The sequence below is a fragment of the Urocitellus parryii genome, chromosome 11, assembly GCF_045843805.1.
Source record: "Urocitellus parryii isolate mUroPar1 chromosome 11, mUroPar1.hap1, whole genome shotgun sequence".
NCBI classification, from domain to species: Eukaryota; Metazoa; Chordata; class Mammalia; order Rodentia; family Sciuridae; genus Urocitellus; species Urocitellus parryii.
Window position 1 is genome coordinate 24,787,589 of NC_135541.1, and position 60,775 is coordinate 24,848,363.

A 60,775-nucleotide genomic window follows, 5' to 3' on the forward strand; every position below is an offset into this window, starting at 1 on the left:
TCTCACAGCCCCCTAGAGCAGGAGTCATGCTGCCTTGTGGCATGGGAGGGGGCACACAGAAAAGCACCAGGGTCAATTAGAAGGCAGAGGGAGCAAGAGGCATGTGTGGGCCAGAGTGTTTTTACTGTAGTTTTCACTGGAAGGAACAGGAAAGGCAGGGTAAGCAGCCATGGGATCAGGTAGTTGGGGACAATTTCAGCAGACCTGGGGGATAGGAGTTGTCCATTTTGTGGTCCTGGTGATTAAGTCAGATGGATAGGGGCCCAGCTCCAGAGCCTGATAGAGTTGGCTGTTGGGGTTCTAGACTCCAGTTTGCTTGGTTTGCAAATGAAAGGCCAGCTCTAGGGGGAGCTGTTTGCTATCTTTAGGAATTTGCTAATCCTGGAAGGGACAGGCCCTCTACTGTCTGTAAGGGCCCAAGATGTCAAAGTATCAAATAAAATAAAATTAAGACATGATTAATGCACAGGGAGAAAACATGAAAGGATGGAGGTGGGAGAAGAGACTCACTTCCTCTGTTGGTTCCCTGTGAACTTCCTGCGGGCTCTCTGATGGTTTACATTTTATGAGCATCACTCTCAAAGGGCTCTATTCCACTCCCTAGCAACAGCAGTGTCTTCCTGTAGCAGAGACTAAGACTAGTTTACAATTTCCCACCACATGCAGAGCCAACCCCACTGTGATCTTCTCAGAGACACCAGCATCAGCCCTCCAGTATCCCATCCCCAAGAGTCTGAGTCTCAGACCCGTGGGACCCTCTTCCAGATTCAGAGATAACAACTTCATCCAAGCAGTGACCCAATCTCCGAGGTCTGAGTTTTAGCTCAGCAGAGTTTCCTTCTAAACTTACAAATTTTAATAATTCAAACTCTCTTATTCCCTCAGCCTAGGGGTGGCAGCTCCTTCCTAAAATTCCCACCCATATGTCATGCTGGTGTTTTTTACTGCCCTTTTAGCTACCATGTTAACAACTTCATACATAGCTAGCAATTACTTATATTCAATTCTCTTTCTTTAAATTATTAGTGAGGTTCTTTCTCCTGATAGGGCCATGGCTGACTGAGAAATCAGCGCCACGAGTAGTTCCAGGAAACAGATCTTCAAATATAGGACTTTCTTTCTTTTTTCCTTTTCTTTATTGTTTTGCTTTTCTTGAATTTGAATTCAGTGCTGAGTTCCTTGCCCATGTAAAACGGGGTACTAGCAATCCATGGCATATAGCGACATTACAATTAATAAAATCATTACTTACGGTTAATTGAGATGAAGTGTCTATTGCAAGTTCCTTGGGGGACAAAGTAGCTATTCCACTGGTCACATGGACCAGGATGTGAGATGGATTGTTTTGAATGCACTAGACTGCTTATAGAAAGAAAATGATAAGTTCAGCGGAATAGTTGACCAAATTGGAGGAGTAATTAATATAACTTAGAAATGGATGCTATGAATATCCCCCAAAGATGGATACAATGATTACTGAAACAGCATCCTCTTAGTTAGGGAGAGGATTAGGCATTGTTTATCCTCTCATTAAGGAGAATGGTATCTTGTTAGGCAGAAAGATTGTTTTCATTGTCTTATGCAAGTTTAAATACGTGAACAAAGGTGAGAAGCCAAAGTGATGGATTGTTCCTGTTATTACGCTGTTGTCTGTTAGCTCCAATCCACTGTCCTATACTCTGCTGGGTTGGGAACTCTGTGAACCACATATCTTCTTTGCCAAAGTAAGCTCCCTACAAGGCTTTGTCAATGGATGGTAGCAGAGGAAGATTTAACACTGGAGGAGGATTCCCTTGTGAGCATCACCCAGCAACCTGGAAAGCTCCTTCCCATGGAGGTTGCTGAATCCAGTGTGCAGTCTTCCCAGCACCTGCAGGCCAGCCTCAGGGTGCTTCCTCCAGGAACTCCAGCAGCAGCTGTGTAGCACGGCTTCTCAGAGGTCTGCGTTTTGACTCTGCAGGGCCCCTGAGCTAAGCTTGAGTTTTAATAATTTAAGTACCTTCCCTTTGTTCTCCTAGCCCAAGGAGTGGCAGTTGCTTCCTGTGATTTCTGTCTGTAAGATACTTTAATGTCCTTTTCTTGCCTGCATTTTATCACCTACCCAGGCTCAGAGCCTTGTAGTGGGTAAGTCCTTCTGCATATGCTCAAGGCTGAGCAGAAATTTCCTTTATCCTCTCATTTATATGGATGTAGAACCTAGGTCACAGAGCAGTTAAGTAATCTTCCCATGGTTTTACAACTGGTAAGTGATAGAGCTAGACTTTAGTGGGTCTGGTAGATTCATTTTTTTTCTTTCCTCTTCCTATTTTTTTGTTGTTGTTGTTTACTTTGTGCATATATGTTACTGAGAGGTTGAATACAGGGGAACTCTATCATTTAGCTATGTCCCCAGCCCTTTTTTTTTTGAGACAAGGTCTCCCTAAGTTACTGAGACTGACCTCAAACTTGAGATCCTCCTGCCTCGGTCTCTGGAGTCTTTGGAATTACAAACATATGCCACAATAATTTATTTTTCATATGAATTGATTTCTTGATGCCATCCCAGTCTTCAGGTACCCATATGAACCAAGCCTTCCTGGTCAAGCACATTGACTTCAGAATTGGTGCATTTATCCACTTTGGTACACTGCTTCTATGGGTGGTGGGTGGTAAAGATAGATATTGTTAAGAGCATGGACTTTGGTGGCAAATAGATTAGGTTAAAATCACAGATCTGGGGCTGGGTTTTTATAGCTCAGTGGTAGAGTGCTTGCCTGGCATGTATGAGGCACTGTGTTCAATTCTCAGCACCACACTTAAATAAATAAAATAAAGGTCCATCAATAACAACAAATTTTAAAAAATCAGATCTACCATTTGCTACTTAAAATTTACACGAACTAAGCAAGTTTTTTCACTTTTCTAAGTGTTATGGTTTGGATGTGAGGGGTCCCCCAAAAGCTCACAAGTGAAAATACAAGAAGGTTTAGAGAAGAAATGATTGGGTTGTAAGAGTCTTAACCCAATCAGTGAATTAATCCCCTAATAGGGATTAACTGAGTGGTAACTGAAGTGGTGGGGTATGGCTGGAGGAGATGGGAATTAGGGCATGGCTTTGGGATATATATATATATATATATATATATATATATATATATATATATATATTTGTATCTGGCAAGTGGAGAACTCTCTCTCTGCTTCTTGATCACCATGATGTGCGCTGCTTCCCTTTGCCACACACTCCATCATGATGTTCAGCCTCATATTGAGCCCTGAGAAATGGAGCTGGCCTCCTGTGCTCTAAGAGCTCTGAAACTGTGAGCCCTCAAATAAACTTTTCCTCCTCTACAGTTGTTCTGGTCAGATCCTTTAATCACAGCAGAAAAAAAAAAAATTACTAAAACACTAAAAATCCATTTCCTCATCTTTAAATGTGAAAAATAATACACATCTACAAAAGGACTCAGTTGAAGTCATTCTAGATATTTAAAAAAACAAAACAAAACACAAGACTATACCAGCTGGGCATGATGGCATCTGCCTGTAATCCCAGTGGCTTGGGAGGCTGGGGCAGGAGATCACAAGTTTAAAACCAGCCTCAGCTAAAACTTAGTAAGACCCTGTCTCAAAATAAAAAATAAATTAAGGGCAGGTGGGGGGCAGTGCAGCTGGGAATGTGTATGAACGATTAAGTGCCCCTGGGTTCAATTCCCATTACAAAAAAAAAAAAAAAAAAAACTATACCAGCTAGTACAGCGGTACACACATAATTCTAGCCATTCTGGGGCTGAAGCAAGAGGATCATGAGTTTGAGGACAGCCAGGGTGACTATCTCAAAATAAAAATGTTTGAAGGGCTGGAGTTGTGGCTCAGTGGCAGGATGCTTCCCTAGCATGCTGGAGGCTCAATACTCTGTATGGCAAAAATAAAAATAAAAAAAAAATAAAAATGCCCATTTATGATCCATGATTGCCCCCTAGAGGTAAAATTTAAATACTGATTCCATAACTAGGCTAAGCAGAACCCCTGAAAGCCTTTTTCATTGCATGCTATCCAGTCTAAAAGCCCCGCATTTCTGCAAGTCAAATGGCCTGTTAATAGCTGGGATAAATATCTCCAATCTTTTTAAAATGTAACATCAAGCTTCCTCTAGGTAATCAGGAAGGGGCAGCATACTGGGTACTGCAGGCACAGGGGCACCAGAGAATCAATTCAATTTCCATGTGAAAAAGTAATGTATACACACTCACACATACCACAAACAAATAAAACTTAAAGCCCACACAGTTTCACAAATACGTTTCCTACACCTTATAAAGAAACAAGTTATAACCATTTTATGCAAACTACCTCAAATAACCAAGTAAACAGATAAAAAAAAAAAAAACAAGGGCTCAACTTACTTAATTAGGCTAAAACATGTCCAAATAGCTTTATTTTAAACTTTGGGGATTGGGGAGTTTAGAAAGATACATAGCATGCATGTTATACTACATTACACCTCAGCACAGTCTGGATCATTTCCCCATAATCAAATATTTATGGCAAAACATACTAAGGGGGATAAAATAAAAACTGAACAGCATCACATTAGTTCAGACTAGGTTTTGCTGCCAAATGAATTTGCTGAAACTCTACTTCCACCTGCCCACCCACCCACCCCCAAAACACCTGCTGCTAGTTCAGAATTTCTTGAGTTTTGGAATTGCAGATAAGCATTATAGACCAATATAACTGAGCTGAACCAATCTAAGACAGCAGTTGAAGAAATTATAGCCCAAACTCAATTCTGAATATATGGCCAAGAATTCTAAAATAAAATGCTGGTAAATAGAATCTGACAGAGTATAAAAAATTAATACAACCTGCCCATTGGGATGGAAATGGAGCACCATAGTGTGGTTATGCTAAATTTGACAAGACTCCTGAGACACAAATCGATTGCAATCTAGAATTCTAGGCAAGATATGGAAGATTCTGCAGCTGCATCTTCATCTCACTGGAAGGCCTAGCAGTTACTCAAGTCTAAATACATAAATCTGGCTGTCACTCACTCACCAGGCACGCACAGCTGCCATGGGAGAGCCAAGGAATGCAGTGGTCACCTTGACTCAGAAGCCTCTGTTTCCACCAATATTTTCTGTGTAAACACACAGCCTGCACGCCCACTGACAACACCTCCAAATCTACTCTACAAAGGCTGTATACACAGTAGCCCTCATTTATCTTAACTCTCAGTTTCCAAGGAAACAGTATTGTGGAAGATCGAGGTCAGTGTCAGGAAAGCTTGCCATTAGCCCTACCCTGATATTAATTTTCCTTTATTTGCAAAAGGATCATTTAACATTAGGAAATTTGCACTGTGGTTGCCAGTTAAGGAAGAAAATCATATAGTCTCTTCAAAGATGTAGAAAACTCATCCAACAAAACTAAATATGGATTCATAATAAAAACTCTTAGCAAATTAGGAATGGAAGGGAACTTTTTCAATCTGTTAAAGGGTATCTACACCAGACCTAAACTTTACGCTTCAGATGAAATTTCAGAAAAAAGATAAGATTATTCTGTATCAGCACTACAACCTACTTCTCCTGAAGTTCCTAGCCAGTGTAATAAGAGGAATAAATAAAAAGTATAAGGATTTGAAGGAGAGAATACCATCCCTAATTGCAGGTATTACTGTCAATTTAGAAAATTCAAGAAAATTTGGAGTAAAACTATATGAACTTATAAGAGAATTTGAAAAAGATGCTAGATCCAAGATCAACATATAAAAAAGTCAATATATTGGTATATACAGAAATAAGAAACTAGAAGGTATGATAGGCAAAAAAGATAACATTTGCAGTGTCAATAAAGCTTCTAGGAATAAGTTTTGTAAAATTGTGCTAGACCATTGTAGAGGATGATATGAAATATTTCTAAAGATATAAAGAGTATGAAAGGGGGGGCTGGGATTGTGGCTCAGTGACTGAGCGCTTGCCTCGTACATGTGAGGCCCTGGGTTCAATCCTCAGCAACACATTAAAAAAAAAAAGAAAAGAAAAATAAAGAGTATAAAAGAATAAGTAGATCACAGGTAAAGTTTAAATTTAAGTGACTGCCATACTCTTCAAAGTGTTTATACCATTTTACATTCCCATCAGCAAACTATGAGGCCTGTGGTTCCTCTGCAACTTACCAACATTTGATGTGTTTGTTTTTTTATATACCGTTATTTATTTATTTATTTTTATGTGGTGCTGAGGACTGAACCCAGAGCCTCACATGTGCTAGGCAAGCGCTCTACCACTGAGCCACAACCCCAGCCCCTTGATATGTTTTTTTTTAATTGACATTCTAGTGAATGTATGGTGATATCTTACTTTGATTTTAATTTGCATATCCTTTTATATCTTCTTTGGTGATATGTATTCAAACTTTTTTGCTCATTGCTAGATTGAATCTTTTTTTTATTGAGTTGAAGGAGTATTTTATATATTCTGGATATACATCCTTTATCAGTTATTGAGAATAAGCTATTAAAATGCCCAACTATAATTCTTTAGTTATTTCTCCTTTCACATCTGTCAGTTTTTGTTTTGTATATTTTGGGATGTTGTTATTAGGTGCATTTGTGTTTATAGTTGTTACATCTTTCTGATGTCTTAACATTTTATCATTCTGAAATGTTTCTCTTGTCTCTAGTAATATTTCTTATTTTAAAATCTATTTTGTCTGATAATGTAGCTAGTTCAATTCTCTTAGTGTTACTGTTTCCATAGTTTATTATTTTTCTGTCCTTTCCAATCTACTTGTGTCTTTGAATCTGATGTGTCTCTGATTGACAGCATATTAATTAAATTTTGCTATTTTTTAACCCCTTTTTTACTACCAGGATGAATTTCAAGTGTTGCCGATATGTATGTATGTATATATTTTATTTACTTTATATGTGGTGCTGAAGATCAAACTCAGGGCCTCATACATGTTCTGCAAGCACCCTACCACTGAGCCATAACCCCAACCCCTAAATCTTGCTTTTTAAAAATCCAGTCTGACAATCCCTGCTTTTTTAATGAAATTATTCTTATAGCTGGATTTAGTCTGTTATTTTGCTGTTTGTTTTCTATATTTCTCATGTCTTCTTTTTGTTTCTCTGTCCCTCTTTGGCTGACTTATTCTGTGTTAAAAATATTTGTAGTAACCATTTTAATTTACCTGTTGGCTTTTCTAAACTATATTCAGTTATTTGTGCCCTTTACTAAAAAAAATTCACTCAAACTATATTTATATATAGTGTGGTCTTTCTAGGGATGATAATCTCCATCTTATCACAATCTTCTTAATTTCAATAGTATCTTTAAGATGTTTAAATATAGCAAGATTGCTTCAATATAGCTCCCTTTCTTATTACTACATCTATTATATCTATATATGTTATAAAGCCAACAATACAGTATTATAGTTACTGATTTTTGAAATCTTATATCATTTATTTATTTATGGTACCAGGGATTGAATCTAGAGGCACTCAACCCCTGATCCACAACTCCAGCCCTTTTTATTTTGTATTTTTACTTTGAGACAGGATCTCATTAAGTTGCTTAGGGCCCCACTAAATTGCTGAGGCTGTCTTTGAACTTGTGATCCTCCTTCCTCAACCTTCCCAGCTACTGGGATTATAGGCATGCACCACCACACCTGGCACAATCTTATATCCTTTAAAGAAATTAACAGATGCAAAGAGAAAATACATATTTGTATAGCTTTTTAAAAATTTTGCCCCCCACATATAACTTTTATTTTTCTTTATTTTCCCCTGTGATTTGGGTTACCAGATGTTATTTCCTTTCAGTCTGAAGGACTTCCATTTACATTTCATACAGAGCAGGTCTGTTAGTAATGAAGTCTCTCAGGCTTCATTTATCTAGAAATGTTTTTGTTTCACTTTTATTTATGATGAAAACTTTTTCTGGATGCTATTGGCAGCATCAACTGTTTTCCTTTATCATCTTTTATTTTCTTTTAATTAATTAATTTAATAAATTAATTTAATAAATTAATTTAAATTTCTCTTAATTTTTATTTATATATGACAGCAGAACATTTTGATTCATTGTACACAATTGCAGCATAACTTTACATTTCTATGGTTGTACACAATGTAGCGTCACACCATATGTGCAATCATACATGTGCCTAGGGTAATAATGTCCATCTCATTCCACCGTCTTTCCTGCCCCCATGCATCCTCCCTCCCCTCCCTCCCCTTTGCCCAATCAAAGTTCCTCCATTTTCCCCCATGCTTCCCCCCTCCCCATTATGGATCAGCATTCACTTATCAAAGAGAACATTCAGCTTTTGGTTTTGGGGGATTGGCTTACTTCGCTTAGCATGATATTCTCCAACTCCATCCATTTACCTGCAAGTGCCTTAATTTTATTCTCTTTTAATGCTGCACAATATTCCATTGTATATATGTACCACAGTCTATTTATCCATTTATCTTTTGAAGGGCATCTAGGTTGCTTCCACAGTTTAGCAATTGTGAATTGAGCTGCTATGAACATTGATGTGGCTGTGTTACTATTATGCTGATTTTAAGTCCTTTGGGTATAGACTGAGGAGTGAGATAGCTGGGTTAAATGTAGTTCCATTCCAAGTTTTCTAAGGAATCTTTATACTGCATCTTTAATGTTACCTTGTGGCCTTCATTGCTTCTTTTTCTTATTTATTTATTTAATTGATTTTTGGGGGGCACTGGGGATTGAATGCAGAGGTGCTTTACCACTGAGCTACATCCCCAGTGCTTTTTATTTTTTATTTTGAGACAGGGCCTCTCTGAGTTGCTGAGGCTGGACTTTAACTGGTCATCTTCTCGCTTCAGTTTCCCAAGTCTCTGAGATTACAGGCATGTGTCACAGCACCTGTTGGCATCCATTGTTTTTGATGAGAAAAATGGCTCATCAGAACTGTACTTTGTGATTTGCGATAAGTTATTCTTCTTTTGCCACTTTTAACATTTTTTATGTGTCTTTGGCTTTCGGCAGTTTAATGATAATATGATGATAATGTGGGTTTCTTTTTTCTTTCTTTTTTTTTGTTGGTACCAGAAATTGAATTCAGGGGCACTCGACCACTGAGCCACATCCCCAGCCCTATTTTGTACTTTATTTAGGGACAGGGTCTCACTGAGTTGCTTAGCTGTTGCTGAGGCTGACTTTGAGCTCACGATCCTCCTGCCTTAGTCTACTGAGCCACTGGGATTACAGGCATGTGCCACTGCACCTAGCAGATAATGTGGGTTTCTTTACATTGATCTTATTTGGACTTCTTCAAGTTTGTTGGATTGGTAGATAAATGGTTTGAGGGTTTGTTTGTTTGTTTTTGCAAATTTGGGAAGTTTTGGGCCATTGTTTTTTCAAATATTTTTTCTTTACCTTTCTTATCTTTCTGAGGCTCCTGGTACATGTATGTTGGCATGCTTGATGTTATGCCACAGATCTCCGAGTCTTAACACCTTTCATATTTTTTCTATCTGTTCTTCAAATTAGATATTTCTATTCAATATCCTCAAGTTCACCGACTTTTTTCTTTTGCTATCTCAGATCTGTTGTTGAGTGTATCTAGTGAGTTTTTCATTTGTTATTGCACTTTTTTACTCTAGAATTTGAATTTTATTATTTTTATAGTTTCTTGTACTTTCTTGAAATTTCCTATTTGTTGAGTCATTGACATTTTCTTTTAATTCTCTAAACAGTTGTTTTAGAATAGCTGATTTGATGTCTTTGCTAAATACATCTGGACTTACGAAATGACAGTTCTATTGACAGCTTCCTTTTTAATTTTTTTTTGTTTTCCTGAGTATGAGCCACATTTGCTTCTTTACATGTGTCATATATTTTTTGTTGCAGATTGGACATTTAAAAGAATACATTGTAGCAACTCTGGATTCTGGTTCTACTCATCAGGATTACTTCTATTGCTTCTCCGTGGTTTATTTTTTATTTATTTATTTTTTAGTTGTCAGTTGAACTTTATTTTGTTTATTTATATGCGTGCTGAGGATCGAACCCAGTGCCTCACACATGCTAGGTGAGCGCCCTACCATTGAGCTACAACTTCAGCTCCTGCTTCTGGGTTTTTGTTCTTTTTTTGTTTGTTTGGGTTTGTTTTCAATTTTTTTTTAAGTAATTGACTGGATTAAATCTGTAGACTCTATCACTCTAGCAGTTATTCTAATATCATGCTTCTCACTTTTCTCAATTTGTTGTTGTTCCTATTGAGTATTGGGGATTGAACCCAGGGGCCGTCTATCATTGAGTTAAATCTCCAGCCTAATTTAATTCAATTTGAGACAGCCTCAATAAATTGACCAGGTTGGCCTTGAACTTACTATCATTCCACTCTGCCTCCCAAGTCTCTGGGATTACAGACAGTGCCACAGTGCCAAGTTCAGTTGTTATTTTTTAAAATTCTTATTTTTTTTATTATTTATCTTGGTTCCTAGGGGACATCCTTGTGTCTGAATATTTTGATGGTAAACCAATGATTAGTCAGAGGTTTTGTCCACATACTTAGTGCCAGTAAAGTTTCCACTCTTTGCTTGTGAATCTATGTGTTGAGGAGTGCATTCAAAGTTCATGCACTTTTCAAGTCTTCCCCAGATTCTCCTTTTCCAATAGTCCTTCCTGGTACTTCTTGCCTGTGTGCAGTCCTTATCTGCCAGGAATGTGTTCAGAGCTTGAGCCCTCTTGGGTTTGCCTGCCTGCGTGTGATGCAGACTTCCAGTCAGCCAGGGACCTATGGAGAGCTCATTCAATCCCTCCATAGCTTTCTTATTTTCAGGATCTCTCTGTTACATTTCTGGCTTGACTGCCAAGTTGGACTGCAACCTCATGTTAACAGAGCTATGGGCTTTCCCAGTTCAATTCACTGAGTTTGATGTTTTTACTAACAACAACTTTGGCATATATATTTTTTATTGTTGTTTGTTTGTTTTTCTCTCCTCTCTAAGTCAAGTCAGCCTTTTTCAGCAGCAGCAGCAACACTGCCCTGCTGTGCCACTGATGCTGGGGAAGGAGAGGAGAGATGAGAGCAGTTCCAGGCAAGAATGCCATGGATCCCCATTCTATTAACCTGAGTTCAGAAGTTTTTCATGAACAAACACGTCTCAATTTGTCATGTGCATTTAATCAATTTCCAGACCCTGAAACTGTTTCTTGACAATTCTTCCCAGTTTTATAGTTTATTTTGTGAAAGAAGTAGTGAATTCTTTATTCCATCACCACCAGAAGTCCTGCCCAATAGACAATTTTTTTTGTGTGTGTGTTTATGTGGTGCTGAGAATTGAACCCAAGAGAAAACTACAATGGTTTAACTTTCACCTTAAAACATTGGACTTTTTTTTCTTTTTCAGGAGGAATACTATGTGGCTAATGATATTTGGAGTTGCCTAAGCATAATGAAATAAAAAATGACTGACTTTTTGATTCTTTTATCATTGTTTCAAAATTCTTTACAGACACCCCCTTAGTGTTAGCATCCAGAGTGGAATGTCCTGCTCTGCATACATTCTGCATCCAGCAGAATGTCCTGCTTTTCATATGTTACAACTTTCCTTGGAAAAGTGGTTCTCAAGAGGTAGTCTCCAAACCAGCAGCTTCCATATCACCTGGGAACTTGATAGATGTGAACATTCTTTTTTTTAAAAATTACCTTTATTTATTTATTTTTATGTGGTGCTGAGGATTGAACCCAGGGCCTTGCTCGTGCTAGACAAATGCTCTACCGCTGAGCCACAACTCCAGCCCTAGATATGAACATTCTTGGCTCTGCCTAAGAAGTACTAAATCAGCCACTTTGACAATATAGCCAGCAATCTTTGAACAAGCCTCTGGATGATTCTGATGCAGGCTCAGGTTTTAGGACTGCTGTCTTAAGATATGGAACCTGACATACCTAAGGGAGTAGAGCCTAGGACATGGCTGAATCCAGTGTTTTGAGAGGACAGCAGGAAAAGTGGCCACCAGCTCTAGCTTCTGGCAGACTTGGACTTCTCTCCCTCCTGCTGTTAGGGGAGAAAATTGTCTTTATCTGGCAGATAGAATGTTTTAATTTCTAGTCCCTCAAACAATCTCGGTGGTACAAACACTGACTTAGTTAAGAATCAAAGAAAGATTCCTGGAGACTCTGGTTGCCAAGAGTAATGGACTTTAATTTGGTTTGTTCTTTCATTTGTGGATCCTTCTGATGTGGCTCTTGGCACCTGGGCCACCACACTCACACTTGCTGCTCCTCCTTGGGCTGTTGCTCCATGTAAATACACCTCCAATCTTTCAGCCCACAGCCTGTGATTCAGCTTCTGCAGGGGAGGCCCAGACACCCAATGTGCTAAGAATAGAATTTTCCATTTCAACTTTATTTGAAAGAAGCTTTTCTCTGCTTCATTCATCAGATATTAAAACTCTACTAAATGCCAAGGAATTATGCAGTGGACTGAGATGACAATGATAAACAAACTGACATGGTCTCTGCTCTCAAAATGTTCTTTCTCTGGTAGGAGAGAAAGGGATGTAGAAAATAAACACACATGCAAATTGTGCCAAGTGTGATTGTGATATCTAACTGTTCCCTTTATAAATACAGGAGAGAAAATGATGTTTCACCTACCTAAAGCTCTCTGAAGATGGAAATTTGCGAAATTCAATGCCATGTGAAAAGATGAATCCTTTCCATAGTCTTCTGGGACCTGCTCCTAGGCTTAAGCTCGTGGTTGACGTCATGTATTAATGTCTCCAGAGTACTTAATGAGAGGGGTGGTATGGTATATAATAATTTCTACTGTTCTGATTATTATATCCTCTGGCCCAGTCACTTCTGGGAATCCTTCTAAATGTGTCTTTAGGAAAAACAAAAAAAGTGTTCTGGTAAATAAAGTTATTGTAGTTTTGCTTATTCCATAAACAAAATGAATTATTATTTTGCTCGTGAAAGTAAATTGCTTGACCTTGCTGGGTGTAATGGGTTAAAAGAGGTGATAATCTCTACCTCAAAAAGCTTCTAAGGTGCTGGGCATGGTGGTGTGTGCCTGTAGTTTCAGCTACTCTGGAGGCTAAGGCAGAAGGATTGCTTGAGCCCAGGAGTCTGGGGCCAGCCTGAAAAAAAAAAAAAAAAGATATATATATATATATAGATGTACACACACACACACACACATAAACATATATACATTAAAAAAACAATTTTTTTAGCTGTTGATGAACCTTTATTTTATTTATTTATATGTGGTGCTGAGAATCAAACCCAGTGCCTCACTCATGCTAGACAAGGGCTCTACCACTGAGCTACAACCCCAGCCCAGTATACATATACTTTTTAACATCACTGCTGCTCTCCCACCATGGACTGAATTTAGTCAATAACTGTTGCCTTTTGTCCCCTCCCGCTGGCATTCTGAATGGTACCATTCACATGTCAAATGGTTGGACTACCCTAAACTCGACCACTGTTCAGCATCTCCCCTCTGGTTCCCTGCCACCCCAGCCTGGGGTCTACATGCAGGGGCAAGAGCCCCTGACCACTTCCATGTAGACTTCAGGGCTGACCCTTGTGGTGTGAGTTTCCCATATGCTTGCAGAAGAGGAACCAGGATCTGTGGACATCAGTATCCCCTCTTCACTGGGATTTTATTTGGTTTTTTCTTAACTGTACTACTCACAGAGGAATATGTGTTCCCATTCATCCAAATAAAGCATTCAAACCTGCATGAAAAGATCAAAGGAATGCTGCTGGAGATTGTTAACTCCAAGCTGTTGCAATACTGGAGTCCCCTGGAGTGGAGAGATTCCAAAGTGAGCTGCTTCTCAGATACTGTGGCTTCAGGTCTTAGTTCAGAAGGTGGGGAAGGAGACCCCGGATATTCAGGTGCAGCAGAGAGAAAGGTTATCTTTGTGCCTTACCTGTCATGTGGAGTTAGTAAGGAGAAACAAGAGGACATATTATGAATTATAATGGATAAAAACCAATTTCCCATTGTATTTTTTTTCTAATGCCAATCATTTCTACAATTCTCTGACACTGACTGGGTGTCCAACAATTCAGTTCAACTCAATTTTGAGCTAAAGCAGAACCCACAAATTTAGGGCTCAGTCTCATAAGACTGCTCTCACTTCAGATACCAGCCACAATGGGGTCCACATGTGTAGTTGTCTGCTCAGAGTTCCCATGCTCTCCAAGCATGGCCAGCATGCCATCCTCCAAGTACATTGATGTATTCACCAACCTGGAAACTCCCCAAGCCCCATTGGGTTTTTATATGGGGTTTCATTACCTAGGCATAATTAATTAAGTCATTGGCCACTGGTGATAGAACTAAATTTTCAACCCATCTCTCCTCCCCAGGAGTCAGAGGATGGAGCTGAAACTTCCAACTCTCTAATCATGATATTGATTCCTCTGGTGACAAGCCCCCATTTGAAGGTATCTAGAGACCCTACCATGAGTCATCTTAGCATAAATTCAGGTGTGGTCAAAATGGGCTCACTATGAAAAAAAAAAAAAAACCCTCTCATATCACTCAGGAAATTCCAAGGGTTTTAGGAACTCTGTGCTGGAAACTGGGGACAAAGACAAATATATATATATTTTATTATAATACACTCACATGAAGAATACCCGAATAAATTCTCCTTCTTGGTCTGGAATTGTATTAGGCACACACAGAGTTATCTTGATCAGATTTCCAAGCCTCATTCCTGTGAACATCATCTTCCTGATATGAGTTTGGTTTAGAAGACTGTGCACAGTTACTACTTAACTCTGGAAATACAGCAAATACAACAGATACAGACCTTGGTGTCAAAGTCCTCCATCTAGTGGGAGAGAGACACATGCTTGACTATAGTCACAGGGTGAATTCCAATTGATTTCTGAACTTGGGGGCCATGAACCCTGTCTATATGAACAAAGGAAGGTGAGCACATGGTAAGAAGGTGAAGATGTAGTGTGGAGGTTGGGGTGGGCACAGTCCCCTTGTCAAGAGCCTAGTTATAAGCAGCAACAATTTAATCAGGGAGATCTAGAGAGGTCAGCTTTATTTTTAAGCAAGATCACCCTGTAAATAAGCTGGAGGAGCTAATGGAGGAAGAGAGCCACAACCAACTCTTTCCTAGACCACTTCTGGTCTTCAGGATTTCACTCTATCCATTCCAGATGTCGTGGTCAGAGCACTATTCTAAAACATAAATGTGAGCGTGTAATTTCCTGTTATAATTTCAGTAGCTTCTCAGAGCCCCAGATCTTCCACAAGGCTTGCAGAATCTTGCACAGTGTGGCCCACTGCCCACCTTTCCTTGCCTGATTTAACATACACCACCCCCCAACCCCCCAACCCCCATGCTCTGGCCTTTCAGTTCCTTGAGAATACAAAAGTTGTTTCCTCTCCTGGATATTTTTCACCTGATTCCTTCACTCAGACTCCTTTTCCTTCAGGTTTCAGCTTAAATATCATTTCATGAAGGACTTAAGCCCCTGCCCCATCTAAACCATCTAAAATAAATGTCCCCACTTTTTTTTTTTTTTACCATTTATGTAAATCTGTGGTTTATGTATTAGATTTAGTTCAAGAGTCAACAAACTTTTTTCCTAAAGAGCCAGATAGTAAACATTGTCTGCTTTTCTAGCTATAGCTCTCCTGCCCTTGTAGCTTGAAAGCAGTCACAGATAATAATATTGAAAGGAATGAGTGGGGCTGTGTTCCAATAAAACTTTATGTGTGGACACTTAAATTTTAATAGAATTTAAACTATATAATATGTGAATAAAATACATGAAATTTTCACGTGTCACAAAATATTCTTGTTTTGATTTTCCCCTCAACTATTTCAAAATGTAAAAAACATTATTAGCTCCTGGGTTTTCCAAAACGGGGTGGCGGGATGGTCCACGGACCATACTTATTTGTAGTCCTTTGCGGATAATATCCCACCTGATTTTTTTCCCACAACAGCGACGCACTTGGAGCACCAGTAACCGGTCAGCTCATCCACTACGGTGCGCCCAACGTAACGCCGGAGGGAACTAGGAGGCCGACGCCGCCGGACCAGCACTCGTGTGGGCGGGGTCTGCAAGAGCCTTGCAGCGAGGTAGGGCGGGCCGAGACGGGGCGGGGCCAGAGGGGGCGGGCCGAGCGTCTATTTCCGGCGGAAAAGAGCTGGAGCAAGATGGCCGCTACCAAACGCGTGCTGTACGTGGGTGAGCAGGCGCGGGCGCTAGGCGGAGCTTGGGCTAACCAGCCTCGAGTGGGTCCCAGAGTGGGGAGGGACACGTCTCCAGATGGGGAAAGCGGGAGTAGCTGTCGGGCGGGATCTGTGGCGGTATTGCTTTGCCTTGGGCCGTGAGCCCAAGATGTATCACTCCGGCTTCCTTCCTGGTGTGCTAAACTCCTCCAAGAGTCCGGGATAGCAGAAGAGAAATACGGTCTTTCAAATCCTCGCGCGTGTCAATTTTGCATTCACTGCAGAGATGGCTCAACCTCAATCACAAAGGAGTTCCCAGACTAACCAGAAAAAAAAAAAAGTGGGAATAACCTCAGTACCATAGATTAGCGCTGTGGTGGGGATGGGCAGTAATGACAGGGCCTCGGCTGCGTGAAGAAATGATCCATTCATCTGGGGGGAGAGGAGGGCATACTTTCCGCATGCGATGACTCCGGAGCTGATGAGCAGGAGTTAGCTGAGTAGCCAAAGTAGAGGCAAAGTTACTTATTACAAGGGAGGTGCAAAAATTGAAGCTCAAAGATGTTAAATAACCCGACCCTTGGAGGCAAGTGGGTTATTTGTCGGGACCCAGGGAATTGGAAAGCAGAGTTATTCAGCTAACTTCTGCTCATCAACTCCGGAGTTACTGCATCCGGAAAGTTTGCCCTCACCTCTCCAGAAACAAGCTGGAGAGGTGGACAGGTTATGAAGAACCTTGTATAAACTGCTAAGAAGTTTGCACTTTAATCTGAGGATGGTGGGAGACCTTTGAAGGACTTTAAGCAGAGAAGTGATGGGCTCAAATTTTCACTTTCCCAAGATCTTTCAAGTTGGCATGGTGGAGTTGATAGAAGATATAGAGGCAGGGAAATCAGTTATGAGGCTTTTGCAGGAATCCTGGCGTTAGATGAGGGTCTAAAAGAAGGATGAAGAGAAGAATGTACTTTATTAGTGTGGGTGGGCAGTAGATGAGAGAGGGGTGTTTGTCTAACCAAACAACTGGATGGAAAGACTCCTGCCCTTGCCTAACATGCTAATTTGCCCCACAGTCTTCTGCAAGATATTGAGGACAGCAGCTCAAAAAGCCCTTGGTTTATTTGCAGGTGGACTGGCAGAGGAGGTGGACGACAAAGTTCTTCATGCTGCTTTTATTCCTTTTGGAGACATCACAGATATTCAGATTCCTCTGGATTATGAAACAGGTGAGTCCTTTTGGTTTCTTTTATGTTCAGAATCCTATTGGAAAAAGAACTTTAAAAAAATGTGAAGTCACATCACAACTCTAAATATGTGTTTTCAGGCCAGAAGTGTGACTCCCCGGTGGAGTACTTGTAGGTTGTCAATATGTTGCAGTCTCCATCTGTTGGTTTTGAGATAATACAAATTTTTCAGTAGACCAATAGGAATGAACTACATTGATATCTGAGTGTTGTTTCAAATTACCTGCCAGGTTCCTCATCACACCTGCTCCCTTCTTGGCAGCTGTGCTATTAAATGAAACAGCAGGAAAACCTGGCCGTCAAACGGGACTCTAGCTTCTCTATACCTGGATGGGTTTTCCTTTAATTGGTATACAGTTACTGTTCAGTTTTCTAATGTATCTTGGTTGTAATTATTTTTTTTCCTCTTGTGTTGTTGAGAATCAAGCCCGGGCCCTTATTCAAGCTAGGAAAGCACCCTACCACAGAGCTACATCCCCACCCCGCCTCCTTTTTTTTCCCCCACCGTGTGCGGATCAAATGTAGGGTCTTATGCATGTTAGGCAAAGGCTCTCCTGCTGTGTTTATCTCTCAGCCTTGTTGTAATTTTTAGGCCTAGCTCTATCATTAATCTTGCATCTGATTGTTAGCAAGGATTTACACTCTCTGAGCCTTCCTTTGCAAATACTATAAGGTTATATTGATTTTCTGAAGGCCCTCTGGTCTCTGAGTTCTATAATTAATACTGTTTTATTATAGATCAGCATTTGCCTGAGGATAAAGACTCAACATCCTTATCAGATTTTAGGATTCATGCTTTTGGAAGGAATAGTTTATTCCCAAATTGTATATTTGGGTGCACAGTTAATAGTTTAACTGACCATTTTTCTAGTTGCCTTGCACACAAAGGTTGAAGTTTTTAAGTTTAGCTTTGGTAGAAGAATTGAATGCTCATTTTAGCTTTTCCTCTAAAAATTTATTATTGCTTAAAATGTTGTTTAAGAGGAATTAAAGAATAAGATTTCTTCTTTCTAAATAATGATTGGGTAGAATTTCCAGTGTCTGGAGATGGCATATAACTGACTTCATTTTCATTATGACCATTCTGTTTCTTCCCTTTGTGCATGGTACTTGTTTTTTCCCCCTTTTTGCAGAAAAGCATCGAGGATTTGCTTTTGTTGAATTTGAATTGGCAGAGGTAAGAACATTCTGTGTTACCTTTGTTTTGTCTTTGGTTTGTGTTATTGTAACTAATAACAAAGGAAGCTGTTCTCCGTAGGATTAGGTTTCTGGGCTTTACACTGATACTTCCAGGGGACTAGAAGTACTGTTTGAAAGAAAGCTTCTCTCACTTAACCCATTTTGTCACATTGTCCCAGATGTGGAACACCTGTAAAAGCTTAAATATAGTATATAATATAATTATATAATAATGTAATTGTATTATAATATTAATGGGCTTAATAATTTATAAACCCTAGGTTAAAATTTCCAGAATATTTTAATGTACTGTTGAACTAGTCACATAATTAAAAATGTGGGACTTGGTGGGTTAATCAGAGTGTAGACTGTGAATACATCTCAGAGCTTCTGCCAGGCCGAGTCCCTCTTGCTCTGCAGATCTCTTCTACAGCTCTGTTCATTGAGCATTCTTGCCTGGCAGTGCTGGTGATTATTTCTTATGCTTTCAACTGTTTTTCATATTGTGGCTTCTCTAGCTCAAAAGGTGAATTCAGCTCAAAAGTCAGCCAAGAAGTGCTTTTTATTAGATACAGTTTAGATAAGAAGGGTAGACATGACTTTTTCCTGTGTGTTTTTTTTTTTTTTTTTTTTTTTTTTGATACTGAGAATGTGTTTAGACTCACAGCAAGCATTTAGGTGCAAGCCTAAACTTATACTTTGTCTCTTCTTGGCAGGATGCTGCAGCAGCTATTGACAACATGGTAAGACTGAAAATTCTCATTCTAACTTAACGATGCTTTTTGGTGGTATAAAGAGTCCTTGTTCACATATTGGTTTTTTAAACCTCAAGGTTGTGTGGGGAGGTAAAAATGGTCATCATGTGAAAATATTCACTGTGAATTGATCACTTGCAAAAATTAGTCCTTATTCAGATATCTTTCACCATTTACAATAATATAAGTTGATCTGTCTCTCACCAACTCCCTCATGCCTGGGATAATAATTGCAAATACAATGCAAATTGATTGCATAGTGAAACTGCATATTTTGTAAAAGAAGATTTCTTGAAGTGTCAGATCAGTTAACGACTGAGAAGAGAAATTCAGTCAGAATAATGACAGGGTATGCTATTGATTTAAATGATTTGAGTATCCTAGAAAAGTTCTTGGAAATGATGATGCTTTTCGGTATTTGTGCCCTCCTTGAAATCTTTATACGTAATTTTCATGTCAACTAGTAAGTGCAAAGGTATTATATACTGTTGATAGAATTTTGTTGGAAAAAAATACTTCATACTAGTCAGCTCCTGTTACATGTTTGTACTACAAGTCAGTGCATACTTAAGCCTGCATATTAACTGTTAGAAAGATATTTTTATTATTTCTACTTTCATCACAAAGACCAGTCAAAAGATTTTTTTTTTACTTTTTACCATAAAATTTTCACTACTACCTTAAGTAAATTTACATTAAGTGATCTGTTCCAGAGCCAGATATTTTGGGATAATGAAGTTCTTTATTTCCTGTTCTCTCTTACCCATTCACTAAACATATTTCTTAACTGTCAGAGAGAGATGATCCTCACCATTTCAAAGCTGATGTTGGCTTTTGAAGTTGAATTCAGGTTCCAGGAAACTGCATTTATTCTTGTAATTTCAGAGTCCCTTGAACCCAGAATTACTTTTGGCAATACAGGCCTTTGTTTGCTGGTATTCAAAGAAAGGAGGTGTGTGACAGCTCAGGATGAAACTCCCTGCCACTTCCTCCCATGATGACTGCTTTGTTAGATGACACAGCTTACTACTAGAAAGGGACCAGAACCATGAGCATGTGTCAGAAATAAAATAGGAAGCTGTTTGGCTCTCCTTTAATGTGACAGAATTTAAATAGCTGGATTTTCAATCTTTTCAGAATGAATCTGAGCTCTTTGGGCGGACAATTCGTGTCAATTTGGCAAAACCAATGAGAATTAAGGAGGGCTCTTCCAGACCAGGTGAGTGGGAACAACTCACAGGTTCCTTGTTATGATCTTCAGTTTGGCCTTAGTTCCATTTTTATCCTATTTACTTGGAAATAGGTGCTAAATACTGCTTCTTGACAGATAGGAGTAAAGGATGGTTCATGTTGGCGAGAGACAGGTACCACCTTTTTGGGGAAACAGTTTGAGCTTCACAGCAAAGCCAAAGTAATTGCTTCTGGCCTCTTAACCTTCTCAGTTTTCTCTGTACTCCATTCCTAGGATGCTCCATCAAGGACTAGAACCAGCAAAGGCATATCTTTGCCTGTATCATAGCTTTTTTTTTTTTTAATATATACTTTCAGATGTTGATGGACCTTTATTCTATTCATTTATTTATATGTGGTGCTCAGAACTGACCCCAGTGCCTCACGTGTGCTAGGTAAGCACTCTACCACTGAGCCACAACCCCAGCCCCAGCATAGATTTTTTTTTTTTTTTTTTACTTAGTCCCACTAAGTGCTGGACCTCAGGGTATTCCTAGTGGTAAATTTCCTTGCCCTTAGGAGTTCTCAAGGAGACTCCTCTGATTAAGAGGGCCACTTAGAATATTCTACCTTCTGACCAAAGTAGCTACTTAACAATTGACTGATAGTTTGAATTTCTTAATATTGGTTTGCTTCTTTCCTTTCAGTTTGGTCAGATGATGACTGGTTGAAGAAATTTTCTGGGAAGACTCTTGAAGAGAATAAAGAGGAAGAAGGGTCAGAGCCTCCCAAAGCAGAAGCCCAGGAGGTGAGAACAAAGACTATGGTTCTGGAGATAGGGCTGGTGCTTTCTACAGGAGACTCTTGTATTTTTAAGTTTTTATGGCAATTTTCAGATATATATGTACAAAAGCAGAGAGTAGACATATTGAACTTAGTACTTTGTCAAAGGCAGCGTTTATTTTTCAGTTGAATCTTATCATCTGTTTCTAGTGCTGAGCTTCAGCTGTTTCTTCATGCAAGTCTGCTTCTGTGTAGGAAGCCTTAAAGTTGCCTAAAATGAATTTCCCCTTCTCAACCCTGTCTTCCTGTGTTCAGTCTTGGTTAATTTGCCTCATCCATCTACACATTGCCCAAACCAGAAATTTGGATGCAAAGCAGAATGCTGAAAGTGGTGTCCTCACAGTCAGTGAAATCCCACTAGGTTATCTAGACCCTCTTTTAATATAGAGCCAATACATCATCATAATTGGCCAATTCTGTGAAATTTTCCTTGAAGCACTCATCTTAGTCTAGCCTCTTGTCTCATTTGGATAATTACAGTAACTGGCTGCAGACTTGCCCTGCTCCAGTCTTTCATAAGGAGAGCTGGAATGATTTTTCTGAAACACTGATCCAATCATTAACTCTGTTGCTCAGAACTTTTCACTTTTCCCCATCACCTGTTTCATGGGACAAAGTGCAAAAGGGGCCTTCCAGGTTCTTGATCCCGCCTGTCTCTCCAATCTCATTTCCCACCTCTCCCAGTGTAGTCTCCTCCCTACCCCCACCATGGTCTTAATAAAGCCATTCTTTATATGTCCATGTATACCTTTACTTTTGCACAGGCTACTTCAGTGCCAATTGCCCTTACTTTTCTAGGCATTAATTTCTGTGAGACTAGGGGCCTTGTAGTATGCATCTTATTAATAAAAATATGAGGTGGAAGGCTGGGGTTGTGGCTCAGTGGTATAGTGCTTGCCTAGCACATGTGAGGTGCTGGGTTTGAGCCTCAGCACCACATGAAAATAAATAAATATAATAAAGGTATTGTGTCCAACTACAACTAAAACAATAAAAAAATATATGAGGTAGAGTAATATGATTAGTAGTGTGAATTTGACAGGAAAGCTGATTTAGTTTTGCCTTTTAGCTCCCCACTAACCACTTTTGTGAACTGGGGCAAGTTATTCAATAAATGCTGCAGCTGCTGCTGCTGCTGCTGGACCCTTGCTATTACATTGGCAAATAGCAGTGGCAGTATCCTCAGCGCCCACATGATGCCATAGTGTATGTTTGTTCAATTGGATCAAAGCAAGGTAATAACATTTTATCTTTCCCCTTGGAACAAGTGTGGTGGTTGTATTAAATGTCTGCTGATCTTCTGCTTATTCTTACCTACTTGGAATACAAAGCAAGCCTCTGAGCACTTAGGCTGAGGCCTCAGTGAGAGGGCCCCCTGCTTGCTTCGTGTGGCCAACCTGTGACAATGTGGGTCAGGCATGGAGGAGATCTGGAGGTACATGAGTGGGTTTACTAACTGTATGTGCTTGAGCTGGAGGTGGAAAATGATGAGAGCTGTGTATTGTAAGATGAGCTGCAGGGCAGGGGGAGTAAGCTGGTGTGTCTGAGGGAAAGCAGAAGTGTGGATGGATCCCCAATTAGATGGTGAGGAAAAGTTCTGAGCAACAGAGTTACTGATTGGACCAGTGTTTCAGAAAGATCATTCTAGCTGTCCTTATGAAAGACTAGAGGAGGGCAAGCTCTGCTATTGCTGGATGTCCAGCTGAGTGCTATAGTCATGGCTACTGCCTTCCACAGCCCTGTCCCTCAATGGCATTCCCTGTCAGCACCTTCCACTGGCCTGCTCAAGGAGTTTGTGCCAAGTACATGTGCAGAAAAATACTTGTTCTTCTATTTGGAGATTACTGAGTTCTTTTTTTTTTTTAATATTTTTTAGTTGTTGATGGATCTTTATTTTATTTATTTGTATGTATGTGGTGCTGAGAATTGAACCTAGTGCCTCCTGCATGCAAGGCAAGCGCGATACCACTGAGCCACAACCAGTGAGTTCTAACTAACAATTTCTTCTGCACCTAGGGGGAGCCCACTGCAAAAAAGGCCCGGTCAAATCCTCAAGTGTACATGGACATCAAGATTGGAAACAAACCAGCTGGCCGCATCCAGATGCTCTTGCGTTCTGATGTTGTGCCCATGACAGCAGGTGAGCAGGATCCTGCTGTGCTCAGGATGACAGGAAATTGGTGGCTGGGCACTGAGCTTTCCTAGGGTTCTCATTGCCTTAGTTCTTATGCCTTGATGTTTTTTCTGACCTGAATTGATTTGAGGCATGTCAGACCCTGGGAGTTTATAAGTGCTAGTTTACTATTTTTTAAATAATAGTTAAAAAAAAAAAAGTAATGTGTTCATGGTAAAAAAAATAAATAAATAAATTGAATCCACCAACACACATATATTCTAATAATAATATATCATATCCAGTCTTGTGCTTTAGTAACAACTAGTGCTGTTTTTGAGTAACCTTTCTTATTTGTTAAATACTTTTCTTTATTCTTTTAAGTGTAAATTTTATTAGGTAGTTTAAAAAAAATCAGTTTCAGAAAGCTTGTTTCAAAATACAGAAGTTCTCTAGTGCTGTCTCTATGCCCTGCCCTGACACCAACAATATTTGTTGCTACTCAGAAGTAGCCAATTTCAACTCTTGTGAATCTCTTTTGGTTTTTACTTCCATCTTGGTAGATAACAGTTTTCTATTTCTAATTTTTTTCATTTTAGACATTATCTTTTGATATTTCTGCTTCAGAAGTTAAGGAATTAGCTTTTAAAATTTTCTTCTGGCCATGCATGGTGGCACATGCCTATAATCCCAGCTACTTGGGAGGCTGTGGCAGGAAGATTACAAATTTAAGGCTAGCCTTGGCCACTTAAATCCCTTTCTTAAATTAAAATTTATAAAAGGGCTGGAGATGTAATTCAGTTGTAGAGCTCTTTCCTAGCATGCAGAAAGCCCTGGATTCCATCCCCAGTACAATCAATTAATTAATATTATTTATATTAATATGTTTATATATATATACATATATATATATATATATATATATATATCTCCCTTTCCATGCCCCTATAAAATCCCTTTTCATTTTCCCTATAGCATTCCCACAATTTGAGTTAGATCATTGATTATTTAACAATATAAACATCATACGTTTTATACATATAGGACTTGTTTTGCCTGGAATTGGTAATTGCCTGTGTATTTATTCTTGACTCAAACTGGAGGCTCTGTAACCAGTTGTTTGTCATCTTGGTGAGGGAGAGAGAGACAGGGCTGAATGCTTCAGCCTTCACTATATAAGTTTTCACTGAAACTTCATTTGTCATGACCTCAGCAACCCTCCTAGGTCTTCCTAGTCCAGAGACCCTTTGCTTTATCTCACTAGAGAGCAGAACTTAAGCTGACTGCCAGGGCAGAGGAAGGATAGCCCCCAGGTACAGAGTTAAGGAGAGGGTCTTGGGGATAACTACTTTCTAAAACAGGATTCAACCAGACTTGCTATTTTTACAATTACCATCACACTTGTGTCTGGGCTTTTGGAGTGTTAATTGAGTTGTTTGGGGGCTTTTATCAGCTTGAGAGTCAGCTTCATCTACAGACTGCTGTATCAGTTATGACTCATCTATTTGTTTCCCAGGTTTCAGAATTTTTTGTTCTTTTGTCTTTCCTTTTTAAAATTGACTTTTTGGCCATTTTAACTATTTTTAAATGTGCCATTAGCCTTATTCCCACCAGCAATGTGGGTGGCTTCCAATTTCTCCACATCTTCTCCAGCAATTGTGAAGTGGTATCTCATTGTAGTTTTGATTTCTATTTCCCTAATGACTAATGATATTGAGTATCTTTTCGTAAACTTATTGGCCATTTGTGTATCTTCTTTGTCTGTTCAACCCTTTGGTCCATTTATTAACTGGATTGTTTGTCTTTTTGTTGTTGAATTATAGATGTTATTCATCTGGATATTAAACTCTTACCAAATGATTACAAATATTTTCTCTCATTCTATGGGTTGCCTTTTACTCTGTTGGTGGTATTTTTTGATACACATAAATTTTTTATTTTGATGAAATCAAGTTTATCTATTTTTCTTTTGTTACCTACATAGTTGGTGTCATGTAAGAAACTATTGCCACATCCAAAGTCATGAGTTTTCTAAGATCTTTTGGGTTTCCTGTTCAAAGATCACATTGCTCCTAGTCTGGGAGGTAGCAGAGCTAAGTGCATGTATTCAATTCTCCTCCTCTAAGAGCATGCTCTGTAGTCCTTTAAGAGTCAGTATCACAAAGGTTTATAATGAGTGTCTCTTACTTTGTTTTTGTTTTTGTTGTACTGGGGGTTGAAACCAGGGCCATTTGTGTGCTTAGGTAAGCGAAACAGAAGCACTCTGCCACTGAGCTGCCAGCAGACAAGGTCTTGCTGAGGTACCCAGGGTGACTTCAGACTTTTGATCCTCCTGCGTCAGTTTCCTGAGTAGCTGAGATTACAGGGCTGAACCACCTAGCTGAGACAGCTTCTTAGTTTAAAGTGAAAATACAATCAATCCTCCTTATCCACAGACACCATATCTGTGGATTCAACCAACTACAGATCAGAATTATTTGGGGGGTGGGAAAAATTGCATCTTTGCTGAACATGTTCATACTTGATCATATTATTATTCTCTAGACAATAGAATATAACAACTATTTACATAGCGTTTACATTGTATTAAACATTATAAGTAATATAGAAATGATTTAAAGTATAAAGGAGATTATGCATAGGTTATAAGGGGTTTAAACATCCCCAGATTTTGATATCTGCAAAGGTTCCTGGAAGCAATCCCATGTGGATACCAAGTTTACAACTGTGTAAACATTAAACAAATAAAATCCTATTTTTCAGAGGCTTTGTTTTTTTGCTTTATTTTGTTGTGTTTCCACCTCAGCACTTATTCTTTTCTCAACCTCAGAGAATTTCCGTTGCCTGTGTACCCATGAAAAGGGCTTTGGCTTCAAGGGAAGCAGCTTCCACCGCATCATCCCCCAGTTCATGTGCCAGGGTGGTGATTTCACAAACCACAACGGCACTGGGGGAAAGTCCATCTATGGGAAGAAGTTTGATGATGAGAACTTTATCCTCAAACACACAGGACCAGGTAGGAGCTGATTGGGGTATGGTGACATATGGAGGCTGGGCCAGCACAGAATGGTTGTGTGGGCTGGAAGAATAGGCTGTGGTTCTGGCCATGGGGCAGGGATTCTGAGATACTCAGCTTCTGGGCAGAAAGAAAACGTTCAGACCCACTGGGGTGTCTTTGCTTGCTTACGTTCATGAGATGTTCATCCCGCTACCATGCCCACACTCAAATTAGCCTACCTTAGATTCTATAATCTGCCATTGTAAGCTCTTTTTTTTTTAATTGTTGTTCTAATTAGTTTTATGTGACAGTAGAATGCACTTTGACACATCATACATAAATGGAGTATAATTTCTCATTCTTTTAGTTGTACATGATGTAGAATCACACCAGTAGTGTAGTCATATATGTACATAGGGTAATAATGTCTGGTTCATTCTACTATCCTTCCTACCCTTATGCCCCCTCCCCTGCCTTCACTCCCCTCTACCTAATCCAAACCATTGTAAGCTCTTTATGGCCCCAATCTCTACCTACCTTCCCAACCCCTTTCAGACTTTTCTAGTAAAATCTCATTGGTTGGTCCCCCTGCAACTAGAGGAAACACAGAATTATACTGAATGATCCCACTTGAAATTTATGACTACAGTTCTAACCAGATCTCCCTAGTTGGTTTCTTGGTCCCCATCAGAGATGACAATTCCATGCCCGTCTTCACTCCTAAGGCTTCCATATCACCCTCCCACCTCATCTGCTGCAGTGAATGTTCTGATTACCCTTCTATTACAGGGGCCAGCCCTGCCACTTGTGGGCTGGAGCCCATCCCTCTTCCCTACTTAGGAGGTTGGCTTCTTCCAGTGTCCACCTCTACCATGTATAATACATTTCCTCTGCTCTTCCAGCTCAGTCCATCAGCTTAAGCATGTAGTATCAATCTTTTTTTTTTTTTTAAAAAAAAAAAAAAAGATCCTTGGACTCTTTCCCTGCCAGCCATTAACTCATGTCTCTGGTCTATGTTAACAAAACTTCTGGAAAAAATAGACTCTTAAAAATGTAGACTCACAGGCTTCATTCTTTTCTAGCCTTTCTAGCCAGAATTCTAGCCCCATCTTGCCATTGAAACCATTCTTACTAAAGATGCTAACCACTTGTATCTTGCCAGTAGCCAGTTCTCAGCTCTCAATTGATTTCACCTCCTAGCAGCATATCATACCGTTATCCCTCTGCTCCTTGAATCTTCCTTCCTTCCTTCACTTTGCTGACAGAATTCCTCTCTTGGTTTCCTTTTTACCTAATTGATTTTTTCTGTCTTTGCCATCTCCTTTTTCTCCTGACCCCTAAATATTAAAGTGGCTCAGAGCTCACTCTTTGCTTTTCCATTGAAACTTGTCCCCCCAGGCCTCTTTTTTCTAACTGATAATTTATAGTACACCACTTCACTGCTGGAATGAAATGTATAGATGATGTATGCTGCCTGTGTACAGAGTTATTTTAAAAATCAATACTATTTCTTAACAGGAAAGAATGTGAAAAGAAAGTGAGTTGTAATAAAAGAATATATGTTTCTTGGTGGAAATGTGCAAATACAACTATGCCAGATGTGTGCACCTGTACCCAAGTACAGCAGTTAGAAATGCAGACAGGTGTGTCTACTGGCAACTTGGATATCACAAACAGTATTACTGTTGGCGACGTGATTTTGTGAACTGATAGGAAAGTTGGCTAGATTCCAAATTGAAGAGTAATATTTTGTTGATTTACATAGTAGTTGCATTTCTGAAAGATTCCATGAAAAAACCAAAATGCCTCCAAAACTTTCGGCTTATATGTATAATTGAATTATACAGGTGCATGTAAGCATTTTTCACCTGATATTTGTCAGGACATTTGAAAGACCAAGAGGATATGGGACAATACTTCATTGTTTGGGATAGTTGCAGAATTCCAGGCCCCCACTTACTAAATGCCCATGATATTTCTGACAATCAAAAATATACTCAAATGTTCAAATAGCCCCTGGGGATAGGGCCAACCTCAATGAGAGCTACCGCCCTGGGCAATTTCATCCAGTGCCAGAGCTTGCACAGAATACTCGTGAGTTGAGTTTGTCCACATTTGCATCTTGGGACTGATTGCTCCCTGACATCCAGGCTCCTGTCCAGCTGCCTGCCTGGATATCCCACAGGCCCTCAACCTCACAGGCCCAAAACAGCTTCTGCTCTTCTCCCCGACACTTTTCCTTGTCTTCATTGTCCTTGTTTCAGTAAATGATTCCACTATCCATTTGGCTGCCTGATCAGAAACTTAGGACTCATCTGGCTCCTCTCCTGTGTCACTCATAAACCCCAGCCATCTGTCTTTAAGTCATCTGTGTGTGGATACACACGTTCTACATGGCTGCTTTAAGCTGTCATTTTCCACACAAATAGCCCGTTACTGGGCTTCACTGTATCATAGTTGTCGTACCACTGTGTCTTTTAAATTACCCTTTTCCACTGGCTATGAGCTTCTACCAGGGCTAGAAGTGTTTTGCTCATCAGTGTTCCCAGGACTTAACAGAGATTGCTTATAAGTAGACATTTAATAAGTAATTGTTAAAAACAAAACAAGAATGACAGACCAGTACGAAATGTTTGAAACAGCCCTTCTTATCCTATTTCACTAGCGAGTGAGTGAAAGACAAGAGGACCACATGCATGGGATCTGTGTGTCCCAGAGCCTGGGCCACCTGCAGAAAGCTGTCCACAGTGTGCATGGACAGTTTTAGGGGCTGGGGCAAGGTAGAGGAAGTTGACGTCCTTCTCTCCTCCAGGCCTACTCTCCATGGCCAACTCTGGCCCAAACACCAACGGCTCCCAGTTCTTCCTGACCTGTGACAAGACAGATTGGCTGGATGGCAAGCACGTAGTGTTCGGGGAGATTACTGAAGGTCTGGATGTCTTGCGGCAAATTGAGGTAGGTGGCCAGGAAGGGCCCCCAAACCCCCTGGCCCTTGGGGTATAACCTGTGGAGGGCCAGGAAGGAGTAAGCTCAGGTACCAAGGGGTGGCACCCTAAGTTCCTCTTCAGTCTCCTCCCTCACCCCCTGACTAGTCCTCCTTTCTTGTTTTGTCCACAAAGGCCCAGGGCAGCAAGGATGGGAAGCCAAAGCAGAAGGTGATCATCGCCGACTGTGGGGAGTACATGTGAGGCAGTGCTCTCCCCTCCCTGCTGTGCTTTGCCTGTGTGTCCAGGAAGGAGCTGCTGGCCTCAGGGGTGCCAGCACTGAGGGTGTCCTGCATGAAGCAGATGGTGTTTGGGACCCCAGCCATTCCTTGGAGCAGCTCCCTCATGGCCTGGTTGGGTGGCCTCTCGACTGGTTCCCAGCATGGCTGTGGTCCTTGGAGCAAGCAGGTGCAGGTGTGACCCTCCCCACCATCCACAGCTGCGTGGCCACTGGCTTCTCAGGCTTGTGCTGCCCAGGGGCTGTCCTGGGCCCACCTGTGGCTGCTGGATGGTTTCTTTGCTAAAATAAACTGATTCTTATACTGCTGCCTCCAGTGAGTTCCTGGGAATTGTCAGAGATTGTGACAGTAACTAAGCTGTCTTCCTGGGGCAGGCAAGTGGATAGGGCATAGTGCCTTCCCTACAGCTTATGTTTTTTCCCTTGAGCCAATTCCCTTAGATGCCAGGTTGATGTATCTTCATGCCAGATGTCCCTGTCAGACCATGTCAGGACAATGGAAGTCAAAGGTAAGCAAAAGTTCTCCTGTCTTCTGCTGTTTGTGCTTCTAAACTCATGCTGGCAGTCTGGTAGCCAGCAAGTGTGCCACATAGCCTCAGTGGCTTATTTATTTATCACTTGTCATTTTCATTTTATACATTTTTTAAATGGTATTTTTAGAGTCACAGTGCCTTCTCTGTACTGGGTACTGTGCTTCTTTGTTAGAAGATAGGAAATCAGCAAACTACATGGGCCTAATCCAGCCTACTGCCTATTTTTGTGAATAAAGTTTTGTTGAAACACGGCCACATCCATTTGTTTGTACATTGTCTGTGGCTGCTTTCTCAGTATAGCAGCAACAGATTTGAGAAGTCAGTGACAGTATATGGTCCCTGTATTTGTCAGAACTTTCCAGAGAAACAGAACCAAGTGTGTGTGTGTGTGTGTGTGTGTGTGTGTGTGTAGAATGCGAGAGAAAGATTTATCTTAAGGAACTGGCTTAGGGAATTGTGGGTATTGAGAAAACTGAAATCTGTAGGGCAGGCCAGCAGGCTGGAAAACCAGAAAGAAACATGTTTCAATTCAAGTCCAAAGGCAGTCTGGAGACAGAATTCTTCTGGTGACCTCAGTCTTTTTCTTAAGGCTTTCAGCTGACTGGATGAGGCACACCTTCTTATAAATGGTAATTAGTGTTGCTCACTCCACTGACTTAAATATTAATCCACCCCCAGATACCTTCACAGCACCATCTAGGCTGCTGTTGACCAAAAACTGGGTGCTGTGGCCTAGCCAAGTTGACCCTGCTAAGTTCTTTCTACACAGACGGCACCAGCATTAGGGCAGGCATTCAAAGCTGGGGACCATAGCCTGATTTCAGGGCTTGCACAAGAACCCAGAGAGGCTGTGGTGCATGAAGAGCTTAGCAGAGCCCGCACAAAGGAGAACGGAGATCAGGACTGTGATCCCAGGATCAGGGATGTGGCTAATGGAGTTTCCTGTCAGACAGTAAGAGCCACCTCCAGACTTTGCTGCATCTGTCAGTCATGGGAGCCTTACAGTAACCTCCGTGGAAGGAACTGGGAACAGATATTTTAGTGGTAGAAATGGAGCCTCAATTCAGGTGACAGGAAACTAAAAAGCCATGTTTTCAAGAACTATCACAAGGAAATTTTCCCTTCCTGATAAAGTGGGAAAAGCACATCACAAAGCAATTTATGTATACCACAGTATGATCCCAGTTTGGCAAAATTATCAATAATATGTAAGCCTAGATAATTATGTTTTAAGAAAAAGGCCTAGAAATACAGTGACCAAAATACTAATGGTGTATTTATCTTAGTCATAGAACTAGGGTCATTCAATTCATATTTTGGTTTTTGTTTTGTCACATTCTTCCAAAACTACATTATGGGTTTTTTTAATAATGAAAATTTTGTAAGTGGTAAATTGCTCACATAAAGACTCATGTTACTGGTTGAACCCCCAAAAGGATAATTCACCCATTCAAATTGCCATACATGGCACCAGGTGGATGCAGATGTCCCTCAGCCCTTTGTGGGTTCCTTATGTCTCTGGGAACAAAAGAGCAAAGTTTCAAAACCAGGCCATGGCCAGCCTCACCAAATACTTACCAGCCCTTTAAAGGTGGAGAGTACAGATGCTGCCCTCCAAGGAATGTGTCATGTATAGACTCATTAGGAAAAAGCACAGGTCTAAAATAAATAGATCATCACTTGAAGAACATATTTTGGTTTAATGGACAGGCACAGAAGTAGCTCCCAATGAGCAAATTTATTTGTAATAATAACAGGCACTGATTTTTAAGCATTTATATGCTACATGTTCCAAATGTTTGTACATATCTTTATCTTAGCCTTGGGAGGAAAGAACCAGCATCCTGTTCTACAGAGGACGAAGCAGAAACCAGATTCAAACCCATTTGGCTCCAAATATTCTGTACTCTCGCTTCTTTGCCTCTTTTCCTATTTCTTGGGAAATTTTTAAAAACATGTTATTTTCTTACCTCAGAAGACAACACTTAATCCACTGATGATGTGGCCATCAGGCCAGTATCGTGGGGCAAATCTGAAGACTGCTAGGCATTATTATTTTTGTGCCTTCCTTTCATGTCAACTGTTATTGTTTCTCATTGCTGTCAGTCGCTCTGAACTGACCATCCTATTGAACCTCCTAGTCTGCTGAAACTAGATAAACAGGCCCTGCCCTGAGCAAAGAGGGGAAATGATGGTATCCATACTGTCAGCCAGGCCACCCATTTCAGCTGCCATGCTTGCTCAGCAAATGGATGTCTCCTGGAACAAAAATGTATAGGCTGTGTCCATTCCCAGTTGTTTTGCTGCATTTCCATTTGATTTCACTTGATGACCATTCAGTGGCAAAATATGCTGGAAATCTGATGGCCAGGTAGGGTAGGCGATTCAGTTGTTCGGTATAAAAAAGGAGGATGGCAACTGCTGTCTATTCCTATTCTACACAGCTTGATTGATAGGTAAAGTATGCTCCATGCCTACAAACCTTTGGGTAAATTTGACAGATCTTCCTGGTATCTAGCTATGGCAGACCATTGATTGGGCACTGAAGATACCAGGATAAAATTTTTTTAAAATTGATCATCAAAACAACTGATGGATTTAAAGTTTTTAACTGCCTAAAAGACAATACTTGATGTTGAGAAGAAAAAACTGTTGGAGAAGTACTAGAATGGCAAATAGGTCCTATGTTATATGCCAGCTCTTGATTCATGACAGCCATCTGAACTCCCATCAGGATCAAGAGGCTGCACCTGGGCTTAGTGTGAGACAGGCTTGATAGATAGATTACCTGGATGAAGGCCCTTTGGAGATCAAAAAGTCCAATTCCTTTACACCACAGAGAGAAACAGGCCCAGATAAAGCAGTATTCACAAGTCTAATCTCCTTATATCCAGGCTGGAACTGAGACTTCAACACTGATGGGGAGCTCACTACCTTCCAGACGGTCTGACCCGCCTTTACAAGGAAGGGTGTCTTCTCTACACTCACACAAGAGTGCCCTCCTCAGTCCATCTGGAGAGGCTACTGTTGTGTAGCACAGCCCCAGGCTTACCAGCCTCACCACTCTGCCAGACCTGCCCTTTCCAAGGCCAGTCCTCAGGGGTGAAGAGCGTGAAACTCCAGAAATGTGCATCCCTGGGTCCACCTCGGCTGGGTGTGTCTGTGGATGGGGGCGGGACCAGGATATGCTTTTAATGACAGTTCAGACAGCTGGACTCTGTTCCAGCAGGTAAATTACAGGCTTGGCAAGTTCAAAATCAAATAAACATTCCAACTCCCAGTGGCTGCTCCAAGGAGAACAGTGACTTCCGGGAACAGTGGAGGCTGAGACAAACCTCCCTACCCAACACAGCCTAATTACCAGATGTGGCCATCAGGCCAGTATCGTGGGGCAAATCTTTATCTTGAGTTGACCCCACATGTCCATTTTGACCAGTGGTTTGGGTAATTCAGATCCATAAATGTACATGCTGAGGGCAGCTCCCTGCTTTTAACTGTCCCCCTGGGACAGGAGCCTTTTCTTTGACTCACAGGCCCCAGAAACAGGACAGGGCTGCTGGGTACCCAGGGTGATGCAGACTTTGGTGACCGGTCTGTTTTTAGTACTGTTGGACACAAGCAAGTGCTGATAAGGCTCCCCAGTGCTGCACGTACATAGCATGGCACAAGATGGCAACCAGGTCTCACTTCACTGGTAACTTTTTTGACAACACCTGGCACTGCTGTCCAGGCCATGCACACCGGCTCCTCAGCTCTCTGGGTCCCCTGCCCACCTCTGCCACATCTGCTGCCTCCATACGTGGGCAACATGTGCTGGAGCGCACCTCCAGCCTCTGCTTCCCCATGCTTTACACTTCCCAGGAGACCTGTGCTAATCCTTTGGAAATTCTTCCAGAATGAGAATAAAAAATATTAAGATTTATATTGACTATTGGTATATTGCCATGCGGAGGGGAAGGGAGATGATGATATCTATGCTGTGCACTGTCTTCATGGCCACCCAGGGCAACCACCATACTTGCTCAGCATAAAGAATTTTCAACAGACCTGAGTTCTTAGTGGGTTACCATGGTGGAAGAGAGATGGATCAACTGGAAACCTCCCAAGATTTTCTTATTTCTCCAAAGCAAAATGTTCTTGTATTGATGTCTTCCCCCAAGAGAGGCAGACCCAAGGCAGGAAGATGGAAGAAGATACATGCCATTGTCTCTAACCCTGAATCCTGTTGTTCATTCAGCTCTATCTTGAGTTAACCCCACATGTCCATTTGACCAGTGGTTTGGGTAATTCAGATCCATAAATGTACAATGCTAAGGGCAGCTCCCTGCTTTTAACTGTTTCCCAGAGATGCCAGTTTTGTATCTGGGAGGAGCAGGCAAGAGGCAGGACCAGACTCTGTCTACACATTCCCAAACCCTATAATTGATAGTAAAGAGCACAAGGTGGCTGGTCTAGGACACCACGTGCCTCTCAGGTCATCCCAATTTGTCCACAATATGGGCCAGTAATGGGCATGGGTAGGTCTGCAGATAAGACCCCAAAGAGCTAATCAGTTCATGCCTTTGAAAGAGGGGGCTACAGGAAACTGATGCTTAAAAACCCAGACCACCAGGGCTGGAGGTAGGACCATTATACCAACCTCAGGCAGGGAAAGGGAAGCAGAGGGGCCTGGAGAGGACCAAAACATGGCATGAAGGAGGGATGTGAGGTTTGAAGGCCTCCCTGCCAATCTTGCCTTAGGTTTGGCTGGGTTTGGGGGTCTTCTGCATTTGGAGAGAGGCCAGATCCAGATGAGGAGGGACAGCAGCAGCAGCAGTACAAGTGGAGGGCCTCAGTGGCAGCCGCAGGCCTTGACCACCATGTTGCGGTGCTTGCGCAGGATGACATTGTTGCTACTGTCATAGTAGAGCACAGAGGTGGCGCTCAGCTTGGTGGGTGCACAGCATGCCTTGGGGACTGCGTCTGGCTTCATCAAATGCACCTGGCCAGGGAGGAGACACGGGGTGGGATTATGAGCTTAGCAGCCTCCTCCTAGAACCCACCCAAGCCACCCTCTGCTGCCTGCACTGGCCTGTCCTACAGGTCTCAGCCCCCAGCCCCATCCGAAACCACTCTCCACCTGCAGGCAGGCAGTTTCCACCAGGCACATCTGCCCTGCTCACCGCCCTGGACACACAGCTGGACACCTGGCACTGCTGTCCAGGCCCTGCACACCTGTTCCTCAGCTCTCTGGGTCCCCTGCCCATCCCTGCCACATCTGCTACCTCCACACGTGGGCAACATGTGCTGGGGCGCACCTGCAGCCTCTGCTTCCCCCACGCTTTACACTTCTACTCTATCCCCATGGGGTCCGTCATTAGCTGTGCACAGGTCTGTCCCTACACAGCTGGAGTGTGTGGAGCGTTCATGGAACCAGTGGATGAGACCTAGAGCCTGGGTGTGCTCCCCCACTCAACAACAGCAGCCAAGGCAAGGAATGGTCTCTGCCAAGGATGAACTGAGGCCACCCGGTGGGCTACGTGATGAACCTGAGTGAAGCAGGACTGGAACCAGGTGCCAGATCCCTCACCCCCACTAAAGCAGCCTTTACCCTCCCAAAGAGCTGAAGGAGCCAGCGGTTTCCAGGATGAGCTGCCATTTATCCTGGATCCCTCACAAGACTCACACACAAGGGTCCTGGGAGACAGTACCACCACCTTCGAGGGGAGCCAGAGAGCAAAGGAACCTGCTTCCGTCCTGTGTGTTTGGCTGCTCCAAGGCCTGGGGGGACCCCCTTCTCTTGGCCCTCAGTGAGGCTTGCTCACCTGCTATATCCTGACCTCCCACAGACCCCCGTGGCTCCTTCTGCCCAGGCCCTGGGAGCCCCACCTTGTCCTGGCCATCTCTCCTGCACTGCTACAGGGGTCTCATCTGTTCTCACCACTTGCAGACCCTCCACATGTGGCATCTCTATTCTGAACGTCCCCTTGGACCTCTGTGTACAACTGCAGATGTGTGATTCCCCTGCACATTCGACCTTGTGGGTGGAAGGGGCCTCAGCAGGGCCACTCATTTCCTCCGACCCTGACAACAACTCTGCCCATGTCCAGCCTCCCATCCTGGTCCTGGGAACTCTGAATGGAGCCTCATCCACCAGTTGCTCAGCCCCACCTGCCTCCCGCCTCCCTCCCCCTGCTCCTAAGTGGGGAGGGCGCTCAGCCCCCACCATTCATGCTGCTTGGGAACCCCCTCCCATGACCAAGCTGCCCTCACCTCCCATCAGAGGACAAGATAGCCCCTCATTCCTCTCCCGCCCCTTCCACCTCCCACTCCCCTGGGCCACCCCGACACTGCCACCACAGAAAGACTTCTACCCGGGACTCCAGCTCTGCTTTGCTAAACCCCTGAATTGTTATTTACTTGGAATAAAACCTGCTCTCCTCACAGGGAGCCCGAGCCTGCCTCAGTGGCTCTGTCAGCCCAACTCCACCACCCTCGCCCTCCCTGCCCTCCCTGCCCTCCAACCCCTGCTTCCTGCTGGCCCTGAACCCACCCAGCTCCATCTCAGGGCCCTCTTCCTCCAGCTCCTGACAGGGCTACTGCCCCAGTGCAGAGTGGCCCAGTCCAGGCTCCCTCCACCCAAAGCCCAGCGATCCCTGTCTCCCTAGAACACATCTCCTTTGTCGCTGGTTTGCATCTGTGCTCTCCACAGCCTCCCAGGGTGCTCACGTTTGCTGAGCCACTGTGGGCCTGCAGAGGCAGAGGCTGAGGACATGTGGGCAGGGGACAAGTCCTGCGGAACCACTGCCCCATGCAATAGGAAGCTCAAGGAGGCACCATCAAGTTCATTACTCTCTAAGGCGTCACCTCTGAACAACCTCCTACTAGGAAAACAGTTCAGGGGATTCTGGGACCAGCATCTAGGCAAAAGTTGCAGTCACCAGAGTCAACACACACATCACACTGGCGATAAGCAACAGCAACTACGCTTATGGGAGAACCTTCTTCCATGACCAGAAGGTGCCCAGTCCCTGAGGCACCGCAAGCCCAAGACCTGAGAAAACCCAAATGGCCAGAAAAGAGCTGGGAGGGGCCCCAGGGGAGCCACGTCCACAAGTGCAAAGACACACCTGGCCAGGGGCCCCACCAGGCAGGGGGTGCCCACGCCCAGGTCACGCACACGTGTGCACCTGTGTCAGGGAAGCTAGACCCATCAGGGTTCACAGGACTCAGAGGAGTGGAGCCTGCACCAGGCTGGGCAGCCACACACAGGTCTGTCTGGGTGCCACACGTGCACACGCAGGGCACAGAGTGTGTCTGGGTGCATGCTGACTAGCGTGTGCGTGCTCGGGTGCCCGTGAGTCTCCCTGCAGGCTGTGGCCATGTGAGAGCCTGGACCTGTGACGGAGTCCCTGCAGGTGAAGCTCCTGTCAGCAGCTGCTTGCACCACCCTCCTGGCTGACCAGCCCCCTGTCCCCCACCCCTGACCAGGACCATGGCACTGACCAGGGATTGCAGGATGGCATGGTTGGTGGCGTTCATGCAGGAGTCCAGCGGGAAGGAGCACTCTCCCTCACAGTAATAGGCCGAGTAGCCTCGGGGGGCGATGACCCAGTCCTGGGGGGAATGGGAGAAGGTGAGCCCATCTCCGTGCCCCCTGACCAGCCCCTCAGCCCAGCACCTACCACAGGACCACCCAGGGCTGCCCCTTACAGTCCCTAAGCCTCAGGACCCAGCCCCACCCTCGGGACCCCTGGCAGTCTCCATCTGAGGCTTGAATCCATCTGGCGACCCTCAGTACACAGGATTGGGCCTCAGGCTCTGTCCTTGTCACATGCCACACTCCCTCTGCTTTGTCCTCCCTGCCCCCCCCCCAGCAGCAGTACATGCTCCTCTGCCCACCCCAGCCTCAAAAAAAAAAAAAAAAAGAAAAAAAGAAAAGAAAAGAAAAGAAAATCTCACTATAAAGGTGAAAACTTTAGGAAACAGCAAACCCAGAGGAAAGAATTATGTGAAGAGAAACCAAAGTCACATGTGATGTCCCCTCCTGCCTGAAGGGACACTTGGGGTCTGCAGGTGGGGCTGCCAGTGAGGAGAGCAGAGTCCGAAATTACCAGCCAGCCGAGGTCCTGGAAGCTGACATAGAGCTCGTGCCGCCGGCACACCTGCCGCCCGTGGGAGCCGTGAGCGTCATCTGCAGGGACAGACGGTGCCAGGTCTTTTCTGGGGTTCCTGCTTTGTGCAGGTCCCTGGGGTGCTCCCAAGGTGGGAGACACACTGGTGGGCACATTTAGCAAACAAAGGAGCCACAAGAAACTAAACCACTGGGCCTCGCGGAGCTCATCCCTGGATCCCCGCTGGTGCCATGACCCAGCTCATCAGCCTTCAAGGGCTCCCGATCACTACAGAGTGACCTGTGTCCAGCTGCACCTCCTTGTCTTTCAGCCTGGGACCTCTTCCAAGGAGCTTCCCAGCAGCACCCTCCCACTGCCGCTTCTCCTGCTTCCCTGGGCAGGCACCTCTCGCCCCAGCCCACCCTCCCACCACACTCGTTCCACAGTCAAGCCCAGGGCTCAGTCCACACGAGCCAAGGTCCTGCCCAAGAAGGAGGCCTCAGACCCGGGCCCCTCCTGGCCCTCACCAAAGATCCCTGGGAGTTTGTTGGGGTACGGCAGCTCGTTGGTCTTCTTCGGCTGCCTCCTCTTCAGTGGCCTGACTGCCCGAGGGGCACGGATGGGACTCGGGCTGGCGCTGAAGAAGGTGACCATGAAAGGCTGTCTGGAGCGTGGTGCCCGTTGCCCCAGCAGGCCAGCCAGGCCAGGATCCACACTGTGCCCTGAGAGAGAGGAGAGAGGGTCACTCATGGAAGGGGGTCCACCATGGACCCAGTAGGGACTCTGCTCCTCAGCAGGAGCTGCAGGCTGAGGACCCAAGGGGACCCACTAAGCCTCAGTTTCCTCACCTGAAACCGGAGTCCTAAGTCCACCCCAGGTCCCTGGAGGGCATGCCTGGGGAGGCAGGTTGGGGGGGCCTCAGAGACCCCAGCCTCCAGCTGACAGTGACATGGACAGTGAAGCATCTGCCAGGCTTGCAAGTGTTTCCCACTCGTTGCCTCACTCGACTTTATGGTGTCCCTGTGTTTCACACTTGACAGAAGAGACACCAGGGTCACTAGGGATGACCGGAGTCCACTGTTGGTGACAATCAGAACCAGAGCACCCTCCTTGGTGGCAGGACCAGAGGCCGTGTGCTGTCTTGCACGCACACACTCTGCGATGCGAAGTGTGATTCGTGACACCACCTGCTCGTGGCGACCTCTACCTGGACACAGCAGGGCTCACTCTGCCCAGCGCAGCCCAAGAGCAGGGCAGTCACTGCTCCCTGCTGTGCATGTGCCAGGCACTGGGCTCAGGAGGGCAGAGACCAAGTCCCAGAGAACAAAACCCAGAGCCAGGGCTCAGCCATGTCAACTTCATTGCAGGGCCCAAGTTCACGTTCACCGGGCCAGGCTGGTGGTTACAAGACCTGTGCCTCAGCCCTAGGACCAGTGGAGCCTCAAAGACGGGATTTCACCCCCTCAGTGCTACCAGCTGAGGACGCCATGAAAAGCCCATTCACCCTGGAGGTGCCAGCAGAACCACCCTGTGCTGGACGCCCTGCACATGGCCTCTGCTCTTTTCTTTTTCCTTTTTTTCTTTCTTCCTTTTTTTTTTTTTCTTACTGTGAGCAGGGGTAATAACCACAGTAGAGAAACTCTTGAGAGAAAACCCCTCCCCAACTCCCACCGCTCACTGTCCTTTTCCCTGGCTGTTTTCATGAGGCACACTCCACACAGTTGTCAGCACAGCAAAGAGGTCTGTTTTCCAGCTTTCTAAGGTAAACCTTCTCCCAGTTGTTGACATACGTCTCCACTACAAACCTGTCAAATGATAAAGCCTCTTTGAGCGGATCCACCCTAATCTCCTTAGGTATTAGCTCATCCTGAGGTTCTTGTCTGGCTTTCGGTATGAAGAGCATGATGGGGACCTCTTCCCTCTGCACCCTCATGAAGCTTCTCACACTGAGCCACAGAAATGCGATAGCTGCTCATTTTCGTCTTTCTAAACAGCACCCATTGCTCAGTTCACATGAGTCCATTTCACCTCCGGGTCCAAGCACCAACACACACATATCCATCCACACACACTCATTATGTGTGCATAGAAACACACACACACACACACACACTCACACACACACACACACACACACACACGATACATTTATATGCACATTGTATATACAGGCTTATTTATTCCACCTGGAGCCACTGGGTTCTCCATCCACACCACAGGTCAAGGACACTGGCTGCCCGACCCAAGGTCAGTCCTTCAGCTGCTAGGCCTCAGACCAGGTGTCCACTGGCCACTCGAGGAAACTCAGAGACCAACCTTTGACCTATGACATCACCTGCCACAAACAAATGAACTGAGCCTGTGAGGCTCCTTCTCAGGAATGTGGATGAGATATGTTGAGGCAGGGGCTGTGACCTGCAAGGGCTGGGCACGCACTTGGCCCAGAGAGAAGCCCTGAGGGGCATGTGGGTTATGGTGGGGAAGCAGCTATGTGGAGGCAGAGCCACAGGTGCAGAAGAAAAGGCAAGGGAGGTCACCACAGGGACAGGTGGAGTGACAGTGAGCAGGGAGGGTGGTGACAGTCACACATGGGCACTAGAGTAGTCCCCACAGACTGGTTGATAGTGGCCTCAGACCTAGGGCAGGATTCAGCCTCCTCAGGAACCCTGGGCCCTGGCTACCCCATGACCAGGAGGGCTGTCCATGCTCCAGGCTGTGTTCAAGGGTCTCAAGTGGTCTGTAGGCACAGATCAGAAGCCACATGAAAACAGTTACACAGCAGACCTGCACAGGCTCCTTGGGGGTGGTCTTAGTAGGGTTTGGGGACTTCTGGGGGCTCCCATAGCCAAGTGAGCCGAATTGAGGGCCCTTGGATGCAGCCAACCCAAGGTTTGTACTTTACAGGAACAAAAACTAAGGCCCAGAGGGGCCAAAGCAGGCAGCTGCTCCCCCCTCTGCAGAGGCCTGGCTGGAGTAGGGACAACAGGGCAAGGGGACTGACACTGGTCATCTCTCAGTGCTCTGCATCTGGCAGGTCTGGGGGAGGTCACCTCTTCCCAGGACAAAGTCTCTCTTACCCACCAGCTCTGCTCTTCATCTGCCCCATCCTTGGGTAGGGCCCTGGCTCCCACTGGCTGCAGAGAAGGCCCAGGCAGGCCTGACAGTGACCCCAGGATGCCCAGCTCTGGGCAGACCCCATCCCAGAAAGGCAGAGGTGGGGGCTTCAGGAGACTCTGGGGCCAAGGGCTGTGCTGTTGACCTGAGCATGTGAAGGTGCTGGTGGGTATGCCACCCCTTTATTCTTGCTGTGGGGTACACTGTGGCCTTCCCCCATGGACCTGTATGGAACACCATGAGTCCCCAACCTCACCTCGTGTCTAAGCCCGCCCATTAGGACCAGATGGGCTGGCAGCTCACCTGGCCTATCCTGACCCCTGGCAGCGCTTAAGCCCTTGGGCATACCAAACTGTCCTAGGCCAAATTTTGCCCCATATCTCCTCCCTAAGGCTTCTTTCTGTTCTGATGCCAGCTTGCTCTTCCTGTAGCCCCTGCCCCACCTCAGCCTGAGTGGAAGTGACCCTGGAGCCACATGAAGGAGAATTCAGGGGCCTGTTGAATCCCAGGAGTGTCCCAGGCCTGCTTCCATCCCTTAGGTCAGCTCTCTCCTCACTCTCCTGGCAGCTCTCCCATGAGCCTGCCTTCCCTGCACTGCAGCTGGAGACCTCTCCTGACCCCCAGGGCATATCAGGCCCCCCAGAAGCACAAGGAGGGACCACACAGTGCACTCATGGATATGCCATCCACCCCCACCTGGCTGTGGTCCCTGCCACTTCCCTCACACCCCAGGCTATTCCCACCCCAATCACATGCAGGATCTGTCACTTCCTTGGAGTGAAGTTCAAATGGGGTCCTCAGAAATGCCACCAGCTGCAGCTGGAACTGCAGCTAGGAGCAAGGTCTCTGGGCTGTGAGGCCTCTGGAGCTGCACTCGCTAAGTGCACACTGCCACGCACGTGTGTGTGTGTGTGTGCGCTCTCTCTCTCTCTCTCTCTCTCTCTCTCTCTCTCTCTCTCTCACTCGCTAAGTGCACACTGCCTTCCAGACTAGGCCTTCACAGCACGCACGTGTGTGCTCTCTCTCTCTCTCTCTCTCTCTCTCTCTCTCTCTCACACACACACACACACACACACACACACAAACACACACAAATCTATATATTTTTTTTCACTTTAGATTGTGAGACTATGCATTCAGGATGACATATCCAGGGCCCTGTTGGGCTCTCAGGGACTATTTCACCCAAAGTCAGTTTGGATCTCCAGGACAGAATCTGTGTGGATTGCATGGGACACTGCAATTTAACTGGAAAGAACCTGCCCAGGCCATGGGTGGGGTTTCTAGATCTCGCCCTGTGATAAACCGCAGCCTTTGGCAACAAGGGGACTGTTTATTTATACAGGCTCCTTCCAGGTAGACTGCCAGCACCCACTGCCCCCACCTCAGTGTCTCCAACTCACAGGTCCCCTACCCTGGAGACAGCCCTGCCTTCCTCCTATAAAGACATCCATGTCCTACCAGGAGGAGTGTGCATGGATGAGGGCCGACGCGAGAAACAAAACTAGGAACAGAATGCAGGACCTTGGAGGAAAAGTCGGAGGGGCTAAAGGAAAGGCTCTCATGAGGGCAACATCACTTCCGCTCACAAAGTCGCACTTAGGATTGTGTGTTTTTCAAGGAAATAAAATGACACCTTACAACTGGGTGTGGTGCACACACCTGTTATCCACACTACTGGGATGCTGAGGGAGGAGGGCTGCATGTTCCAAGGTTTTGTCTCAAAAAAAATGAAAAGGGGGGCACTGGAATGAAATCCTGTGTGAAAGAGTACCATGTGGCAAAGAGCTCTGCAGCACTCGCAGGGCACACGAGTGAGCTTAGCTGTTTCCTTTTGTTTTTAATGAAAGTCACATCGCTCTTGAGAGAACAGTCTACCTGGCAGCAGAAGGCCTGAGGAGCCTCTGCAGGGAGCCAAGCGCTGGGCAGCGCCCTCAGGCGGCTACCTTCTCCCTCCCTAGTAAATTCCTGGAGGTGAGCTCTGGCCAGCACACATTTGGCTGGGGGCGTCACGTAGCCAACTGCTCCATGGGCTTGATGTTCTGAGACACAGCGAAGGTGCAGCTTGTGCTGATCTTGACCTCGTCCACTGTGGAATCATTCCCAGAGCTCCATCAGTGTCAGCCTCCTGTTTCCAAGCACGTCAAACACAGCCTTCTCAGTGATGATGTGGTCCACGAAGCGCGGCAATGTGCACTTTCCCACGATTTGAGGGTCTTTGCCTTGGTGCAGTGCTCCATGGTGACCACTACTTTGGTCTTGTCACCAGATACCAAATCCATGGCACTGCCCACTCCTTTCACCTTCTTTCCTGGTATCATCCAGTTGGCCAGGTCGAGGTATTTAGAAACCTGCATGTCCCCTGTGAATCATGGCAGAGGAGTCATCGCTGGGAACAAAGTGACAGTCTGCTTGCCTGTGCTGATGACATCTGGATCCAATCATCTTTCGATAAGAATGGGCCCAAGCCCAGGATTCCTTTGTCACTGTGAAGATAAACTGTCATGTCAGGGCTGATGAAGTTGCCGGCCAAGAGAGGGATTCAGATGCTCAGATTGGCATATCAGAGGTTCTCAGATTCAAGAGCCAAGCATTTGATCCTGAGCATCCTTAATTCTTCTCCCAGCAGGGCTTTCCCATCTTCTTCGCTCCGCAGTACTAAAAGCTCTTTTTTTTTTTCCCCTCTTATTTCGGCCCCTTTATCACTCGATCACATATATGGTGGGAACGTGAATGGGAGAAAAGTCCCCACGTCCACGATTTCTTCCACTTCCACAACCGTGACATCCGCAGCCTTGCACTTGGGCACGTTGAAGGTCCTGGCGCTTTCCTTGAAGATCACGTTGCCCGCACTGTCCACCCCTTCACCAAGGCCAAGTCCTCCCTGAGGAGCGCTCTAGGAGGTAGTGCTGGCCCCGGAACTCTCACCTCTCGCGACTGGTTCGGGATGGCCAGGCTGCCGTGGGGTAGTACCTGATGCTGGCCACCTTCCTGCACTAGCTTGCGGTAGTCCGTGGGCGTGGAGGCGCTCGGCCAGGATGCCCTGCGGCGTCAGCCCCAGGTCCAGCTCGCCCTCCAGGTACCGCTATTCGCACAGCCTGTTTTCGCCCCGGTGGGAGCAGACCACGCTGCGGACCTGCTTGGTGGCTAGGAAGAGGCCCAGGCCGAAGTCGTCCACGCCCACGTTGCTGCTCACCACTTCAGGTCCCTCTCGGCGGTCCTCAGCAACGCGGCCATCAGGTTCTCGGGGTTCCCGCAGAGCCCGAACACCCCCGCCCCCAGCATCATCGCCCAATTGCGGATGTCCTTCACCGTCTCCACCGCGTCCATGTAGAACTAGGCGCCGGACCGAGGGCTGGTGGCGAAGCGGTGGGCGCAACCCTGGGACAGCGATGGCCCTGAGCGACTGGCAGAGAGGTGGAGCCGCAGCCCCGCCATGGTCAGTGGGGCTCTGAGGTCAGAACAGGTCGGCTGCACCAAGAGAGTGTTCCTCTGGCCGCAGGGAGGGCGCTGCATCCCGCGCCTGGGGCGCGCTCCACTATCCCTACTTCCCCGCCTGCTCCCCACCGAAACCCAAACCCTGTCAAGCTTCCCGAGACTCAGGAGCTAGGGCACTGCAGGGTGACCTGACTGGGATGGTGTTTGAAGGTGATAGCCGCCTGTCACAGCTCTCAGTGGTGCCAGGCTGCACAATGGTTTATTTCCGCGGACACCCTGCAGTGAGTGCACCCACACCTGTGGCAAGTTAAGCTTCCCCTCCTTGAGCGGGGAATCTCAGAGCGTCCTTTTCAAAAAACTTTTGTCAGAACCTGTTATCACCCATTGCTGCTAAACTACCCCTAGAAACCCCAAACGCCTTGCCCAGCTGTTTGCCCAGCTGTTTACCTGGCTCACAGTGACCCTTGCCCACCCTCGGTCTCCTTCCAAGGTCTCCTTCCTGCCCTCTGCTCCTCCATGTGGCCCTCTCACTGGACTTCAGACAGACCAATCTTATGCTCCCTTGGCCTTTCCATCCACTGCCTGGTATAAAGGCATGCTCCCCAAATTCCTGTATGTGAAGGAGAGAAGGAACCTCGTTTTGTGGATGAGGAAACTGAGTCTTGGGAAGGTAAGTAACCTGCTGATGTCACTGTCTCACACAGCTGGGATTCCAACCACAGTCCCTCACTCAGCCTGAGGATGAAGTCACCTCCCCCTACTGTCCTTGGAGCACAGGAACTGCCCGTGTGGAGGGCCTCTTGCAGGGGGAACTGCCCCTTCCTGGGGAAGGACACTTGGACTCTCAGCACCCCAGATGTTCCTCAGAAGAAGGGGAGGAAAAGCAGCTCTGGCTGAGGGCATCCTTGTGTCCAGGACCTCACTCTATCTACCCACTGGAGTCTTCACAGTGGGCACAGCAGAGAAAGGCCAGGCGCCCAAGAACCAGTGAGGTCACTTTGGACAGTTCTAGAGGCCTCAGCTGGCACAGCCTCCTGGAGCCCCAGGGGAGCTCACCCAGCCCAGACCCTGAGCCTCACCATCCTCAGTTTCCACATAGAGACGGAGTCCCAGGTCCTTGTTACGGTTCAGCAACCAGCGGTCACTGGCTGCTGTGACATCCAGCACCAGCCAGCCCTCGTCCCCAGCTTGAAGCGTCTGAAGATCCAAAAAGAACAAGTCAGACTCCCTGTGGACACGAAAGAACAATTAACTGATGGCTGAGGGCCGGTCCAGCTACCTTTGTGGGTCTCGTGCCACCTAGGGACCACTACTGGAACATCTATCCTGCCCTGGCTCTGAGCTCTGTCTGTGCCTTATTTCACTAATAATCAATTCAAAACATGGTACTGTGCAGGTGGGAAAACTGAGACTCAGTGGCTCAGTGACCCGTCCAGGGGCCCACAGTCAGGATGGCAGGGCAGGAACTGTCTGGCCCAGCATCTTTCCCATCTCTGAGGCTCTTCTCCCAGGAAGCTCCCCTTTCTTTCTCTGGGAAATGCCCCTTCCCCCCAGGTGGGGCAGGACACCCTGCCAGAGCCTTGACCAGGAGCCCATGAGATGGGAGGTGCCTGGGCCGAGGGAGGCACCTGTTGGAGTGCTCCTGGACCACCTCGAACATGCTGATGTGGAGCGTTGTGTTGAGGGGGTGGGTGCTGGGCAGCTTATAAATCCGGAACTCTGCAGCAGTGACAGCCTCCCCTGCTGGGATCTGCGTCAGATCAAAGCGGAACTCCTTCCAGTGGGGCTCCTGGTGGCCCAGGGCGCGGTCACGTTCCACTGGAAAACAAAGTGGGAGCCAGGTGGTCACTAATAGCTGGGTTGGCATGGACTCTGAAGTAGGGTAAGGCCAGTTTTCTCCTCCACAGACAGGCTTGTTCCAGGCTTTTCTGGGGGAGGTGTAGACAGGGCTTCATGAGGTCATGTAGAAAGGACTTCCACAAGTGCTCTACAAGCCACAAGCCAGAACCCCACTTGTACCTGTCTCCTACAAGGCCCTTTCCTGACCCTGGAACCCACAGATGAGAGAGCAGAAGGCCCTCTTCTGGAAGCTCCTAGGTTAAAAGGGAGATGGACATGAAACCCAAAGCAGGAAAAGGTCACAGAGGCGGGGAGAGCTCAGATATACATGACGGCTGAGCTGGACCGTGAGGCTTGAGTGCAAATTTGCCTCAGTGTCCAGGGATAGGGCACTGTAGAGGACAGGCCAGTAGAGCAAGGCCCAGGGTAAAATGACCTGAGGGCAGGGAGGGACACCACTGCCAGAAACTACCAAGGATGAAACTACCAAGTGCCTTTTGTGGGGCTAAGAAGGAAGAAGAGGGACAGAGAAAGGAACAAGGAGCACCAAGGTAGGATGACTCCTGGGGAGTCCTATTCAAGTTCTGGGAAGTGGGATCTAAGCAGCCTCCATAAGGAGGTGATGAATGGGAAGACATCTCAGTGGGTGGTGAGGTGGCAAGGTGTGCTCTAGGCAGAGAGGAGTGGTGTGTACTGGTGAGGGGGGCTGGGGACCTCCCACAGTTTCACACTCTGGAAGCAGCAGTGGGTCTAGCTGGGCCCACCTGTGGGAGGGGTGAAGCCTTGGGCTACTCATGTCAGTAGGTGGCAGCGTGGTCTGAGAGGCAGACTGGAGGACCCTGTGCAGGCAAGGGTGAAGGGTGAAAGACAGGCAGGAGGTGAGAGCCGAGGTGGGGCCAGTGGTGGGACTGGCCCAGCTGTCTGGGCAAAGGCCACGGCTGTGGAACAAATCCACATTTGCCCAGAGACTCAGAACTGCTCAGGATGGTATATTTAGGGCAGTCTCACTTTAGCTCCCTGTCACTTTCAAACACCAAAAATCTGTGTTTCCGGAAAGCAGGGTGGGAGTTGCCCAGTGCCTTCTCTAAAACCCAACACTGAGATTTTAATTATATGTATCTGAGTCTTTTTAAAAACTCTCTCTGGCTACTGGGCTCAGTGACCACAGGTCAGGTTTTAAAAAGCACCAGGCTAGGCTGCCAGGCGGATGTGGAGAGCACTTCCTCTCCTTGTGGTCCCCACATATCGCCCCTGGTCCAGAGATAGACAGGCCCACAGCTGTCCTGGGGGGGGCCAGGTGACAGGCATGTTTGCGTAGGAGCAGTTGGGAAGTTTCACCCCCAGGGAGGAGAAGAAATGGACCAGCTGTGTCCCATAGCACATCAGGGTGTCTTTTGAAGTTTTACTTCTCCCTCAGAATAGGACTTCAAAAAATTTTTTTTTCTAAATAGATGTAATTGTTTGCTCATTGATTCACATATGACACTGCTCGGGGTACTGGAACTACTTCAGTGAACAAGACAGATATCTCATGTAGTTACAATCTAATGGGAGAGATGGAATATAATCAAAAACAAGTAAAATAAGGGATACTGTTTCTTTGGTATGTGGTATGAAGGAAGCAGAGGGTGAATTGGGTATGATGGCTCATGCCTGTAATCCCAGCAACTCAGGAGACTGAGACAGGAGGATCACAAGTTCAATTTAGCAAGCTCCTAAGGATCACAGCTTCAGCAATTTAGCAAGGTCCTAACCAACTTAGTGAGACCCTGTCTCAAAAGAAAAAGGGGATGGGGATGTGGCTTAGTGATTAAGCACCTCTGGGTTCGATTTCTGGTATCAAAAAAAAAAAAAAAAAAAAGGCAAGGGGACTGGGTGCTTTTCATAGGGTTTTCAAGATGGACTTTGAGAAAGAAGTAAGATCAGGCACGAGCATTCTCATATGATGCTGAAAGTATTCATTCATATGAATTTACCCTTTGATGAAAGAATCCCAAAGACAGATTAGCAAAATGATGAAAAGCCATATGCAAAAGCCAATTCACTGGGTACAGGAAATGTCAAAGCTATGTCTGGTTCCACAGTCACCTCTCAATGTTTATTGAGAGAATTACAAAAGTGGCCTAAATTTTTTGAACAGTGAACCAGCTTCTGTTTGGAGAAGCAGTAAATGGATTTAGTTTCTGAACCACCTTAATGTGGCTACCAGAATAATAAACAATCATGAATCACCAACATGTGCCAACGGAACCCTCAGCCTCCTCCTCCAGCCTCTGATCAAACCACCTCCGGATCCCATGCTTCTGGGAAAGGCCCACTGAGGGCAGCAGGCGGCCTCCCTGGCCACAGCACTGTCCACATTCTGCCTGTCCACTCCAGGGCCCTGTGCCCACCACTCATAGGATGGACCACCAGATGCCAAACCTGGTGTCCATCAGCCTGACACCAACAAAGCATTGGTTATTTTTGTTTCTTGGACAAAATTAGACTCACCCAGGTGACCTGTCTTGTTTCTCACCAAGAGTCGGATCAAAAGACACCCTCCTCCTCCAGCTCAGTGAGGCTGTCAGGAGGACAAGTTTCTGACCAGCCCATCAGCCTCCCTTCCAATCCTTCCCAGCCTTGGAGGCCCACCCGGGGAGTCTAGGCTCAGCTGTGTACCCCAGGCCCTCCCTGAGCTGGCCCCACTATCTGCCTGTCTGTCTGTCATGGCCTCTGGTGCCCCCTACCTGCAGGCACCTTCCCCCCAGAGGTTCCTTGGAGGCCTCCCTCCCTTGAGTTGCTCCCCTCCACCATGTCTAAAGGCTACTTTCCCCTCACTGAGGAGCCTGCTCTGACCACCCACAGACCCCATAATTGATCTGCCCTCTTTCCCCTGGCTCAGCTGCCTGGCAGAAGGATGGGCTCACTGAGGGCAAGGGCTGAACATGGACATGGGAGCCTCCCAGCAGCCTGCTCATTGAGGCCCCTGAGTTCCAAGGACCCAGAAAGGGGGTACCTGTCTGTTCTTCCCTAGGACTTCTTGTCCCCAGGACAGTGGCTCAGTGTCCAGCACTCACAGCCCCTTAGGCTGGGGCACAGATGCCAGTCTGGGGGTGGCTACCAGGTTTCAGCATGTCCCTGTCTGAGGGCCCCAGAGGCGGACAGGCTAGGCCTGTCTGGCTAGTCCTGCTGGTAACAAAGGCTGCGGGAGCCCCACTTCAGATCTAAGAAAAGACCCTGGTTTCCACAGCCCCTTGAGGCCCCTGGAAGAGCTGTGGGATTGAGGACCTGTTGATCTTGCCTCCTGAAGGGGTTTCTCCCACCAGAAACCTCAGCTCTGGGGAGAGGAGGCCCAGGTTCTTTCTGAGGTATCTTCAGCCAGGTCTCATTACTGACTTTCTTCAAGAGCTGTTTCCATAAATGACTGTACACATAATTACTGATCCAGTCCTCAGATGGCTTCAGACCCCAAATTAAAAGGGAACACCCGCACAGGCCACCACATCAAGCCTGCCAAGGTCAAAAATAGTTCCCAAGAGATGGGAGCAAGAAGGACGCATGGTTCCTCCAGTTGAAACCCAGGAAAGACCTGGACTGTGGGAATTTTCCAGAAAGACATGGTCACAGTGACACATCCCCTCTTGCCTGTGAAGGAGAGGCTTCCATGAGGAGGTGGGCTGGGTGTTCCTCCCACCCTGTGACTCACCCCTGGGGGGACCCTCACCAGTGGGTAGGAGGCAGGCATATTCTTTGGTCAGAGCTGGGAAGGCCCGCAGGGCAACCCTGGAGAGAAGGGGAAACTGAGGCCCAGAAGGGGCTGAGATTTTGTGGAGGTCACAGGAGAGGTTAGGGTCCCATAATGTGAACTTTCAGACTTGGAGCCAATGTGAAGTGAATGGCCCTGGAGTTGACAGGTGGCAATACTGGGATGGGGGAGGTTTTACATGTCAACTAGGTCCCTAGAATGCCTACTGAAGGCACCATCCTGCAGGCAGGGCCCAGTGGAACTTGGGGTCCCAGGGGAGGGCTCAGAGAGATGCTGCACCCATTGTTGGCACCACAAAGGCAGGGAGGGCTGGCCCCACTTGTGCCCCATCCTGGCCCAGACTCCTTCTTTGGCTCTGGGTGCTCCCCACTTCCTGCTGCACCCCTGTTTCCTTCAGCTTTGCCAGTCTGCCTGAGCACCTGCCATGCAAGAGCTGGGGCACATGGTGGGGTGGGGGTGCCATGGAGAGTTAGATTTGGCCACTGTCTTCAGGTTGTTCCAAGTTTCCCAAGGATGAGGAGAAAATACTAGATGTGCAGATGGGCAGAGAGAGAGACTAGGACCCTAAGCGATGCATACACAATGAAGGATGAGCTCTCCATTCACCTAAGTTACCTTGGGGAGAAGGGATCAGAGAATACTTTTCTAGAAACATATTTAAGAGTGGTAGAAGAATTTTGACAGGCATAATTGGAGAAGTATCATCTATACAAAGGCATAGAAGTGGGAAATAAGTGTGGATTTTCCTTTTTTAAGCATTGAATTATGTGTCAGGCACCATGCTAGATATTTAGAGATGCACTTCTGTTCATGCTTACCCAAGTGTATTATCTGTGGCTGTACAAAAAATTACTGAAAATGTAGCAGTTCAAAATAATAATTTCACATCATTTCCTAGGGTCAAGAATCTAGGGCTGGGGATGTGGCTTAAGCGGTAGTGCACTCACCTGGCATGATTCAATCCTCAGCACCACATACAAATAAAATAAAGATTTTATGTCCACCAAAAACTGAAAAATAAATATTAAAAAATTCTCTCTCTCTCTCTCTCTCTCTCTCTCTCTCTCTCTCTCTCTCTTAAAAAATATTTTAAAAAAGAATCTAGGCATTTATCTAGGTAGGTCTAGGTTAGGGTCTCTCATGGGGTTGCAGTCTCTGAAGACTTGACTGCACTGACAAATCCACTTCTGAATTCACTCATGTGGCTCTTGGTAGTAAGTTTTGAGTTCCTTATCATGTGTGTATCTCCACAGAGCTGCTCACCAGATGACCTCCCCTAGAACCTAAGAGAGATGGAAGCCACAGTCTTTTCATAACCTAATCTTGGCAGTAACATATCATCTCTGTTGGTCACACAGAGCAATGGTGGCACAATGTTGGAGGAGACTAAACAACCGTATGCATACCAGGAGGGAGGACTCATGAAAAACCATGATGGAGACTAGCTACCACAACAATGCCATGAGAGGAATTGTTCACCCCATTTTATAGGTAAGAACACTGAAGATCAGGAAAGTTAAATAGTTTATACAAAGCCACAGCTAGAAGCATCCAAGATATAATTTGAACCTAGGTGTATCTGGACTTCTATGTATTCTATGTATGTTTCTTTTCATTAGGGCTTTGCCACATTGGTCAAGGGAAACAGTGGTTCTATTAGACTAAAATACTGAACTTGGAATGCCACAATGGGGGAACTTGAATTCTATTCAAGAAAGGCACACAGTTTCAAGAAGGATCCTGAATAGAAAAAGGCATGATTGGATTCTCACTGGAGGGACTGCAGTTCCAAGAGCACGCCAAGACCTTCTTCACCTCTATGCCTCCCCTCTTCCTGAACACCTTATCCTCTCACCTCCTTTTGACTAAATTTTGCCTGTCTTTCAAGATCCACCACAAATATTACCTGCTCCCAAGCTTTCTCTGTACCACAGCCAGGAATCCATGCTTTCTCCTCCTTCTTTGGCCTCTTTTGCATTGTTGAACCCATATTTGTCCAATGGGTGAATGGCTATTTCTTCCATTCTGTGATAATTTATATTGAGTTGTCTCTGGGCCTGTCTTTCCCAGTAAAATGAGCAGACCAGGGACCTGGGCTGTGCTTTGTATTAGCTCCCAAGATAACCAAGAAGGGGAATGGCACACAGTATGCTCCTAGCAGTACTTACTAAGGAATGACCAGATTGCTCTTAAAACCCTGGACCATTCAGTCTTCTCTATGCCCAGGTCTTGTAGTCTGAAGCTTCTCTAGCACCCTTCCTGCATACAGAGACCTGGTCTGCTCAGGGGACAGAGCCAGAAGTTAAAGGAAATGACTGCATTTTACACTTGGTCTCATCACTAACCAAATAGCCTTGGTCTAGACATGTACTACCAAAGTTGACATTTATTGAGCATTTATTTACTAGGCACTCTTTTCAGCATTTTACAGATGAACTCATTTAATACTCCTAAGCATTCTGTGAGATTGATCTCCTATTTCATGAAATAACAACAAAAATTTTTTTAAATTATTTTTTTGGCAAAAGGAATTGAACCCAGGGTTGCTTAATCACTGAAGTACATCCCCAGCCCATTTTTAATTTTTTAATTTTTTATTTTGAGGTAGGGCTTAAGTTGCTGACTGGCCTCAAACTTGTAATCCTCCTGCCTCAGCCTCCCAAGTTGCTGGGATTACAGGCATATGCCACCAATCCTGGCTAGACAAAATTCTTTTTGACAGGATGTTAGGTTGGATTTCCTGGGATACAGATTGAGTTGGGAAGTTACTGGGGAGTGCTCTCTGTAGGGAACAGAGGAGCAGGTTTGGACAGAGTCAAATAATGATGCAATCACAACAAAGGCCTCAGCCAGTTTCGACTGCACAGGGAGTTCTGGGGCCAGAGACCCTTCAAAGTTGTCCCTTCTTGATGCAAGCACCAGATATATATATATATATATATATATATATATATATATATATATATATATAGTCCCACAGACCAGTCATTGAATGTGGGGTGCCTAATTTGGGGCCAGTCAATGTCTAGAGTACTCAGCTGTGAGCTGTCAGCAGTCCATGCTACAGGCAGCTGGGACAATGAATGACACAATGCTGAAGAGCTGATCAGCTCACCACAGTGTCCACTACAAATAGAAGTAATGCAGTGGGGTCTGACCCAGGCCACCTGATCCTGGAGCAACGCGTTTTACCACTCTACTATGGGCTTTTAAGGAACTGATTGGAGGTGGGAGGCTAAAGAAACACAGCAGGCTCCTCCCTCTTAGTACCGGCTGCCAGTTATTGAGCAGTGCCAGGCACCTGCTAAGTTTTTGTGTACCCTAGCCTAGTCACTGCACTACAATAGAGGTATTATTATCCTGACTTTAAAGGTGAGGAAACTGAGATACCAAGACTTTAACCTGCTCAGCATCTTGCAGCTCTCAAGTGGAAGACCCAGAATGAAAACCTGGTGTGTGGCACTCTGGAGTAATTTGCTACTCTGTTGTTCTGCTCCTGAAGAACTGGGCACCAGGCCAGAGGCCAGGGTCTTTAAGACAGCATCCTCCTCTGTCTACTGGGGGCAATATCAGTCATTTATTTTCAGAGATGAGAAATGCTGAAGAGATGTCATGAGAGGTCACTAAATTCCACAAGGCTATACCATCCTGAAGGCCAAACAGGGTTAAGGGGAACAGGGACCCACCTTCAACTCATAGAAAGAAATACTTTGGGGCATACAATCCCTTTAACAGTCACCTTTTATGAGGATAAGAGATTTATTAGTAAGTGAAAGATAAAGTAGCAAAACAGTTGGTATTTGTGTCCCACATAATAAAAAGTATGAATGGAAATATTAGTATCTGTGTTGGAAAACTATCAGGGCTGTCTGGGAACAGGAGTTACAACAAAGGATTAAAACACTGGATTTCTGAGGTATAGGGGAGATTAATGAGGGCTTCCACATCATATGCTTCTGAATATGTGGCCTGAACTGTCTATGAGGAAATTCTGTACTTAATTTACATGATCTGAGTTATCTATAAGAAATATGCATTCATAAATCCCAAAACAGCCAGACACGGTGGCATATAGCTGCAATCCCAGCAACTTGGGAGGTTGAAGCAGGAGGATCACAAGTTCCAGGTTAGCCCCAGCAACTTAGGCAAGGCTCAGCAACTGAAGGAGACCGTGTCTTAAAATTTAAAAAAATCTAAAAACAAATAAATAAATAAGGGCTGGGGAACTTAACTCAGTGACAAAGTGACCCTGGTTTAATCCCCAGTACCAAAACAAACAAACAAAAAAAAAAAAGAAAGAAAAGAAAAGAAAGAACCTCGTTTAATCCCCAGTACCAAAACAAACAAACAAAAAAGAAAGAAAGAAAAGGGAAAAAATAACAAAGAGATTTTTAAACAAGAGTCTCAGTTCACATCACATGTTCACATTCAACACAGTCCGTTTGAGCAGCACTCACTGCATCTAATGATGGGCCAGGCCTAAGGCTGTGCAGAGACAGCTGCTGTGTAGGGGCTGAACACAGGATGTGGAAGCAGAGAGATGACCTGTATGTGGCCTTCAGAAAATCACCTAATCTCCTCTTTTTAAAACCAAGATGTGACGGCAATTGTAAAATTCAAATGATGGAACAGATATGGAGTTTCTGGACATGTGTATATCACTGGGTAGCATCTCACACAAGCCCTGACAGCCCCATGAAATCTGTAGCTCCATTTTACAGAGGAAGAAACAGAGGCTTGGACAGGTGGACAGGAAAGCCCAGATCACATTGACAGTAGGTTTTAGAGACTGGATGAAATTCTGTGTGACTCCCAGGTCAGAATATCTCCATCCAGTGCTGTCTGCCCTATCATTGCTCAGCCCCTCTTTTTTCAGATGGGAAGTGGGAAGGGTCAGTCTAGCACACCTGAGAATTATCTACATGGTGCATGCAATTATTGTCTCTCCTACTAGAAGGTCAGCATCATTGTTTGGATTCTGTTCACTGTTATACCCCTAGCAATTAGAATGGGGCCTGACATTTCATAGGTACTAATAACTCTATGTCAAATGAATGGGAAAATGAAAGAATTCCCTAATAAAGGATGAAAGGAAGAGACCTGAAACCCATGAGGAGAAGCATCATCCTTCAAGGTCGAAGGACTGCAAGAGTAGAGCAGGACATGCCCAGGTCCCTAATTTTCACTTAGTCCTGGTTCTGCCAAATCCAACAGCCTCAGTTCATCACCCCCGCCCCGTCCCTGGCTGCTGGGACCAAAGGAATAAGTTAGTCTGGTTCAGGAAAGGGTCAGGGCAAAAGCACAGATGGCACCATCGAACCTGCCTAGACTGCTGCCTGTTAGTGCTGTTTGTTCCTCAGTTTCACAGGCACCTGCCTCTCCACTGACACAGGGTGGGGAAGGATTCAAGAAGAATGTGCAGAGTTGGTCCTTCCTCTCTCCTTCCCTCCCTCCTCCTTCAGGAGAGGCCAGGCAGACCTGAGGGGCACAGAAGTAGGATGGAGCTATGAGAAGGTTCCTCTGACACAGAGCCGAGGATCAGGGATGGGAGGCATCTCATTAATCCAACATCACCCCTGCAGACTGGATGAGATGCAAAGGTACAGATAATGGATGCAGACATGCAGGAAGTAAGTGGAGGCCAGGTGGTGGTACAAGAACCTCAGGGCTGTGCCTTGCCTGAGCATAGGGCGACCAGGGACAGGATCCCTCTGCTCCACACAGTAATAGTCCCATTTCTTCATCCTGATCCAGAGGAGCTAAGGGTCTACAGGCTGAGCTGGACAGACAAGTGGGGCCAGGGCCGCCAGCTCTGACCACAGCCCTGACTCCCAATGCAGGTCCTGGAAATCATGTGGGGCTTCCCAAGTTACTTGCTCCCCAAGGGGCCTGAGCTTTGGCAGGAGGCCCTCATAAGACCTCAGCTCTGTGTCCCACAGACTACCATCAACAGTCAGGGACCTGGAGGGACAGGCCTCACTTCCTGGGGACTGATGAAGCTGACAGGAGAGGTGGAACAAGGTGGGAGCTGGGTCAGCACTATAGCAACTCTGCTATTAGACCCCACAGTAGTTCTGGGGCCCAATCTTTGGGGTTAGGCCTGGGCCTCTAACACGGAAGAGATCCTGGTTCATGTCTAATCCCCACCTACACCCTTGGTAATTACCAGTTAAAACTACTCTGGCTGAGAGAGTTCTAGAGTGCAGTGAGTGCATCAAAATAAAGAAGGCTGTTCTGAGGGTGCCGCCCACAGCCAGGGCTGCACAAAGACCTGCTTGTTAATCCCACAGCCTCAGAGGCCCAGATCCCAATGAGACATGCAGAGAAAATGGAGGAAGAAGATGGGATTTGGAATCCACAGCCATGGACAGCATCCTGAACTCTCTGTGTGGCCCTGGGCTGGCTATTTAACCTCTCTGAATCCAGAAAATGGGGCTGGCAGAATAGTCTCACATGTTGTTGTCTGGACTAAATGAGGAATTGAAGGCTGTGAAAGTTCAAATGGTCATTTTTCTTCTAATCACAGATATAAACATCTTTTGGTTGCCTTTCAGAATCCATTTCTGGTTTCCTTGTGTTCAAGACACATGGAGATGATCCTGTCACATCCACACAAAGGCTAGGTCACAGCTGGAAGGGACCAAGGTCAGCAATGGTTAGGCCCAGGTTTACCCTCCAAGGGGTATGTCAACCAATCACATAACTACCCTGAGGACAGGCTGCTAAGATCTGAGACTCAAAGCGGGCAAGAGACTTTCCCAAGGTCAGTCACAGAGGGGTGGGCCCCACTTCATTTACAGCAACTGCTCCCATCAGAGCTGTGAGTGTCTTGATCCAGGGGATGCTGGGGAAAGCAGGACATGGGCTGTACAGTGACTCATTCTGATGGGCGGCTCCCCTAGGGATGTTCTTAGGCAATTCCATCCACAGCTCTTCTTGGTTCTGAGCCCCAGGTCAGCCTGTCCTGAAGATGGAACTCCAGTCCCAGTTCCACATATGGCCTCCTCTGTCCCACCTCCCCGCCCTCTAAGCAGGAAGGTGGCATCTGTTCCATAGGCCAGAATCCTATGCCTGGCCCTGGGCTCCCAGTGCTGGTTTACAGCTATCTCCTGCTGTTTGCTCCCCACCTCAGCCTACCACCAGCTCTGAATGGGGGGAGCAGAGGCTGGGCTATTTCTTCTTTCTGCCTTTATGTAGGAAACAAATGGCTGAGGACCCCACAAATCCTGCTGCTGCCAGGTTCCCTGTGTTCCTCTCCCTAAGCCCCTCAGAAAGTTCTCTCCACTCTAAAAACCTAATGTAACTATAGAAGTCACCTCCCTGAGCACTGGATAGAGAACCTGACAATCTAGGCCTGTCTTGGCTGGGCCACACAGAAGCCATCTATCCTAGGGGTACCTTTGCCTCTTTGGGCCCCTCTGTCCTCACCTGGGTGGTGGGGATGGAGACCATGGCTGTTCACAGGACTGCTGGGAGGAGTGACGCTCTGTGTGGAGGGGGCTGGCAGCCATGGCAAGGGTCCTGTCCCTTGATGTCACCCCATCACATGGTCCCCAGACCCAGCCTCCTGCCTGTTACAGCCCAAGCCCCTGCCTGTCACTATCTACAGAAGGGAGGCAAAGTGGTTGGAGGATATGACCAACAGTAAATATTCATGACTCTGCATTCAAGAGTAGTAGTGAAAGTGTCTTTGAGATCTTTGGGAGAACTCAGACTCAGTTTAGAGAAATTTCTACAGACAGAAAGAGCCAAGCTTTTTCTGGGAGAGAGAAGAGGATCTAAGCTGTCCCTTGGGTCATTCACAGGCCTGGACACTCACTCCCTGCCAGGCCACAGCCCAGGTGCAGGAAGCTGTCTGTCCACTCCTTCCCCAGCCCCTCCCTGACAGCACACTCCACCCGCAGGCTCAGTGCTGCACAGGGAAGAATCTGCTATGTGAGGACTCAGGCTTATGGGTCAGCTCTGGTCACTTTGATGATGACCACAGGCTTTCACGCTGAACTTTGTCCCTCTCCTCAGTACTGCCCTTATCATACTGATAGCATCACAGGCTCTGTTTACTCACCAGTCTTCTCAGGACCCAACTGTCTTCCTGGTGCCACCCAGGTGGTCCCAACATTACCAGATTCCTAAACCTGGGTGTGGTTGGAGACAGGACGAATGCATCCCCCTGAAAGTCCACATCCTGACTGCTCCTGTCCACCTCACAGCTCAGACAACCCGAGACATCCCTTAGATTTTTCATTCCCCGACCACTGTAGTCCCTACTCCCCTGCAGGACCTGTCTACTGCTCCCTGACTTTTCGTCCCAGCCCTGGGCCGGCACTGCTCAATGATGCGCATACACCCCTGCAAACCCATTCACTCTCCCAGGGGCCTGCCTGGGGGCGCTGTCACCTTCCAGACAGCCTGATACCCACTCCCTTCCTGGAGGGCATAAGGTCACCCCGATTCCCGACGCCATCCTTCGCTGACTGCACTCACCCATATTGACGAAGCTCATGACCAGATCGGCGCGGCCCAGGTGCCGCTCCGGGGATCCACCGTCCTCGTCGTCGTCGCCAGCCATGGAGTGGTAGAGGTCCAGCATGAAGAGCGGCGCCGACGCGGGCAGCCGGGCAGCGGCGGGTGGCGCGCGGGGCCGGGGCCGCCCAGGAAGCCCCAGCACCGCCAGGATCTCACGCTGCATGTCTCGGCGCTCACGAGCGCCCAGCCGACGCTGAGGACAGCTGTGTGGAGGGCGCGGGCCGGGGCTGCCTCCCAGAGCGCACAGCGCCAGACCCAGGAGCCAGAGCGGTCCCCGATGCGTGGCCATGGCAGGCGGGTCAGGGACGCTCAGTCGGAGCGCATCCGCTCAGCAGACAGACGGGCTAACGCCCCGACGCCTAGCAGGGAGCTAAAATCTGCCAGCCGCAAGACGCGGCCAGAGTCTCCTGAGGCCAAATTCCCCAAATCCCCTCCGCGCGGCACCTGTCCGGGCTCCGGAATGTGGGGACGCGGCCTCCAAAGCTAAGGGGCAGAGGCTACAGTAGAGGCTGGGGACTGCCTACTAATCCGTCCGTCGCCGCCGGGCCAGCCAGTCCCGCTGATGCCGAGGTCCGCGCCGCAGGCAGGGGCGGCGGACAAGCTCGGTGGCGAATCCGGAGGCGTGGACCTGTGAGTAGTCTCCTCGAGTCTTGGCGGTCTGCACCGCTGGTTGGGCAGCCACAGCCCTTGAGCCCCGCCCCATAACCGGTCCTGACCAATGGAGGGGCGGGGGCGGGGCCAAGGCGTGGAACCGACGCCAGACCTGGGCCCTGGGCTGTGGCTGGAGTAGACCATGATGGCATCCCCGAGGTGCAGCCCTGGAATTGGGGTTGGGACTGGGTATGGGTGGTGGATGGGCTGTGCGAGGGATCCTTAGATTGAGCTTTAGTGTCATCGGGGTTGTCCTGGGCACCCTACCCAGCCTCTGGCGCGCAACTTGGAAAACCCAGGGTCTCAGCGCAGTGCCTGGAAAGCAGGAACCTGTCGCCCGCGGGGCGTATTCTTCAGTGTTCAGCTGGGGCTGAGTCCTGGTCTGGCCAGCAGTGTGACCCGCAGGCCCACTTAGTACGCTGAGAAACGCCACTAGGACCAACTCGTGCCCTCAGAGGCCTCTGGAGAGCCCGGTCAGGTGCCAACCATTCCGCGGGAATGGGGCACGTTCCTCTGCCAGCAGCAGCCGGGCGCAGGGTCCCAGCCACCGCAGTTCTTCGCCGCCTCCGGGCGCCTTCCGGGAGGTCCACTTGCTTGCACTGCTGTGGACGTCTCCTGCTCCTACACCTGCTCAGCCACTTTTCCCGTCCTTCCCTCTGGCTAGCAATAGTGATGCTGTGAGCCCTGCGAACTTAGCTGCGAGCTTCAGTTGAGCACCAGTTTCCGTCTCCAGCCCCGTCTTTGGGACACTCCTAAGCCACTGCGAGCCACTTTTGTGCACCTTTTCAATTGTCACGGCCCCCAGGGGCTTTCCTTCCGGAAACGCCCGAATTGACCCAGCCGCTTTCTGCACACTTGACCTTCCCTAAAGGCTCCCTCACCGCATTGATTTGAGGATGATTGAGGGGAGGAAGTGGCACCCAGACTGAGATAGGAGGGCTGAACGGAACTGGCCCCTGAAGAACAGGAAAGTTCGGGGAGGAAAGTGCTCCAACAGAGAAATAGCTGTGTTAAGACCTGGAGTTGGAGTGAGCATCATAATGGCAGCTCACAGCCGGGAGCGGTGTTGCAGCCTGTAATCCCAGCGACTCTGGAAGCTGATGCTGGAGG

The 60,775-nt window shown here is 46.3% G+C and overlaps 3 protein-coding genes across 5 annotated transcripts; 1 reads left to right on the forward strand and 2 right to left on the reverse strand.

The window, feature by feature from the left end:
- The first annotated feature begins 16,176 nt into the window (after positions 1-16,176).
- On the forward strand, positions 16,177-30,460 carry Ppie (peptidylprolyl isomerase E). 3 transcript variants are annotated; one of them, XM_026393406.2, is made up of 10 exons: positions 16,177-16,218; positions 17,327-17,425; positions 18,577-18,620; positions 19,339-19,365; positions 20,515-20,596; positions 21,255-21,355; positions 23,407-23,530; positions 26,334-26,519; positions 29,314-29,456; positions 29,621-30,460. In XM_026393406.2, exons 1-10 carry the CDS (start codon positions 16,188-16,190, stop codon positions 29,687-29,689), a joined length of 906 nt encoding a protein of 301 aa, XP_026249191.1. In that variant the 5' UTR covers positions 16,177-16,187; the 3' UTR covers positions 29,690-30,460. The 3 variants fall into 3 exon arrangements, with proteins under 3 accessions (XP_026249191.1, XP_026249192.1, XP_077659844.1); XM_026393407.2 differs by having other exon boundaries at positions 16,183-16,210; XM_077803718.1 differs by lacking the exon at positions 16,177-16,218 and adding an exon at positions 16,368-16,443.
- A 4,627-nt stretch (positions 30,461-35,087) lies between these two features.
- LOC113186037 (bone morphogenetic protein 8A) lies at positions 35,088-59,303 on the reverse strand. Its single transcript, XM_077803717.1, has 7 exons — positions 58,973-59,303; positions 46,530-46,719; positions 45,981-46,129; positions 38,877-39,071; positions 38,350-38,429; positions 37,742-37,852; positions 35,088-35,237 (listed from the first exon to the last, which is right to left on the reverse strand). The coding sequence occupies exons 1-7, from the start codon at positions 59,301-59,303 to the stop codon at positions 35,088-35,090; spliced, it is 1,206 nt and encodes a 401-aa protein (XP_077659843.1).
- Oxct2 (3-oxoacid CoA-transferase 2) lies at positions 43,473-44,979 on the reverse strand. Its single transcript, XM_077791319.1, is given in 10 exon segments — positions 43,473-43,562; positions 43,564-43,685; positions 43,688-43,918; positions 43,921-44,319; positions 44,322-44,354; positions 44,357-44,388; positions 44,390-44,485; positions 44,487-44,661; positions 44,664-44,799; positions 44,941-44,979. Coding segments are annotated over 10 exon segments (1,353 nt in total).
- Positions 59,304-60,775: the final 1,472 nt, after the last annotated feature.

Coding starts and splice junctions, on each gene's coding strand:
- Ppie (XM_026393406.2), top strand. CDS start 16,188: ATGGCCGCTACCAAACGCGTGCTGTACGTGG. Junction 16,219..17,326: donor CAAACGCGTGCTGTACGTGG/GTGAGCAGGCGC, acceptor GTTTATTTGCAG/GTGGACTGGCAGAGGAGGTG. Junction 17,426..18,576: donor TCCTCTGGATTATGAAACAG/GTGAGTCCTTTT, acceptor CCCTTTTTGCAG/AAAAGCATCGAGGATTTGCT.
- LOC113186037 (XM_077803717.1), bottom strand. CDS start 59,303: ATGGCCACGCATCGGGGACCGCTCTGGCTCCTGGGTCTGGCGCTGTGC. Junction 46,720..58,972: donor CATGAGCTTCGTCAATATGG/GTGAGTGCAGTC, acceptor TTTGTTTTCCAG/TGGAACGTGACCGCGCCCTG. Junction 38,430..38,876: donor CAAACTCCCAGGGATCTTTG/GTGAGGGCCAGG, acceptor CTGTCCCTGCAG/ATGACGCTCACGGCTCCCAC.